At 45.5% G+C, this 72,089-nt stretch overlaps 1 long non-coding RNA gene across 1 annotated transcript; it reads left to right on the forward strand.

The window, feature by feature from the left end:
* The first annotated feature begins 32,496 nt into the window (after window positions 1-32,496).
* LOC134927534 (uncharacterized) lies at window positions 32,497-34,902 on the forward strand. The gene is made up of 3 exons (XR_010177671.1): window positions 32,497-32,572; window positions 32,646-32,858; window positions 33,455-34,902. It is a non-coding gene; the product is annotated as an uncharacterized LOC134927534 (long non-coding RNA).
* The last annotated feature ends 37,187 nt before the right edge of the window (window positions 34,903-72,089 follow it).

The following is a 72,089-nucleotide window of genomic DNA, read 5'->3' on the forward strand; positions in this document are numbered from 1 at the left end:
GATCTGCTTTCTGTGTTAGGCAGGGGGACAGAACATGGCACACCAGTGTCAAGTCGGACCCCTGGATCACAGATGAGAGTCCACTGAAATAAGTAAAGTTAGAAAAAACTGTCCCACACTTTACCACGGGTAATATCAGTGTCTCATTACTATCTTCTTTCTATATTGCCGATTTATTCAGTTCATTACAATAGAATTTTTTCTATATATTATCAGTACCCATGCAGCTGCTTTGTCAGTTTTTCTGCAACAACTTCTATTTTTCCACACATGTCCATGTATTCATTGGTTGTTCTATAACAATACGTGCTCTATGTATTAATTACAACTGAAATAATATGAAATATGTTCTTTGTGTACAATCATCTGCTTAATCAATTTTTATTATATTTCACTCATTCAGATATTCATTTATTTCATTCAGACATTTCTTATATTAGTTTTCGAGTGACAATACCTGTATCTGTTACAATGTTTAAATATTAGCAGCTCACGCTACACAAGTACCATTATTGTTGCAACCTTCTAGCACACAATACCACAGGCTTCTAGCAGACTTTTTTCCAGTGAGACACTGGCAAAAATCATTACTGTGTTAATTCATGGCATAGATCACTGTTCAATACTTGCTGAACTTTATATCTAGCCTTAGAACTAACTGCCCCGGACTATATCAGATAATTATCCGGCTATCAGATTCTAGGAATTCTCATCTACTAAGCACCTAGGAGTCCCATCCTGCTGTCGCCTGTTTCATTTTTTTCTATTTTTTCATGGACTCTCACCACTGATTCAGGGTGCGTCCCTGTCTAAAACTGGCAGCAGATCCATCTTACCTCTGACACTCTTTATACTATGTAGTTCGTGAACTCTCATCAGTGATTCCAGAAGCACTGGACCTCCATCTATTACTGTCTCTACTATCATACCACACTGGTAACGCCCAAAACTGTCCGATCTTGGAAGCTAATCAGTGTAGGGCTGGGCCAGTACTCAAGCGGGCGACCCTTGAGGAATACTCAGTTTAGTAGAGAAGAGATTGACCTATCACGCTCAGAGTCTAACACTGACAGCAGAATCACTCTGCCATCTCATTTCAACACTTTTTCTTCCCTTATGACAGCTGGGTATAGTATACCACCAGGCACCCCAATTACACTATTACTGAGCCAGTGCATCCAAGTGCCTTATCTTATACCTTTATTGGGTGGGCCAATACACTCTTTAAGACCTTGGACACCGGCAGCCGATATATATCATGCGAGTTTCAGCACTTTATTATTATTGATTATATTGTAGTACTGCACTATACTATTTAATATCAGCTAAATTATTGCTCTTTAGTTTGATTATTACTATGATGCTCTTTGACCACTGAACATTTTACTGTTATTATATTAATAAAAGTTAAATTTTATAAGAATTTTTCTGATTTTTTCATACGTTAATTTACTATAAGAGTGCGCCCACAAAAGAGTCCTTTTTTTCTCCCTTTGTTGTCCATAGTTACCATTGACTCAGGGTGCACCACCAAATTAAGAATAATAAATTAAGGTTTTCTTTATATCTGTTTATTTTGGTTACCATATTTATTTGAGTTATTTTCAGACCAGTGCGGTATTCCCCTTTAGACCCCAAGTTAGAAAAAACAGTCAGATTCATATTCTAGTATGCATATGTTGAAAACAAATATTGCTAGGCTTGTTAGCAGATATTTATATGTGACCCCACATCAACTAAGAGAAAGAATTACTGATTGTCTATTAACTAAACATTGCATAAGAAACAACCACTGTACTATGGATACAAATTGCAAATGCACATAAGAATATATACAATATACATATAAGTTTCTGCAAATGCGTGTCATATAGTTATAATAGCTACATTGGATTGATCTAGATAGATAAGCTCTTAGACAATGAGTTAAAAGGTATAATGCAGTCAATGGACCCCAAAATTGAACACGCATAGGATCCCCAAATCCTAAATGCACATAGGGACAGAAGGTGCACTAATTGAAACTGCCGATAGGCATAGATGTATTGGCTCACCAAAATGTCCTGCTATATTTATATGGGAAGAGTATACACTAGTCACAAAACAATGATGGCAAATATTCATAAACAATAAATCAGCATCAATAAGTGTGTCACAACAATAGGTTGAACTGCCAAGCATGGCAGGTTGATATCCTATACCTGTTAGAATACCATTAATGTAATGTGAGTATATAACAGACGCTACTGTGTTGTGCAATGTGACTAACAAATGCTACTGTGCGGTGTAATGTGACTTAGCAGATGCTACTGTGCGGTGTAATGTGACTAACAGATGTTACTTTGTAATGTGAATTGGTACTGTTATGTGACCCCCTCCCCATGAGGTCACATCCCTTTATAAAATATGGAGGGTGGTACCAATGGTCTTTCTGGCATAGGCACCTAAATGTCTAGTTATGGCTCTGGTGGTCACTGATGCTCTCTGTAGTATACAGGGGTCACTGATGCTCTCTGTAATATACAGTGGTCACTGATGTTCTCTGTAATATATGGCGGTCACTAATGCTCTCTGTAGTAAACGGGGGTCACTGATGTTCTCTGTATTATATGGTGGTCACTGATGCTCTCTGTAATATATGGTGGTCACTGATGCTCTCTAATATACAGTGGTCACTGATGCTCTCTGTAATATATGGTGGTCACTCTGATGCTCTCTGTAGTATATGGTGGTCACTGATGCTCTCTGTAGTATACAGTGGTCACTGATGCTCTTTGTAATATATAGTGGTCACTGATGCTTTCCGTAAAATATGGAGGTCACTTATGCTTTCTGTAATATATGGGGGTCACTTATTCTCTCTGTAATATATGGTGGTCACTGATGGTCTCTGTAATATATAGTGGTCACTGATGCTCTCTGTAGTATATGGTATACCAGTTTTATAAGATCGGGGGGGGGGGGGCGATTTATATATTTTTATATGTAAAGACTTTTTTCAGATATTTTTTATCATCCTAAATATTTTTTATTTAAAAGTGTGTTTGTATTTTTAATTGAAAAGTAAAACCCAAACCGGCTCATGCATGCACATCTGCAAAGCAGCAAGTAAACCCTTACAGCCCTGGTGCAGTATTGCCATTGCAGCTACAATGTTTATTTTTCTAAACAGACAACAGCTAATACCCCTTTCACACCGCACAAATAACCTGGTATCGACCCGGCATATTGACGGGTCGACACGGGTCAGCGTGCGGTGTGAAAGGGGCATAGCCGAAATCCCGGGTCGCCTGACCCGGCAATTCAACCCGGGAATAAAGCAGTGGTATACCCGGGTTGAATACCGAGTCAGTGGCTGCGTAAACGGGCTCCCGGGTCAATGCGTCCAGGGACCCGTTTACTACAGCGGCGGTGCGGAGATGATCTCTTCTCCCAGCGCCGCCTCCACCTCCGCCCCCGCCACGGGCACCGCCCCCCGCTGCTATGGCAACCCGCCCGTTATATTGCCGGGTCGGGGAAGCCTGCAGCAGCGCCCAATGCCGGATCCCACCTGGGAAGGACCCGTTTCCAGTTCCCGGGTGGGATCCGGCATTGCCAGTGTGAAAGGGGTATAAGAAGGCAGTTAATTTTATAATTCACTGCATTGGCTGGAAATGTGGTCTGAACACTTAAATAAATACGGTAATAATGAGTGAACAATTTTGTATTTTTTTGTCTTAATTTAAACAATGTTAGCACCCAAGGAAAGGTAGACAATACAGTTCTCACCCTTTCACATACAAAAACAACAACTTTTTCTTGATATACAGTAGCTACACTATAAAGTGGTTGTAGGTAGGTACCATCTATGTCCTAAAAATGTATCTAATATCTAATATATCTAATTAGAAGCATCTGATAAGCAATATCCCGGCTGATGGGATCCCGGCGCGCAGCATACCGGCGTTGGGATCCTGACCGCTGGAATACTGACAACTATTCTCCCTCTTGGGGTGTCCATGACAACCCTGGAGGGAGAATAAATATCATGGCACGCCTAGCAAGGGGCTCTTTTTCACTCTCCCTACTGCCGGCATACCGGTGGTCAGGATTCTGACAGCGGGCATATCGTAGTACAACCCCTTTAAGCAACTTCTCCGCGATCTTCCTTTAATTCAAATTGTGGCTGATAAAGCCTATGTTTGAAGTCCTCTACTGCTCTACAGAGTCGTTATGGAGCTGCACTTGCAGCCTTCAGTTAGTGCTGGTGGGTGTCTGCCGCTGGGGTGTAATGAGTCTCCTGTTGTGTGATGGTTGTGCTCACTTACGCAGCAGGAGAATACAGCCATCCTTCACTGCTCCTTCTGCTGATGTGAGCTGACCATGTTGGGTACTCAGCTTCAAGGTGCATGGTGGGAGTATTCTAGGAAACCACTGAACACATAGGGTCGGGGCTCTCCCATAGCTGAACTTCTCCATTAAAAACATAAATAAATAAACATAAATAAATGCAATGGGCTGGTGGTTGACGGCAACCACAGGGTCCCTGAGAGAGTGGGGCACAGGATAACATATCCCCTGCTCCCCTCTCCTTATTCCGATCTGCTGTAGTGGTACACAATAGGCCTTTTCTAGATTTCAGCTCCAGGCCCATGTGGACATTAATCTGGCACTGGGATCCATAGGAGTATCAGCTCCAAGCTCCGGTATTATACAAAGCCTAAACAGTGAACTTTGCTCCCGCCTACCAAGCGAAACCCGAATCTTGGCGCAACGATTGTTCGACTGGTCCCCACCCCAGCACTGGGACTTTACATGCGCTCTATGGCCAGTAATTGACGGAGTCCGCTATCGAGCAGCATAAGACATTAACTGTGACTTCACATGGCAGAGTCATCATTATAATAATCCTGGAAGGGTAATAATTTATTCATATACCCTATATTGCGTTTCCACTCATCTATATAGTGACTGCATTGGTATTCATTAAACAGCTTTACTGGGACGCCAGTGGCAAGCACCATTAAATATGAGATAATGGCACGGTAAACATCAGAAACAATTTCTTTTATAACCAAATAAGGACACACTTGCTTGAGCAGCATATTGCCTATAAGTGTTTCTAATGCCAATATCATATACAGTGTCAATTTGAAGTTTTTTGATACTGTACATTGTTTGTTCATGTTACATTTGGCTGAGACTATTAGAACCAGTCTATTCATGTGAATAGTTGCACATTATTTTAATTCTTGCATATTTTATATTTTATATTTCTTATATAATAAGATTTAATTATACAAGCCCCCTGTATATTTTGATGGGAAGGAGATTTAATTTAGGTCAATAGTTCTAAATATTATCTATACAAAACCAGCACTGTGATTTTGGTTTATATAGAATAAAATTAATGGATTACAGTACATTTTGGCCTAATTGCATGGCAAACAAAATAATTCAGCATATAAATCACAGGATGGACACAAAGGATGGGCATTGGACAGACACAAGACAATGGGGGCAGTTAACTCTGCTCATGACAGCTTACTATTTAAAAAGAGTGGTATCAGAGGGTGGTGGGACATTGAATCTAGCAGCTCATGTGGGGCACTGAGGAGGAGGCTAAGCAGTCAAAGTAGCAGGAGTATTGGGGTCTTAAGTGAGAAGAATGACAAAGATTAGGAGCAGGTGAGTAGTATGTAAGGGTAGGATGCAAGGGGAAAGAAGTGAGAGAAGAGGATGAAGCAGAAGGAAGCACCATGTGGGCAGTTTAGAAAAGAAAGGTGTGAAATACAAGGAGTAGCAGTTTAGAGCAAACATGTTAGCAGAAGCCAATGTAGGGCTCAGGTCTTATATTAGGAAGCTATGGAGTATGTACTGTACAAGACCACATGTCAGCAATGGTGATCAAGAGGTCACTTTGCAGTCTGGTATTAACCAAGACTAATATCTGCAGTGAATCATGACTCCCATGACCAGGGCCATCTTAAGAGCAGTGTAGGACCCTGAGCAAAAAAAAAAATGCACTGGGGCCCCTATTCATCCTCAAGCGGTAGGGGTGGGGGCTGCTATAAGCGGCAGCTTTGATGTCCCGTGGGTGGCAGCAGTAATTTCAATAATTACTCCTTTACTGTATAGATGGTGGGAGATGGGGCAGGAGGGAGAACACTAAACTATAGAAGGGGGCATTGGGCTGAATGAAGGGACTCTGGTACATTACTTCCAGGGTGGTAGAGGGTTTTTATGACGCAGGGGAGGGGTAGATAGTGGAGTGGGCTTAGTATTCATAATATTCGGTGGGAGGACAGCTTGCTTGACTGCAGATATCTCCAGTTCCTGGAAATCGATTTCTTAGCTTTCCAAGGGATAAAACACTAGAGAGTGCCACCTTTCAGGAGGTGCTGGGGACTTGGGGATCAGAGTTCAGGAGCCAGAGAAATCCACCAACGAAAATATAAAACTGCATAACAGGCGTGTGGAGCTGAAGCAGAGACCAGCTGTTGGAAGGCTGATATCTCTGGCTCTGGCCATAGTAGAGACAAGCTGCCAATGTCTTTCGAAAGGGGAGAGTCTCGGCTTTTGAAGTTTACCCTCAGAAAAACTGTAAGTAAGACAGAACTCAAGATATCTGACTGGGAAGAGAAATTAACAGGCTCGGATGGGGATCACTTCTTATAAGTCGGATATCTCCGGTTTGCCATGGCAGATTTTAAAAAATCTGGTACCCCTGGAAAATAGGGGCCCTCAGATATCAGCTTACGGCCCTTAGACCTATGGGGCCCTTGGGCAAGAGCCCATTGAGCTCATACGAAAAGATGGCCCTGCCCATGTCAGGATGTCAAGAGTGATGCTGGATTGGAACAATAAAAATAATTAGCTAGAAAAGACCATCATTCTTTGCACAGCAGGGACAGCAATACAAACTGACAGAATGTTGGGCATCTGTAGCTGCTCAGATTAGTCTGATGCTGTACTGCAGCAGATGAAAATGTACTCTCCGATGGGGGCAGTACTACTTTGGAAGAGTCGAGAGAGAAGAGCTGTTGTTCAATGCAAGCACTGTGTTAAAAACAAAAACAAAGTGACATTCATTAGGTGCCAGTGTGCCACAATTACTAGAAGCGATTCTGTAGCGCTTTACAATTGGAAACAACAATGATAAAACAAAACGGTAATAACAGTTAGTCATAGAGGTTGGAAGGCCCTGCTCGCAAGCTTACAATCTATACATAAATAGGCATTGATATACATGGATAGGTGTTATTTGTTGCACAATGGTCAAACAGATTGCAAAGGTTATTGGTGGGCTGTAGAATATGGTCACACAGCAATGTCGGCCTGGGGTCAGGAGGATGTGAAAGTGAAGAAAAAGAAAATATGTAAGAATTTGTGTGGAATGTACGGTGGGGATATAATTAGATAGGAAAGTTTATGAAGGTTATGTGGGCAGATTCAGAATTTGAGAAGAGGAATTGAGAAGAAGGTGAGTTTTCAGGGAACGCTTTAAGGTTTGGAGACTAGAGGAGAGTCTTATTGTGCATGGGAGGGCATTCCACAGAGGGGGTGCAGCCCAAAGAAAGTCCTGCAATTATGATATGGAGTGAATAATGTCTGTGGATGAAAGACCTAGATCGTGTGCAGAGCAAAGAGGTCGGGTTGGTAAATAGCTTGAGAGAGGCGAAGAGATCTACATTGGTGAAGTTTTGTAAATGGCCTTGTGTGTGAGTAAAAGTATTTTATATTAAATACGGTAGAATACAGGTAACCAACAAAGAAACAATAACTATTATTTAATGGCCTTTTTTAAGTACCAAACGGCAATCAGTCTTGAAAGTATCCCAGGGCCATGTTCCAGCCCATTCATTTTAATCAATTTCAGTTCTGCACATACGCATATAGCTGGCTAAAGTTTTGGAGTGTATTAACATTATTATTACAGCTTCAATAATATTCAGAGGCGGTTCGTACCTCAGAGGATAGACTGCCGCTACGGGTCCCTTCTCCCTCCTCCTTGCTGAGGGTCCCTACTCCCTCGTCTTCATCACCAGACGGGTTCTGGCATCTGTATCATGTAGTTTACATACGCCGGTGTTAGGGTCTCCTGCCCTGTGCTGCCACGTCGTCATGGCAACCGGGAGACAAGTGCTAGTGGAGTAACCTGAGCGCAGCTGATACTCCGGTTCGGGTCTTTTGCTGTGCAGTGGTTATAGGCTCTGTGCACGGCAGGGGATCCGGTGCTGGTTTTTGTACTCACAGTCTGTGAGGTCTGAGTGGGGCGTGGACAGCACCTGCTTTATAGGGCCTCTTTTCAGGGTGAGCAGATGCTGCTGAATCTTTGTTGGTTAGTCAGTTCATGAAAGTTAGCCAGTACTGTGTAGCTTTGTATTTGTTTGTTGCTTACTGCAAATAGGCCTGGGGATTTGGTATTACACTCTGCCAATCCAGACCTAGCAGTAAGACTGGAGTCAGTCATTTAGCTTGCTGGGGTTCTGTTACTACTCTGTGAACTTAGCAAGTTTGCGGCTGTATTCTAAGACTTGCCTGTCTAATCCTGTCTCACTGTGCTAGGTGTCAGGGGTCAGTTTAGTGGCAGTAAGCTAAAACCTGTGCACTGCAAGTGAGAATTAGGATTGTGGAGATTCTCCTTGTGTCTATCATTCCATCTCTGACCAAGGAGTTTACTGCCACACCCGTTGGTAACCCTTTAGGGTTTTGCTGTTGCCCTTAGCAACAGCATTTCGGGTTCTCTACGTATTAAAACACAACATCTTGCTTTTTTCCATCTGAGCAGTTCTAATACAAGGGAGATACCCAGTTCCTTAGCCTCTGGGCTTCTCTGTTCACTTTGTGTGTGTTTTGTTACCCTATCACCTTCTGTGTACGTTATGTCATATTCCCCAGTTTGTCTGTGAGTCCATTTGTTTTGCATAACAGTTCAAACACCAGTACATTCCTGCAGACACTGGAGTGCATAACAGTTCTGACACCAGTACTTTCCTGCAGGCACTGGTGTGCATAACATATTCAGCAGCCTAATACTCCTGTTGAAATTTTGTGGGAATATGGAGCATACCCCTCAAAATACGTTGCAACAGGTGGTCGATCAGGTGCAGGTCCTGACTCGACAATTTAATGATTTGTCCATTAAAATGCACACCTCCCAGGCTGCTGGCGGAGCTCCCGCAGCAGCAGCACCTGCAGGGGTTAAGGAGCCGAAAGTAAATCTCCCGGATCGTTTTTCTGGAGATCGCTCGCAGTTCTTTTGTTTCAAGGAGAGCTGCAAGCTATACTTCCGGCTTAGGCCTCAGTCTTCTGGGTCGGAGATTCAGCGGGTGGGCATAGTGATTTCCTTGCTACAAGGAGACCCACAGGTCTGGGCATATGGGTTGCAGCCTGACTGTCCGTCGCTTAAAAGTGTTGATGCTTTTTTTACGGCACTGGGCATGTTGTATGATGACCCTGACAAGACGGCCTCAGCCGAGGCTCAGATTTCGATCCTTAAGCAAGGGCGAAGGCCAGTTGAGGTTTACTGTACGGAGTTTCGGAGGTTAGCCCATGATACCCAGTGGAATGACCCAGCCCTGAGACACCAGTACCGAAGAGGTCTTTCAAACCAGATAAAGGACCAACTGGTACAATATCCCTTGCCTGATAGCTTGGATCAGCTCATGCAGTTATCCATCCGGGTGGATAGACGGCTGAGAGAGCGTAGGCTTGAAAGGGAGACTGAGATTTCCTTCCTTCCCAAGGGAACCTCAGACTCTGAGGAATTTTCTGAGGAGCCTATGCAGATTGGGGCTACCCGCCTCTCCTCGCGTGAGAAGATGCGGAGGAGACAGCAGGGGTTGTGTTTGTACTGTGGGAATAAAGGTCATGTGGTAGTATCATGCCCAGAAAAGCCGGAAAACTTCAGGGCCTGAGGGTGATGGGAAATATCCTGTCAGGCCAGAAGTCAGAATTTCCCAAGAAGACTTTTATCATTCCGGTGACCTTGAAGATCCTCGGTCAAACTGTCAAGACTGAGGCCTTTGTGGACAGTGGGGCCGACGGGGTTTTTATGGACCGCCAATTCGCCCTGAAACACTCTGTTCCCTTAGTACCCTTGGCATCGGAAATTGAGATTTGTGGGTTAAACGGGGAACCATTATCCCAAGGTAAAATTACCTCTTGCACTAGCCAGATTTCTTTGTTTATTGGAGCCACACACTCTGAAAAATTGTCCTTTTATGTGACTGTCTGTACATTTGCCCCATTGGTGTTGGGGTTACCCTGGTTAAGGGCCCACAATCCTCAATTTGACTGGGTCTCTGGGGAGATTCTTAGTTGGGGTACTGATTGTTTCAGGAGTTGCTTGAGCCTTCCAGTCAGGCTCTCGCAGCTAAGTTTGCCAGGATTGCCAGGGTGTTATGCAGATTTTGCGGACGTGTTCTCCAAAAAAGTTGCAGAGGTACTACCTCCCCATCGCCCCTATGACTGTGCCATTGATTTGTTGCCAAATGCTAAGCTTCCCAAGAGCAGGTTGTACTCCCTGTCACGTCCTGAGACTCAGGCTATGGCAGAGTACATTCAGGAGAACTTGGCTAAGGGATTTATCAGACCTTCACAGTCTCCAGTTGGGTCGGGGTTCTTCTTCGTGGGTAAAAAGGACGGTTCGTTGCGACCCTGCATCGACTTCAGGGAATTGAACCGTATCACGATTAAAAACTCATACCCACTGCCTCTCATTTCGGTCTTGTTTGACCAGCTTCGTACTGCCACCATTTTTTCTAAGATTGACCTACGCGGTGCGTACAATCTGATCCGAATAAGAGAGGGGGATGAATGGAAGACTGCCTTTAATACCCACTCAGGGCATTATGAATATTTGGTGATGCCTTTTGGGCTCTGTAATGCCCCGGCAGTCTTCCAGGATTTCATGAATGATGTGCTCAGGGAATATTTGGATAGATTCTTAGTTGTATACTTAGATGACATCCTAATCTTCTCCCATTCCCTGGAGGAACATCGGAAGCATGTACGCTTAGTCCTCCAGAAACTCAGAGACAACCGGCTTGGGGCGAAGCTGGAGAAGTGCGAATTTGAAGTTCAGCAAATCGCATTTCTAGGATATATTATCTCCCCAGAAGGTTTCCAAATGGAGGGTTCCAAGGTACAGGCAGTCCTGGATTGGGTGCAGCCCACTAGTTTGAAGGCGCTTCAGCGTTTCCTGGGCTTTGCGAATTTTTATAGACGATTTATCGCTGGATTTTCGTCTATAGTGGCGCCCTTGGTGGCACTCACTAAGAAAGGGGCGGATGTTGCTCACTGGTCTTGTGAGGCTAAAGCGGCTTTTGCCCGTCTCAAAAGGGCATTTGTTTCGGCCAAGGTGCTGCGACACCCAGATCCAGAGCGTCCTTTTGTGGTGGAGGTGGATGCCTCTGAGATGGGTATTGGGGCAGTGCTTTCTCAGATGGGAGTGTCTGATAATCGCCTTCATCCCTGTGCTTACTTTTCCCGTAAATTTTCGCCTGCCGAGATGAATTATGACGTGGGTAACCGGGAATTGTTGGCTATTAAGGATGCACTCGAGGAGTGGAGACACTGGCTTGAGGGGGCTAAGTTTGTGGTCTCAATTCTCACTGACCATAAGAATCTGGCATATTTAGAGTCAGCGAAGCGTCTCAATGCCAGGCAGGCACGATGGGCTTTGTTTTTTGCTCGCTTTCATTTTTTGATAACATATCGCCCTGGGTCAAAAAACATCAAGGCTGATGCGCTCTCGCGGAGTTTTGCTCCAATCCAGGAGACCACCGAGGAGCCGTTGCCCATTGTTTCTCCATCATGTATTAAAGTGGGCATTACCCAGGACCTCTTATCATTAGTCCTTAGAGCACAGGAGCAGGCTCCTCCAGACCTTCCGGTAGGTCTTTTGTTTGTGCCTCCTAGGTTAAGACAGCGAGTGTTCCTGGAATTCCATGCCAAGAAGTCGGCAGGTCACCCGGGTATTGCCAGAACTCGGGAGTTGCTATCTAGGGCGGTGTGGTGGCCCTCGGTGGCTAAGGATGTGGATCAGTGGGTTCGGGCATGTGACATCTGTGCCCGAAATAAGACTCCTAGAGGGGTTCCTGTTGGCCCATTACATCCACCCTCTATCCCATCTAAGCCATGGACCCACATTTCAATGGATTTTGTGGTGGACTTGCCCAAATCCTCGGGGATGACAGCCATCTGGGTTGTCGTTGACAGGTTTTCGAAGATGGCGCACTTCGTTCCACTGGTTGGGCTGCCATCAGCCAGACGCCTGTCTGAATTATTTATGCTGCATGTTGTGCGTCTCCACGGGTTGCCACTTGATGTGGTCTCTGACCGCGGATCCCAGTTTGTGGCCAAATTCTGGAGGGCATTTTGTTCCGATCTCCAGATTTCTGTCAGCTTGTCGTCAGGCTACCATCCGCAGTCTAATGGGCAGACTGAAAGGGTGAACCAGTCCTTGGAGCAGTTCCTCAGGTGTTATGTCTCCAAGTGTCAGACTGACTGGGTTGCTCATCTGTCCATGGCGGAGTTTGCCTATAACAACGCGGCTCACTCTGCTACAGGGATCTCTCCCTTCCTTTGTGTGTATGGGCATCATCCTAAGGCCAATTCTTTTGACCCCCTGGACTCCACGCCTGGTGGTTCCTCTGTGGTTTCGGTCCTTAGAGGTATTTGGCGGAAAGTGAAGAAAGCCCTTGTGTCTGTGTCATTAGTGACCAAAAGGGTTTTTGATAAGCGGAAAAGACCCTGCAGCTTCAAATTAGGAGACTTCGTCTGGTTGTCTACCAAGAATTTGAAGTTGAGACAGCCATCTCATAAGTTAGGGCCCCGGTTCATCGGCCCTTATAAGATCACCAGGGTTATCAATCCGGTGGCATTTCAGTTAGATCTGCCCCGTTCTTTGGGTATCAATAAAACATTTCATTGTTCCCTTTTAAAACGGGCGATTAGTAATCCTTCTTCCAGTGGAAGACCTTCCCCTCTTCTGATACGTGGCCAGAGGGAGTTTGTTGTTGAAAGGATTCTTGACTCCAAGGTGGTTCGGGGTCGGCTGTCATTTTTGGTGCACTGGAAGGGGTATGGCCCGGAGGAGCGGTCGTGGGTGCGCAGTTGTGATCTTCATGCCCCCAGACTGATACGCTCTTTCTTCTCGCAGTTCCCCGATAAACCCGGTGGTAGGGGTTCTTTGACCCCTCGTCAGAGGGGGGGTACTGTTAGGGTCTCCTGCCCTGTGCTGCCACGTCGTCATGGCAACCGGGAGACAAGTGCTAGTGGAGTAACCTGAGCGCAGCTGATACTCCGGTTCGGGTCTTTTGCTGTGCAGTGGTTATAGGCTCTGTGCACGGCAGGGGATCCGGTGCTGGTTTTTGTGCTCACAGTCTGTGAGGTCTGAGTGGGGCGTGGACAGCACCTGCTTTATAGGGCCTCTTTTCAGGGTGAGCATATGCTGCTGAATCTTTGTTGGTTAGTCAGTTCATGAAAGTTAGCCAGTACTGTGTAGCTTTGTATTTGTTTGTTGCTTACTGCAAATAGGCCTGGGGATTTGGTATTACACTCTGCCAATCCAGACCTAGCAGTAAGACTGGAGTCAGTCGTTTAGCTTGCTGGGGTTCTGTTACTACTCTGTGAACTTAGCAAGTTTGCGGCTGTATTCTAAGACTTGCCTGTCTAATCCTGTCTCACTGTGCTAGGTGTCAGGGGTCAGTTTAGTGGCAGTAAGCTAAAACCTGTGCACTGCAAGTGAGAATTAGGATTGTGGAGATTCTCCTTGTGTCTATCATTCCATCTCTGACCAAGGAGTTTACTGCCACACCCGTTGGTAACCCTTTAGGGTTTTGCTGTTGCCCTTAGCAACAGCATTTCGGGTTCTCTACGTATTAAAACACAACATCTTGCTTTTTTCCATCTGAGCAGTTCTAATACAAGGGAGATACCCAGTTCCTTAGCCTCTGGGCTTCTCTGTTCACTTTGTGTGTGTTTTGTTACCCTATCACCTTCTGTGTACGTTATGTCATATTCCCCAGTTTGTCTGTGAGTCCATTTGTTTTGCATAACAGTTCAAACACCAGTACATTCCTGCAGACACTGGAGTGCATAACAGTTCTGACACCAGTACTTTCCTGCAGGCACTGGTGTGCATAACAGCCGGGACCAGCTTATGAGCAGCAGCGGTGACGGAACTGTGCATGCGCAAGCCCCGGCTTCTATGGACTGCATCAGCTGTAGTCCGTAGAAGCCGGCTAGGGCTGACAAGGCAGGGAGCTGGCTTTCTACAGGAAGCCAGCCGCTAATCCTATTGCAGCCTGGTCTGGTAGTCTCGGGAGGAGAATGGATCTGCCTGTAGTGTTTGTGACTGGCAAGTAGAACTTCCAATAGGAAGTCACTGACAGTTACAGTGCAGCCAGTGCAGTCTCACGGACTGCATCTGGCTTCACTGACACTGAGTGAGGTGGTGGATTTTACCTGGGGGGCTGCACCATAGGCAAAATCCACTACTGATCGTATTGATGTTATCCACTTACTATCAGAAGCAATCTTTGTTAGTGGTCTTTCCCATATATGACACTGGGTTAGAGCAACTGTTTGTCACACGGGGAAAGATCAAACACCCAGTTAGATGCTAGGCAGTTGCTCCAGTCAACAGTCTATTTGCAAAATATGTGTTTCTGTGTCCTTGTTCTCTCTACTGCACATGAGTGAATCACATGGAAAATGGCCATCTCAGTGCATGTTTAGACCCACCATCGGTGCACCAATGGACGCACCATCAAAACATACAGCAGCTCTTTGGCAAGTGCAGTTTCTCTGTCTGAGTTTGGCTTCCATTGTGAGTGGATGTGTGTCTATTGACACAGCCACTGTCACCCAATTCAGCCTAGCCTCTCCCCCTGTTACCTCCTGGGATGTCAAAATTTATTCTGCGTCTCATTGCCGTAACAATTGGGATGCATACACAGTGCCACTCAGATGCATAATCAGTACTTAAAGGATTGCCCTATAATGTGTATGTCTGCACAGCAAGCAAATCAGAATCAGGCCCTTAGTGTGTGTAGAAAGAGGTAATAAGTGGTTAACAAAACATTACCACTGTCAGCCAGCTCTTAAACACTTTACTGGCATGGTCAGATCACATGCGACCGCGCCACCCCACTGTGTCCCACAGTTTTTAACGAGGAGATCCGTTCTGCAGATACTGTATGTATAATATAATATTCAAATATTTAAAAAAAAATACTTTTTAAACTATACTAAATAAAACATTTTAAAAACCAATGTTATAAATGTTTTTAAAGGGGAAAATCGTCAGTTAATTGGTTTTTAAAACGAGTTTATATATTGGAATTGGTGCAGTATTAAATTAGTATTGTCTTGTAATGGGTCTTATTTAGACGTGTTTCCTGTCTTTTACAATAGTCATAAATGTGTGTACTCCATATATTGTTCTTCCTGATATTATGATAATGACAATGAGAGCTGATACATTCTCTGTTTAGAATAAATGGGTTTGCGTAGAGCGCAACAGTATATGTATCTTGTTTTGGGGGGCCGCTGGTACCTATTGAGTTGGCCAGACTCCAATGGCTAGGTATATTGTTCAGGGTTTCGATACCTGCTCTCACCACTGTGCAATGTATTGTATGAAATAAGTGATTATCTGTATAATCTTTTATTTTCAGTCACAGTTCTGAGAATAAGACAGATAAAATAGCTGTGCATATGTACCTGTACATGTGTATCATAATGTGATATACACTAATACAATATGCCCTTTACATGTCAACCCTTGATATGGCAGTTACATGGATCAGGTGCATATGGACAGGTATAATTGGAACAGTAACACAATGCTGTAGAGATTGTAAATAACGTTGATGTGAACAGTCTTATAAAAAAAGTATTATGCTGGATGCTGTATCTCCAGTATTAAAAAACCAAGTAGCAGTCTTCTTTAGAGTGATTTCCGTGTCCCTGAGTGCTTGTTCCAGCACTGTGCTTTGAAAAAGTTCTCTTTCAGTAACTTTCCTTTGAGGGGGTCGTGTTCTGGGAGGCCGGCGTCCCTGTCTGCCAGGTGCAACTTACCCACATGTTCCTGTGCTCCGGTCTCCTACTCACTCTGCGGTTAGTTTATGTGTGTCCGCTCCCGCTATCTCCATCCCCGACGGCTCTCCTAAACATACAGGGCTGGATGTCTTCCTGGCTCTGCAGGTGGGTCGCCGGGTCCTGCTGGAAACTGCACTGAGAACCAGAGGTTGCATTGCCACAAGGTTCCGCTTCCTCTGGAGCCTTGTGCTGTCTCAGTGGCCGCTCCATTCACCGGCTGGTGAGGAGTCTGTTGGAATTTGTTTGTGGTAATGTTGATAATTGAGCAGGCTCGCGGTGTTTGTGTGTGGATGTCACCAACTTGTTTCGGCCATAATGGTCTTTGTCAAGGATACAGATTGCTGTTCAGTGGGATCTTTTTAAAAGTCTCTCTGACCAATATGGTGCAGTGGGCATGCTTCCAGCCAGCTAATAAAAGGGAGGGCATAGTCATACTAAACAAATCAGACTACATAAAGGAATCACTGAGAATCCCGGGAGACACATTAAAACTAGAGATGAGCGCCGGAAATTTTTCGGGTTTTGTGTTTTGGTTTTGGGTTCGGTTCCGCGGCCGTGTTTTGGGTTCGACCGCGTTTTGGCAAAACCTCACCGAATTTTTTTTGTCGGATTCGGGTGTGTTTTGGATTCGGGTGTTTTTTTAAAAAAACCCTAAAAAACAGCTTAAATCATAGAATTTGGGGGTAATTTTGATCCCAAAGTATTATTAACCTCAAAAAACATAATTTACACTCATTTTCAGCCTATTCTGAACACATCACACCTCACAATATTATTTTTAGTCCTAAAATTTGCACCGAGGTCGCTGTGTGAGTAAGATAAGCGACCCTAGTGGCCGACACAAACACCGGGCCCATCTAGGAGTGGCACTGCAGTGTCACGCAGGATGGCCCTTCCAAAAAACCCTCCCCAAACAGCACATGACGCAAAGAAAAAAAGAGGCGCAATGAGGTAGCTGACTGTGTGAGTAAGATTAGCGACCCTAGTGGCCGACACAAACACCGGGCACATCTAGGAGTGGCACTGCAGTGTCACGCAGGATGTCCCTTCCAAAAAACCCTCCCCAAACAGCACATGACGCAAAGAAAAAAAGAGGCGCAATGAGGTAGCTGTGTGAGTAAGATTAGCGACCCTAGTGGCCGACACAAACACCGGGCCCATCTAGGAGTGGCACTGCAGTGTCACGCAGGATGTCCCTTCCAAAAAACCCTCCCCAATCAGCACATGATGCAAAGAAAAAGAAAAGAAAAAAGAGGTGCAAGATGGAATTATCCTTGGGCCCTCCCACCCACCCTTATGTTGTATAAACAAAACAGGACATGCACACTTTAACCAACCCATCATTTCAGTGACAGGGTCTGCCACACGACTGTGACTGATATGACGGGTTGGTTTGGACCCCCCCCAAAAAAGAAGCAATTAATCTCTCCTTGCACAAACTGGCTCTACAGAGGCAAGATGTCCACCTCATCTTCACCCTCCGATATATCACCGTGTACATCCCCCTCCTCACAGATTATCAATTCGTCCCCACTGGAATCCAACATCTCAGCTCCCTGTGTACTTTGTGGAGGCAATTGCTGCTGGTCAATGTCTCCGCGGAGGAATTGATTATAATTCATTTTAATGAACATCATCTTCTCCACATTTTCTGGATGTAACCTCGTACGCCGATTGCTGACAAGGTGAGCGGCGGCACTAAACACTCTTTCGGAGTACACACTTGTGGGAGGGCAACTTAGGTAGAATAAAGCCAGTTTGTGCAAGGGCCTCCAAATTGCCTCTTTTTCCTGCCAGTATAAGTACGGACTGTGTGACGTGCCTACTTGGATGCGGTCACTCATATAATCCTCCACCATTCTATCAATGTTGAGAGAATCATATGCAGTGACAGTAGACGACATGTCCGTAATCGTTGTCAGGTCCTTCAGTCCGGACCAGATGTCAGCATCAGCAGTCGCTCCAGACTGCCCTGCATCACCGCCAGCGGGTGGGCTCGGAATTCTGAGCCTTTTCCTCGCACCCCCAGTTGCGGGAGAATGTGAAGGAGGAGATGTTGACAGGTCGCGTTCCGCTTGACTTGACAATTTTGTCACCAGCAGGTCTTTCAACCCCAGCAGACCTGTGTCTGCCGGAAAGAGAGATCCAAGGTAGGCTTTAAATCTAGGATCGAGCACGGTGGCCAAAATGTAGTGCTCTGATTTCAACAGATTGACCACCCGTGAATCCTTGTTAAGCGAATTAAGGGCTGCATCCACAAGTCCCACATGCCTAGCGGAATCGCTCCGTGTTAGCTCCTTCTTCAATGCCTCCAGCTTCTTCTGCAAAAGCCTGATGAGGGGAATGACCTGACTCAGGCTGGCAGTGTCTGAACTGACTTCACGTGTGGCAAGTTCAAAGGGCATCAGAACCTTGCACAACGTTGAAATCATTCTCCACTGCACTTGAGACAGGTGCATTCCATCTCCTATATCGTGCTCAATTGTATAGGCTTGAATGGCCTTTTGCTGCTCCTCCAACCTCTGAAGCATATAGAGGGTTGAATTCCACCTCGTTACCACTTCTTGCTTCAGATGATGGCAGGGCAGGTTCAGTAGTTTTTGGTGGTGCTCCAGTCTTCTGTACGTGGTGCCTGTACGCCGAAAGTGTCCCGCAATTTTTCTGGCCACCGACAGCATCTCTTGCACGCCCCTGTCGTTTTTTAAAAAATTCTGCACCACCAAATTCAAGGTATGTGCAAAACATGGGACGTGCTGGAATTTGCCCATATTTAATGCACACACAATATTGCTGGCGTTGTCCGATGCCACAAATCCACAGGAGAGTCCAATTGGGGTAAGCCATTCCGCGATGATCTTCCTCAGTTGCCGTAAGAGGTTTTCAGCTGTGTGCGTATTCTGGAAAGCGGTGATACAAAGCGTAGCCTGCCTAGGAAAGAGTTGGCGTTTGCGAGATGCTGCTACTGGTGCCGCCGCTGCTGTTCTTGCGGCGGGAGTCCATACATCTACCCAGTGGGCTGTCACAGTCATATAGTCCTGACCCTGCCCTGCTCCACTTGTCCACATGTCCGTGGTTAAGTGGACATTGGGTACAACTGCATTTTTTAGGACACTGGTGAGTCTTTTTCTGACGTCCGTGTACATTCTCGGTATCGCCTGCCTAGAGAAGTGGAACCTAGATGGTATTTGGTAACGGGGGCACACTGCCTCAATAAATTGTCTAGTTCCCTGTGAACTAACGGCGGATACCGGACGCACGTCTAACACCAACATAGTTGTCAAGGACTCAGTTATCCGCTTTGCAGTAGGATGACTGCTGTGATATTTCATCTTCCTCGCAAAGGACTGTTGAACAGTCAATTGCTTACTGGAAGTAGTACAAGTGGGCTTACGACTTCCCCTCTGGGATGACCATCGACTCCCAGCGGCAACAACAGCAGCGCCAGCAGCAGTAGGCGTTACACGCAAGGATGCATCGGAGGAATCCCAGGCAGGAGAGGACTCGTCAGACTTGCCAGTGACATGGCCTGCAGGACTATTGGCATTCCTGGGGAAGGAGGAAATTGACACTGAGGGAGTTGGTGGGGTGGTTTGCGTGAGCTTGGTTACAAGAGGAAGGGATTTACTGGTCAGTGGACTGCTTCCGCTGTCACCCAAAGTTTTTGAACTTGTCACTGACTTATTATGAATGCGCTGCAGGTGACGTATAAGGGAGGATGTTCCGAGGTGGTTAACGTCCTTACCCCTACTTATTACAGCTTGACAAAGGGAACACACGGCTTGACACCTGTTGTCCGCATTTCTGGTGAAATACCTCCACACCGAAGAGCTGATTTTTTTGGTATTTTCACCTGGCATGTCAACGGCCATATTCCTCCCACGGACAACAGGTGTCTCCCCGGGTGCCTGACTTAAACAAACCACCTCACCATCAGAATCCTCCTGGTCAATTTCCTCCCCAGCGCCAGCAACACCCATATCCTCCTCATCCTGGTGTACTTCAACACTGACATCTTCAATCTGACTATCAGGAACTGGACTGCGGGTGCTCCTTCCAGCACTTGCAGGGGGCATGCAAATAGTGGAAGGCGCATGCTCTTCACGTCCAGTGTTGGGAAGGTCAGGCATCGCAAACGACACAATTGGACTCTCCTTGTGGATTTGGGATTTCAAAGAACGCACAGTTCTTTGCGGTGCTTTTGCCAGCTTGAGTCTTTTCAGTTTTCTAGCGAGAGGCTGAGTGCTTCCATCCTCATGTGAAGCTGAACCACTAGCCATGAACATAGGCCAGGGCCTCAGCCGTTCCTTGCCACTCCGTGTGGTAAATGGCATATTGGCAAGTTTACGCTTCTCCTCCGACAATTTTATTTTAGGTTTTGGAGTCCTTTTTTTTCTGATATTTGGTGTTTTGGATTTGACATGCTCTGTACTATGACATTGGGCATCGGCCTTGGCAGACGACGTTGCTGGCATTTCATCGTCTCGGCCATGACTAGTGGCAGCAGCTTCAGCACGAGGTGGAAGTGGATCTTGATCTTTCCCTAATTTTGGAACCTCAACTTTTTTGTTCTCCATATTTTATAGGCAGAACTAAAAGGCACCTCAGGTAAACAATGGAGATGGATGGATTGGATACTAGTATACAATTATGGACGGACTGCCACGGTTAGGTGGTATAAAAAAACCACGGTTAGGTGGTATATATTATAATAATAATACAATTATGGATGGACGGACTGCCTGCCGACTGCCGACACAGAGGTAGCCACAGCCGTGAACTACCGCACTGTACACTGGTTGATAAAGAGATAGTAGTATACTCGTAACAACTAGTATGACACTATGACGACGGTATAAAGAATGAAAAAAAAACCACGGTTAGGTGGTATATATTATAATAATAATACAATTATGGATGGACGGACTGCCTGCCGACTGCCGACACAGAGGTAGCCACAGCCGTGAACTACCGCACTGTACACTGGTTGATAAAGAGATAGTAGTATACTCGTAACAACTAGTATGACACTATGACGACGGTATAAAGAATGAAAAAAAAACCACGGTTAGGTGGTATATATTATAATAATAATACAATTATGGATGGACGGACTGCCTGCCGACTGCCGACACAGAGGTAGCCACAGCCGTGAACTACCGCACTGTACACTGGTTGATAAAGAGATAGTAGTATACTCGTAACAACTAGTATGACACTATGACGACGGTATAAAGACTGGAAAAAAAACCACGGTTAGGTGGTATATATTATAATAATAATACAATTATGGATGGACGGACTGCCTGCCGACTGCCGACACAGAGGTAGCCACAGCCGTGAACTACCGCACTGTACACTGGTTGATAAAGAGATAGTAGTATACTCGTAACAACTAGTATGACACTATGACGACGGTATAAAGAATGCAAAAAAAACCACAGTTAGGTGGTATATATTATAATAATAATACAATTATGGATGGACGGACTGCCTGCCGACTGCCGACACAGAGGTAGCCACAGCCGTGAACTACCGCACTGTACACTGGTTGATAAAGAGATAGTAGTATACTCGTAACAACTAGTATGACACTATGACGGTATAAAGAATGAAAAAAAAACCACGGTTAGGTGGTATATATTATAATAATAATACAATTATGGATGGACGGACTGCCTGCCGACTGCCGACACAGAGGTAGCCACAGCCGTGAACTACCGCACTGTACACTGGTTGATAAAGAGATAGTAGTATACTCGTAACAATTAGGATGACACTATGACGGTATAAAGAATGAAAAAAAAACCACGGTTAGGTGGTAGGTATATAATAATAAATAATACAATTCTGGTCGGACGGACTGCCTGCCGTGTGCCGACACAGAGGTAGCCACAGCCGTGAACTACCGCACTGTACACTGGTTGATAAAGAGATAGTAGTATACTCATAACAATTAGGATGACACTATGACGGTATAAAGAATGAAAAAAAAACCACGGTTAGGTGGTAGGTATATAATAATAAATAATACAATTCTGGTCGGACGGACTGCCTGCCGTGTGCCGACACAGAGGTAGCCACAGCCGTGAACTACCGCACTGTACACTGGTTGATAAAGAGATAGTAGTATACTCGTAACAACTAGTATGACACTATGACGGTATAAAGAATGAAAAAAAAACCACGGTTAGGTGGTATATATTATAATAATAATACAATTATGGATGGACGGACTGCCTGCCGACTGCCGACACAGAGGTAGCCACAGCCGTGAACTACCGCACTGTACACTGGTTGATAAAGAGATAGTAGTATACTCGTAACAATTAGGATGACACTATGACGGTATAAAGAATGAAAAAAAAACCACGGTTAGGTGGTAGGTATATAATAATAAATAATACAATTCTGGTCGGACGGACTGCCTGCCGTGTGCCGACACAGAGGTAGCCACAGCCGTGAACTACCGCACTGTACACTGGTTGATAAAGAGATAGTAGTATACTCGTAACAATTAGGATGACACTATGACGGTATAAAGAATGAAAAAAAAACCACGGTTAGGTGGTAGGTATATAATAATAAATAATACAATTCTGGTCGGACGGACTGCCTGCCGTGTGCCGACACAGAGGTAGCCACAGCCGTGAACTACCGCACTGTACACTGGTTGATAAAGAGATAGTAGTATACTCGTAACAATTAGGATGACACTATGACGGTATAAAGAATGAAAAAAAAACCACGGTTAGGTGGTAGGTATATAATAATAAATAATACAATTCTGGTCGGACGGACTGCCTGCCGTGTGCCGACACAGAGGTAGCCACAGCCGTGAACTACCGCACTGTACACTGGTTGATAAAGAGATAGTAGTATACTCGTAACAATTAGGATGACACTATGACGGTATAAAGAATGAAAAAAAAACCACGGTTAGGTGGTAGGTATATAATAATAAATAATACAATTCTGGTCGGACGGACTGCCTGCCGTGTGCCGACACAGAGGTAGCCACAGCCGTGAACTACCGCACTGTACACTGGTTGATAAAGAGATAGTAGTATACTCGTAACAATTAGGATGACACTATGACGGTATAAAGAATGAAAAAAAAACCACGGTTAGGTGGTAGGTATATAATAATAAATAATACAATTCTGGTCGGACGGACTGCCTGCCGTGTGCCGACACAGAGGTAGCCACAGCCGTGAACTACCGCACTGTACTGTGTCTGCTGCTAATATAGACTGGTTGATATTTAAAGAGATATTAGTAGTATACAACAATACTATACTGGTGGTCAGGCACTGGTCACCACTCCTGCAGCAAAAGTGTGCACTGTTAATTAATATAATTGTACTCCTGGCTCCTGCTAACAACCTGCAGTGCTCCCCAGTCTCCCCCACAATTAATTATAAGCTTTTAATTTATACATTGATGACTGTGCAGCACACTGGGCTGAGCTGAGTGCACACAGACTGAGTCACACTGTGTGACTGACTGTGCTGTGTATCGTTTTTTTTTTCAGGCAGAGAACGGATATAGCAGAGAGAAGTGAACGGATATATTATATTAAATAAAAGTTAACTAGCAACTGCACTGGTCACTGACTGTGGTAAACTAACTCTGTCTGCGACTCTGCACAATCTCTCTCTATCTAATCTATCTATCTCTATTCTAATGGAGAGGACGCCAGACACGTCCTCTCCCTATCAATCTCAATGCACGAGTGAAAATGGCGGCGACGCGCGGCTCCTTATATAGAATCCGAGTCTCGCGATAGAATCCGAGCCTCGCGAGAATCCGACAGCGTCATGATGACGTTCGGGCGCGCTCGGGTTAACCGAGCAAGGCGGGAAGATCCGAGTCGCTCGGACCCGTGGAAAAAAAAGTGAAGTTCGTGCGGGTTCGGATTCAAAGAAACCGAACCCGCTCATCTCTAATTAAAACATTAAATACAATAAACAGACAGATGTTCCCGCACAGGTTCAGTTCGACGGTTACCTCCCATTCACAATGTCAACCCAAAAGAAACTGTCACCATATATGGGGGCGTGCTACCTGTTGAACAATTAAGTTACAAAAAGGAGAAAGATGGTAGCATTGTGGTGCACGTCGTCGATTAGAGTTACACAATCAATATCATATATATCTTTAGTGAATATATCTAATTAAATACTTATTCCCCACCTACAACCTCACTCTAGTTTAATGATAAATTATAAAACATAACTTTTATTAGGTATAAAAAATTAATAAATCCCCATCTATCAAAGCTAAAAAGGCGAAATATTAAAAGATAGATATAAAGTAAGGAAAAAAAGATATTAAAATAAGTAGCACCGGGATGTCAATGAACACACCTGCTATTCACTTAATTAATGATTCAGAATATCGATAAATCTACTGTCAATCACAATACTAATGTATTTAAACTCTGTTAATCGCTGTAATATCAGCCTTAATGTTCACATACACCATTAATTAGAATGTATAAAAATCAATCTTCTTGCAGTCTTAATTTTTGATAATGACTGCTCCCAGGAGTCAAATTCTTAATATCAATCTTGTGCTGTCAGTGTGGATATAACTGCTCATCAGATTATGAAAATAGCAAGTGATTAGAATTTGCTGTGCAGATATGATTCAACAGCCATCTGTTTACAAATGTAACCATGTTGCATTTTAGCACAGCAAAATTGTGGTTCCGGACTGAAAGTCGACAATGTCTAGGTCGACCACTATTGGTCGACAGTAACTAGGTCGACAGGGTCTTTAGGTCGACATGTTCTAGGTCGACAGGTCAAAAGGTCGACATGAGTTTTCCACATTTTTTTTCTTTTTTTGAACCTTTTCATACTTAACGATCCACGTGGACTACGATTGGAAAGGTAATCTGTGCCGAGCGAAGCGGTAGCGGAGCGAAGGCACCATGCCCGAAGCATGGCGAGCGAAGCGAGCCATGCGAGGGGACGCGGTGCACTAATTGGGGTTCCCGGTCACTCTACGAAGAAAACGACACCAAAATAACATGAAAAACTCATGTCGACCTTTTGACCTGTCGACCTAGAACATGTTGACCTAAAGACCCTGTCGACCTAGTTACTGTCGACCAATAGTGGTCGACCTAGACATTGTCGACCTAGTTACTGTCGACTTTCAATACCACACCCGCAGAATTGTGCCCACTTAAATTGTTACTAGTTGTTTCAATGTGAACAAGCTGTTAATAGCGTTCCCTGACAGGGGCCTATATTTACTAATATTCGTGTTTGAGTCGGTTTGTGTAGTGTTTTAACTCGTTTTGTATCGGGTGCATTTTCATGAAACTTTTTGAAACTATATACGCAAAGTTACGAAGCAGTCGACTTTATGGTTTTCGTGTTATCCGATGTCGATGCCAGTCGTTTTTTTATTTTGGCACATTTACGGCCGTCATTGTCGTTTGCGTACGTGTTTTTGTTGTTTTTGCTGGTTTATTTTCTAAGTTAAACGCGGCAGGGTTTTTTTTAAACCCAGGCCGCATTTTCACTTTTAGTTTCGTTTTTCATCCCCGTTCGTGATTGGTTGTGTTTCAGATGTAGGAGTGTCTGTGCGCAACCATATAAATACGCCTCAAACCGTCCGCACCTCGTGGGTTTAGTTAGTGGTGAGGAGGGAGGTTGTGCTGTGGAGGTAGGTGAGTTTTTGGTTTGGTGAGGAGTGTTTGCGATTTCTGAGTGTAGTATTGTGTTTGAAAGTAGTCTTGTCATTCTTGTAGTCTTGTTTTTTGTGGTTTTGTCTAATTTTTTGTCCAAGTATTTTTTATTTATAGTCCCTTGTCAGTGTGTGTGTGTGTGTGTGTGTGTGTGTGTGTGTGTGTGTGTGTGTGTGTGTGTGTGTGTGTGTGATTTGTGCAGTGGAGGAGTGTGTTGTTTGTATTTTTTTTTCTGTGTTAAGTGTTTAGACACACAATTATGTGTGACTCAGAGGTGGGTGAGGTGGAGGGTGTGAGTGAGGGGGAGGAGGTCGGTCAGGTGGAGGAGGTGAGTGTGAGTGAGGGTAGTGAGGTGGAGGAGGTGGGTGAGGTTGCTGCAGCAGCCTCAAGTGACAGTGATAGTGACAGTCAGAGAGCTCCGCAGCCACGCTCCACTACTAAGACTGGGCGGAATGTCAAGTTTAATTATGCAGAAAATGTGGCATTGGTGCGGGAGCTGATGAAGTATCAGCGGCAGCTATTTGGGCCTGAGTCCGCCAAGGTGCCAACACGGAAGAAGACGGTGTTGTGGGCGAAAGTTGTTGCTGCTGTCAATAGTGAGGGGGTGGTCAAGCGGACAGAGGACACGTGCCGCAAACGGTACTATGACATAAAGCAACGTGTCAAGTCCAAAATGGCCAAGGAGGCGAAGTCGGCTCGAAAAACCGGTGGTGGGCAGCCCTATACTGCAAGATATCTGGAGTATGAGGAGCCCATGCGGAGTGTAATACCTCCTGAAGTAGTCTCTGCAACCCATGTCCGGGATTCAGATAGGCCCAGGAAGAATGGTGAGCATGTGTATTTGCATTAACATTCTATGACCTTTTTTTTTTCCAAATGTGTGTCATGTGACGTTGCATGTTACTCCCATCTTCAAGTGTGTGTCAGCAAATAAAAAAATTTTGGTAATGTTTTCTACAAAAGCCAATGTAACATCTTACTTTATTGTATCTCATGTGTTTTTTTTCTGTATATTTTCCATGTGTAGTTTAAACTTGGTATGTCATTGAATTGTCCAGCAATAATGTTTTCCTTTTGCACATTTTTAAGTTTTTAATTTGGACTATGGCCCTCATTCCGAGTTGTTCGCTCGCTAGCTGCTTTTAGCAGCTTTGCACACGCTAAGCCGCCGCCTACTGGGAGTGAATCTTAGCATAGCAGAATTGCGAAAGCAAGATTAGCAGAATTGCGAATAGAAATTTCTTTGCAGTTTCTGAGTAGCTCGAGACTTACTCTGCCACTGCGATCAGTTCAGTCAGTTTCGTTCCTGGTTTGACGTCACAAACACACCCAGCGTTCACCCAGACACTCCCCCGTTTCTTCAGACACTCCCGCGTTTTTCCCAGAAACGCAAGCGTTTTTTCGCACACACCCATAAAATGGCCAGTTTCCGCCCAGAAACACCCACTTCCTGTCAATCACACTCCGCTCACCAAAACAATGAAATTTCTTCATTAGGCCGTGAGTAAAAAACCAAACTCTTTTGCAAATCTACTTGGCGCAGACGCACTGTGAACGTTGCGCATGCGCAGTTTGCGACTAATCGCTCTGTTGCGAAAAAATCTTACAAGCGAACAACTCGGAATGAGGGCCTATGTTTTATATTTAGGTTATCCATGTGCAATGTTGCAAAAACAGTGGTTGTCATGTTAGAGGCTGGAGTAGTGGGAAGTGGTTTGGAAACCACTTACATGTGTACTGTCATTATTACTGAATGTAATAATGTTTTTTTAAAAACCCACTATTTGTTTGTTCAGTTTGAGTCTGTATTTGTACCCTGACAACACTGCAGTCTAATTTTTTTTCATTTTTTGTTGTTGTTGTTGTTGCTCATATAGTGGTAATGTGTGTTTGGAGTGCCACATCACAGAGCAATTTCTTTTTTTTCCCCCAATATATATTTTATTGAGGTCCAGAAAATATAACAATCCACATCAGAAATAAGTACAATACCTATGCTAAAATAGAGACCGATAAGGTCCAAGATCTACAAGTCATGTGAACAGCGGGATCTAGGACAAATCCTCATTTTTACATTTTTTAGTACAAAGCATAATAAATTGTAGATGACAGTGTAACCTAAGTCTTGGAAAAGCCAAACCTCAAAGCTATCGATCATCCATTCGATGCAGAAATAAGGTTACAAATAGTACAAACCAAATAACATATCAATACATTCTCCCCGGTGGGGAACGTGTAACTTAAAAGTAAACGAAACAAAAAGACAAACGTAGAAGAGAGAAGGACAAAACAAAAACAGAACAAAACAAAACAATACCTGCCAGGGTGAGGAGACCGCCGGCCCATCCATGGAGATATCAACCAAGCAAGAGAGGTTATGTAGGCGACGGAGAGTCGTAGAGAGAATGAAGAAGGAAGAGAGAGGGAGGGCCAAGGGAGGCAGCAGCACAAGATGTAGCATTAGAGAGAGGAGAGCCAGAGGAGCAAAGAAGTGGAGAGGATTTCATGGTTACGGGAGGGAAATGGGAGGGCCATCAGATAAAAGTTGATGTCCATACCACGTGGTGCTTTGGAAACTTTGTTTATCCGCCAATTTAGTCAGGGTGGGCAATCTGTTTATAAATCGTCCCCCAACATTTAAACAACGCAGGGGTTAGTAGTTCCTTATTCAGGGACGTTTCCAGCCAGCCCATTGTGAATAGGAAGAGGAGTCTAGAGGTGGCTAGTGGCAGTATAGGAGGGATGTCGGAGATCCATTGCTGGAGAATGGCTTTCCTGCCTACCGCTGAGAGAATCACTATCAGTTTTGTGTCCTGGGGGGAAAGGTCGGGCTGATCTAGGGTGTGACCAAAGAGAGCCCAAGGGGCAGTACATCGGAAGTGCAGACCCAACTCGGCAGCGCCATATGACTGTAGTTCAGTCCAAAATGCCTGAATGTGAGGACAGTGCCAAAAACAATGCATAAGATCCACGACTGGCGCAGAGCATTTCAGGCATTTTGCTGAGTCAGATAAGCCCATCAGATGACTCCTCTTCGGAGAGATATAGGCTCTATGTAATATTTTGTAGGACATTTCCTGATATAAACTTGCTGGAATAAGCTTAAGGGAGGTTGTGAAACTGTCCATTATGGCTTCTGGGGACATAGAAGGAATGTGAGAAGACCATGTCTGTACTTGGGATAAATCAGTAGTGGGGATGTGTTCTATACGAATACGAGCATATAGAGATGAGATGGAGCATGTCCCAGAGCGTAGGAGCGTGTCCAAACTGTTAACAAAGTTTGATGAGCTGAGATGAGAGAGGACTGAGTGCACATAGGAGGTAATTCCAAGTTGATCGCAGCAGGATTTTTGATAGCAATTGGGCAAAACCATGTGCACTGCAGGGGAGGCAGATATAACATTTGCAGAGAGAGTTAGATTTGGGTGTGGTGAGTTTAATCTGCAATCTAAATTGCAGTGTAAAAATAAAGCAGCCAGTATTTACCCTGCACAGAAACAAAATAACCCACCCAAATCTAACTCTCTCTGCACATGTTATATCTGCCACACCTGCAGTGCACATGGTTTTGCCAAACTGCTAAAAAATTTCCTGCTGCGATCAACTTGGAATTACCCCCATAGTGTGAAGCTTGAAAGAAGTAGAAGCCATGGTTAGGGTTAATGTAAGCAGTGAAAGGATATGAGGCCTGACCCTGTTGAAAGTATGGGTTACCCAGGAGAGGAAGAAAAAGGGAGTAGGTGTGCTGTAATTTTAGAGATTTTCTAGATAATTTCCATGCCACCGTAGTGGATGTTAGGAGTAAATTGTTTAGAGAAGTAGTCGGCAGGTCGGCTTTGGATGCATGTAGGATGAAGCTAAGAGACAACGGGGCGCAGAGTTGGGAATCAATCAGCGAATCAGTAAAGATCGATGTGCCCTTGAGCCAATCTACTGTGAAACGGAGAAGACAGGCTCTATTGTACTGCTCTATGTCCGGCAGATTTAGCCCTCCATTCTGTACCATTTGGGATAATTTGAAGAGGCTTATTCTGGGTCGTTTATTGTCCCAGATGAATTTAGAGATAGATGAGTTAATGAGGGAAAGGTCAGATTTAGAGAGCATGACAGGAACCATCTGAAGAACGTAGAGCAGTTTGGGGAAACTAGCCATCTTTACCAGGTTACAGCGACCCATGAGATTAAGGGGTAGTTTTTGCCACAACGCCAATTCAGTTTGAATTTTAGCGAGGATGGGGTGTATGTTGTCAGGGTAAAGACGAGCAGGGTCAGAAGGGAGAGTAACTCCAAGATATGTAATATAAGCGGGGGCCCACCGAAATGGAAAAGGAATATCCCACCCTGTAGTAATCTGGGGAAAAATAGCCAATGCCTCTGATTTATCAAAGTTGATCGAGAACCCTGCAAAGGAGGAAAAACGAGAGATAGCGGTCTGTAATGCCCAGACGGATTGTCTCAGGTTAGAGGTGAGAAGAAGGATGTCATCTGCGAATGCCATCAATTTAACCTCTCTGTTACCAATTTTTACCCCTCTAAATTCCGGGAGATTAAGAATGTAGCGTATAAAAGGCACTAGAGCTAGATTAAATAAGAGGTGGGAAAGGGGGAAAACCTGTCTGGTTCCTCTTTCAAGGATGAAGGGAGATGAGGGAATGTTGTTGACTATCACCTGCGCAGTAGGGGTATCATAGAGGGAGTCAACAAGGCCACGAAAGTTATCACCAAATTTCTGGTATGACAAAACTCTGGCGAGATGAGGCCAGGCAATCTTGTCGAAGGTCTTTTCCGCATCAAGGTTAATTAAGACATTATCCATGAGGTTATGAGAGCGTGAGTACGTTATGGCTGCCAAGGTGGTCCTAATGCCCTGTACAGATTGTCTATGTCTAATGAAGCCCAGCTGCGCAGGAGATATAATGCGAGAGAGACACAGTTGTAATCTATTGGCCATCAATTTCGTAAGGATTTTAAAGTCCTGATTAAGGAGGGAGATTGGCCTGTGGGAGCCAGGTAGGGAAGGGTCTTTTCCAGGTTTCGCTATGACTATAATCGTGGCCTCGTTAAACCTGATTGGAGTTTGTTTGGAAGTAAGGATATGGTTGTAGAGGGACGTGAGGGTAGGGGCCAGCTCATCACAAAGCATTTTATAAAACTCTGCGCCAAAGCCATCAGGATGGGGCTTTTGTTATTCGGTAGAGACTTGATAATATCGACAACTTCTTCCACTTTGATCGGAGTCTCAAGAGAGTCTCTCTCTTCCAGAGTCAAAATGGGGAGAGCAGCCTCCTCCAGAAAGGAGAGGTTGGCATCCAAGTCGTCAGGGCCCTTAGTGTACAGAGATTGATAAAACTCCCTAAATTTAGTGCAGATGGTTTTGGAATCGGTTATTAGCGTGCCCGAGCTGTTGAGAGCAGATACCCATGTGCGTGCTTGAGGACCTTTAATCAGATTTGCCAGCAGTTTGCCTGATTTGTTGCCCCATCTGTGGAGTCTGTTACGTTGATAATCGCAAGATAGTTGGGCACGTTCCGTGAGGAATGTGTCGTAAACAAGCTTGGCTAAGAGATAGGCTTCTTTGTGGGCGGGGGTATCATGTTGAACGTAACTTCTATATGCTGAGGTAAGTGTGGTACTCAAGGACTGTAATTGAGAAGAGAACTTCTTTCGTCTGAGTGAGTGTATGACATAACATGTCCTCGGAGGACGGCCTTAGCTGCTCCCCAAAAGACCGGTAAGTCTAGACACTGGTCCTTGTTATCTGAAGTATAATTGAGCCAGGATTGCTTTATGTGAAGGAGGAAGTCAGTAGATTGGCGCAGATAGGCAGGGAAGCGCCAGTGTGGTGGGCTGCGAGGGGGCATGGCTAGTTGGATATGTAGAGATATAGGGGCATGGTCCAATATAATGATGTTGTCAATGGAGGTGTGGGTGACTTTGGAAAGGAGGTGAGAGACAGTGAGTATGTAGTCAATTCGAGAGTGAGAAGAATGAGGATGGGAGTAGAAAGAATAGTCTTTCTGAGTGGGGTGAAGTATCCGCCAGGGGTCTAGAAGGTCTAGCTGAGAGCAGAAGGAAGATAAAAGTTGTGTGAGAGTTGTAGCGGGAGAGGCACTTACCCTGGATCTGTCCATTGATGGGTCGACCACTAAATTGAAGTCTCCACCGACAATTAAATTCTGGCTGCCCCAGGTAAGAAGGGTCGTTAAAAGGTCTGCAAAGAAAGATTCGGGTGAGATGTTGGGTGCGTAGAGATTAAGAAGGGTATAAACAACATTGTCAATACATACATCTAATAGCAGAAATCTACCCTCAGGGTCATGTAGCTTGCTCAAAATAGAGTATCGGAGATTAGAGTGAAACAATATCGCCACCCCTCACAGAGCAATTTCTGTATTGCATCTGTAAATTTTTTCCTTTCATTACAAAATGAAGATGTGTGTGTTTTTGGTTGTTAGTGTATGTATTTTTACTTGTGTCCTATGTCTGTGTCCTGTACATGTTTTCCTGTGTTGCACTTTCCATAGTGCATATGGCTATTGGACAATGTTTATTGTTTTATGTAGTGTTTTTTTTGGTTTACGGTCCTTATGTTTTTTTTTTTAATAAAACAAGCATTTTTTTAAAGAATTCATGTTTATAAGCATAATGGGTGGATCTATCAACAATAGCATGAATACATGAGATTTTATTTTGGTTTTACAGTGTTGGAAAAAAGCAGTACTGGTCGTCCTACAGTAACTCCCATGACATCTGATGATGATGACGCAGCGGAAGCAGGTAAAGTGTCCATTGTAGTATAGGGTATGTTTGTAAAGGAATGGCCATAACAAAATTTAACTTTCAATACTAGGTCCATCAAAAGAAGTCTGGAGCAGCAGAAGTCGGACTTCTGTAACACACCACCAAAAAAAACATGTGGCAGCAAAGAAAGCAAGGTCTGATGTCCAGGGCCAACCACAGCAGGCTACCCCGCCACGAAGATTATCGACAGTACGTTCGGTCCCCCCACTCCAAATTTTGGACACACCTCCAAGACGTGAACCACACTCCCCTCATCTTGATTGTGAGTATCAAACTGAAATAAATTTAATAAATTTCAGATCGTAATAAAACTTTTACTTAAACGCATTAAGTTAAAACACATCAAAATCTGATATACTTACCGAAGTCAGTAAAACATGAAATGGAATCCTAGCAAAATGGCCTTGTCCACATCCTGTAAAGATATGTATGTCCACTTCAGCCATGCAGTAGCACATTGTGTGTAAGATGCTGCAACAGAAACTCATGTTTAATTTTGGAAAATAGTAAGGTTGTTTAACAAATTTTCACATGTGTATTTGACCTAACATTGCCAAATACATATAAAAACATTACTATGTTTGTTTTTGAAAAGCTATAAGGCAACACATTATGGATTACAATGTGTTTTTATGGTGGAGTATGTCTGATCTACAATAAAACTCATGTGTTTGTTTTCACACTGAAGTAACCAGACACATTTGCCACAAACAGGCATGTGTATGTATTTAAGTTATGAGTGATGATGTTGCTAGGCAGGATATCTGAAAGCAACAGTCAATGACATGTGTTCCATGTGTAGTGATTTGTTATAATTTTTCAAACATATGGATAGCTAATAATTTTTCTAAATTTCAGCTTCTAGTCCTGGTAACAGCATCCCTCCGCAATAACAGCAACACAGTGACATGGATGAGACTATCATGTTAGAAATGCAGCCATTAAGAAAAGGAATCAGGCCCCCAGCACCTGTGAGTACACCACCACAGCAAAGCACACCACCACCACCACAACACAGCCCAACAACACCAGTAACACAAGGCCCTGATCACGTGTTTTGGAACATTTGGGCTAGACAGCAGGCCACTAATTAAGATTGCCTGCGTAGGCAGACACAAATGTTTGCAAGCCTACCATGTCACCTCAGAAGAATAACCAGAAATGAGTAGACAAAATGAACAAACCACGAGAATTGGCAATACCATGGAACTCATGCGTGCAGACATTACACAGGTCATGGGCAACTTACAGCGCATAATGGATGAACAGCACAGACTAATGGAAGAACAGCACAGACAACAGCAAAGCTATATAAACATTTTTCAAAACAATCAAAAGATAAATGAAACTTTATACCGAATTGTAGACAATCAAAGTGCTGCTACACGTGAACTCAATGCCACCCTCAATGAAACACTCAGATCCATGCACCAACAGCAAACAAGCAGCAGTTCTGGTATGACTACTCCAAATATCACGCCAGTGTCATCACCACCAAGACGCTCCATCAGAGCACGCCAACATGACAGTGGTAAAGGCAAAGGGCAGGACAAGCAGCCACCCAAAAAAAATTAACAAATAAACCTCACATTTTTAATTTCAGAGAAGTACATCAAAATACTTAGTAAGTGTATGTTTGTCAAAATAGATATAACACTTAGCTCCTTGACAATTTGTACAACATCATTAATTATAAGTGGTACAAACAACAGGAAATTTGTACGCACATTTATTCTTTACCATATTTGAATTTTTTTGGAGGAGGGAAATGTTGTTTGAGCTGCACATAGATGTTAACAGGAAGTAACCAGACCACTTGATTTTTTTCTAATCATTACCCTTTCTAGATTCCAATCATTCTCATATCCTGCAGACACAATAATTGGCAGCCAGGCAGAATGTCTTTAGCAGGAAGTAAACAGACCACTTGATTTTTTTCTAATCATTACTCTTTCTAGATTCCAATCATTCTCATATCCTGCAGACACAATAATTGGCAGCCAGGCAGAATGTCTTTAGCAGGAGGTAAACAGACCACTTGATTTTTTTCTAATCATTACTCTTTCTAGATTCCAATCATTCTCATATCCTGCAGGCAGAATAATTGGCAGCCATGCAGATTCATCCATGACCAATACAAATTACAATGTGATTGTTAACTCTTTTACCTTTCTTCTCTATATAACATTACAAGAATAACACAATGGAGTTGGCTAAAAAGGTTTTAATATGTTGTGATTGAATTTAGACAATTCTGTGCCAAAATTATTGTCATTATTGTTGGGCCATGTTTGTGTGTGTTAAAAATGAGTAATCAGTTTCTTACACATAATGCAGAAACAAAGAAATTTTACTTAAAAAAAAAGCACAAATAATGTGTATAATAATGTATATATGTGGCAAACTGTGTAATTACTTACAAATCAGCAAGTTTACTGCAGCAAACATTACAAAATTATTTTTTTTGGATGAGACTAAGTTTGTGTCCCTTAAATACGATGGAGCATCACACATAGGGACACATGTATTCCTCAAGGCTAACATATTATATGTGGAGGACTGTTTAATTAGGACACAGGTTCTCAAACTCGGGCCTCAGGACCCCACACTGTGCATGTTTTGCAGGTCTCCTCAAAGAATCACAAGTGACATAATTAGCTCCACCTGTGAACCTTTTAAAATGTGTCTGTGAGAAATTCATACACCTGTGCTTCTACTGGGTTACCTGCAAAACATGCACTGTGTGGGGTCCTGGGGGCCGAGTTTGAGAACCTGTGCATTAGGACGTTACACACAATCATAAAGTAAAATACAAAATAAATTACTATGTGGATTATGTGTGCTTGTAATAAATTTTCAATCCAAGTTTATTAACACTTATCCAGACTTCATGCATACAACTCATAATCTGTTGTTTTGAGTTTTTAAATAAACACAATACACATGCTACATTTGTATAGCATAAAGCGAGGGTATGTTTGTTTGTCTCAAGGAGACAGACACATTCTGAGTAATGGTTTTTAATTGAAAAATGGGGCAACAAATATTTAGCCTTACACAAGTGAAAGAAGCAAACAAAACTTACCTTAAAAATAATGATTTATGAGGTCTTGCCTAACCTGCCTCCCTACATATGTACTCCAAGTATCACCAGATGTCTCTAATTCCTCTGCTTGCTGGCTGCTTTCTTCATCCTCCTCCTCCTCAACATGTGGCAGATGTTGTTGCAAACACATGTTATGAAGAAAGCAGCAGGAGAACACAATTTGAGTCACCTTCAAGGGACTATACAACAAAAGGCCACCAGACTTATCCAGACACCGAAACCTAGATTTCAACATACCAAAACATCTTTCTATCACATTCCGCGTGGACTTATGTGCATGATTGTAATTGTGTTCAGCAGGGGTATCAGGTTGGGACAATGGAGTTAGAAGCCAAGAGAAACAGCCATATCCTCCATCACCTAAAAGACAGATATAGTAACGTGATTCATGTTAAGATATAGCAACACATAAGTAACACACTGTGGGGCAGATGTATTAACCTGGAGAAGGCATAAGGAAGTGATAAACCAGTGATATGTGCAAGGTAATAAAGGCAGCGGGCAATCTGTCCCTAAATGATAATTTACATATTGGAGCTGATTGGCTGGTGCCTTTATCACCTTGTACATATCACTGGTTTATCACTTCCTTATGCCTTCTCCAGGATAATACATCTGCCCCTGTATTTGAACAAAGTAGACGCAGGACTACACATATCAAATTACATACCCAGCAGCCACCCATCTGGCATTTTTCCGTCCTCAAACTTATCAAAGAGGGATGATTGACTGAGGATGAAGGAGTCATGGCAGCCCCCAGGGTAACCAGCAACAACACTCATTATTTTGAGATTTGCATCACAAACCACCTGCACATTTGTGGAGTGCTCTAGATGACAATTAGTATAGATGTGCTGCCTGCCCCTAGGTGGTCTCAGCTGAATGTGTGTGCAATCTTTGGCTCCCAGCACATTGGGCATGCCAGCCAGCTCATAGAAATCTACCCTGACGGCATGCCACTGAGACTCCTGGGTAGGGAAGCAGATTGAGGCATCGATGTGGGGCTGCAAAACAGCCAACACCTGTGTGTATATTTGAAAGAAAATTAAACATGAGATTTTAGGACAGAACTGGCCACCGAGTAATTAAAACCAACCAAAAACAGAGGAGGTAGTTAGGTATACATCACCTGTATTAATATTCTTGAAAATGAGGGCTGTGAGATTCCTATGACATCCCCAGACACAGCCTGAAAGCTGCCAGTAGCCATAAAGTGCAACACAGCCAGGAGTTTGTGCAGGCCTGAGACAGAGCGAGAGCGTGCTGTCTCAGGGTCTAGGCCCAGTTTGACAAGGTCATACAGACGGAAAATGTTGTTACGATTTAGACGGAACATCTGTATGACCGTATCATCGGACAATGCATTCAAGTTTAAACGCCCCCTAAAAAAAATGAGGCCTGCGCAGCCTCCGCGGAACCTGTACAACCTGCTGACCATGTTCAGTTTCTTGGCCCTGGTTACTTACAGGCTGATGTCTGAGTCTGAGAAATCCCACAGCACACAAAATATCACTGGCCCACAGTCCTGCTGCCATTTCTGAGAGTAGGTGGATTGAAATGGGCCTAAGATCCTTTTATAGGCATCCTAATTCAGGTGTGAGTGATTTGTTAGTTGCAACACATGTAAACACGCCTGGAAAAAGCAGGTCTATTTTTTTGCCGCTTTTTTTAACGAATCGCAAGCACGTCTCATTTTCCTAATGGCACAGCAGCGATCAGGTCTGAATTACCCCACAGTACCAGAAACAATATTAAGCTTAACCTCAAATACAGACAAAAAAGGCATGAACCTTCTAAAGAATACAGCTGATAACTCCTTCAACAAAAACATAGTATTAAAAGACCGTCCGGAGTAAAGAGAAAAAGAAACATTGGGGGTCATTCCGAGTTGTTCGCTCGTTGACGATTTTTGCTATGCTGCGATTTGTTGCTAAATGCGCATGCGCAAGGCACGCAGGGCGCATGCGCTTAGTTTTTTAACTAAAAACTTAGTAGATTTGCTGTGGATCCTGCAGCGCTTTTCAGTCGCTCTGCTGATCGGTGAATGATTGACAGGAAAGGGGCGTTTCTGGGTGGTAACTGAGCGTTTTCCGGGACTGTGCTAAAAAATGCAGGCGTGTCAGGGAAAAACGCAGCAGTGTCTGGAGAAACGGGGCAGTGGCTGGCCGAACGCAGGGCGTGTTTGTGACGTCAAACCAGGAACTAAACGGACTGAGCTGATCGCAATCTAGGAGTAGGTCTGGAGCTACTCAGAAACTGCAAAGAATTATTTATTAGCAATTCTGCTAATCTTTCGTTAGCAATTCTGCTAAGCTAAGATACACTCCCAGAGGGCGGCAGCCTAGCGTGTGCAATGCTGCTAAAAGCAGCTAGCGAGCGAACAACTCGGAATGAGGGCCATTGTTACTAAAGTAGGGAAAAACAACAAAGTGTCAATTAAGAGTAATTCACACTGTTATCATTGAAGGACTTGGACTGGCAATCTCCACTAAAAAACATCATACTTGCCTACCTGACCGTCTCCATGAGGGAGAAAATGATCTTCTCCTGGGCTTACCTGGTAATGTATGATTGCCATCACCTGTGGTGAAACACCTTTCTTATCAATTAACTAGCTCACCACAGGTGATGGGAATCATACATTACCAGGAAAGTCTAGAACCAGAGCATTTTCTCCCTCATGGGGGTTTATTTACTAATATTCGTGTTTTGTCCGTTTTGAAGGGTGTTTGAACTCGAATGGTATCGGGTGCATTTTACTGCAACTTTTTGAATCCTGATACGGTCATTCACTAAGCTGCCGAGTTTTGCACAATCGTTTTTTCCGATGTCGATGTGATTCGTAATATCAGGCAGTGTTTTTTGGGAGTGATGAGTAAAACACTGCCTGAAAAAACACAAGGAAACCCGGCCGGATCTGTGAGATCCGTGCAGGGCTTCATTGTGTACCTTAAAAAGTTCATTAAAGTCTTTAAAATCCTGGAAAAAATTGCATGGGGTCCCACCTCCTAATCATAACCAGCCTCGGGCTCTTTGAGCCAATCCTGGTTGAAAAAATATGGGGGGAAAAATGACAGGGGTTCCCCCATATTTAATCAACCAGCACCGGGCTCTGCGCCTGGTCCTGGTTCCAAAAATACGGGGGACAAAAAGCGTAGGGGTCCCCCGTATTTCTGAAACCAGCACCGGGCTCCACTAGCTGGGGAGATAATGGCACAGCCCGGGGACACTTTGATATCGGTCCCTGCGGCCGTGCCATTAAAACCCCAACTAGTCAGCCCTGGCCGGGGTACCCTGGAGGAGTGGGGACCCCTTCAATCAAGAGGTCCCCCCCTCCAGCCACCCAAGGGCCAGGGGTGAAGCCCGAGGCTGTCCCCCCCCCCCCCCCATCCAAGGGCAGCGGATGGGGGGCTGATAGCCTTTTTGAAAAAATGTGAATATGCAGTATTCTATGAAATAACAGCCGCGTTTGACCGATGGTCTATTCATTCGTATTTCGGGACGTTGTCATTCAAACCATTACGAATAGACCAGACACTGCCGAGATTGGTGCTTAGTAAATTCCCGGATTGGGACTTAGAAAAAAAAACACAAATCGACCAAACTCGGATTTTTTGTAAATACTGGCCATGGAGAGGGTCAGGTAGGCAAATATGAATAACATATCCTCCTGTTTCAGCGACAAAGGGGCATATTATTAAGCCTTGTAAAGTGATAAAGTGGAAGGTGATAACACACCAGCCAATCAGCTCCTAGCTGTCATTTTTCAAACCCAGCCTGTAACTTGACAGTTAGGAGCTGACTGGCTGGTGTTTTATCTTCCACTTTATCACTTCAGCAGGCTTAATAAATCTGCCACTCAGTGAAGTAATATAGAGAGTTAATTAGTTCTGGAGAGTGCACCAACGAGGCCAGTGCCAGCTCCAGGCCTACTAGTACCCTGAGCGAGAACATGTAAAAGCGCCCCCCCCTTTCCTCCAGGAAAAGCGGGTGTGGCCTCTGGAAAAGTGGGCATGGCCTCATAACTTCATATTATTAGACTATAAATAAATATATTTTCACACCCCCTCTACGCACACAATTAGCAGCCTTACACATAACAGCCAAAGTAGGGTTCCTTACACACAATGTCTCCAGTACAGTGTCAGATACACAATGTGCAGTGCCAGCTACACATGACATGCCCCCCAGCAGTGCCAGCTACACACAATATGCCCCCCAGCAGTGCTAGCTACACATGATAGTGTTCACTTTTTAGGGCAGGGTGCTGATCACAGGGAGGTCACATTTTTAAGTTAGGAGGGCAAAATGATGTACATACTGTAATGCTTGGTGCTCATCTACCTACATGGTAAAGCATGGACAGTGCGCGCCGAAGGCGCGCCACAAAAATTTAGGGGCGTTGCTTCGTGGGAAAGGTGCGTGGCCACATAATAGTAGCAATTCGCATTACACCACACAGTAGTGCAGTTAATACACACTGCACCAGGTAGAACCTCCTAGACACTTTGCGCCAGGCAGAGCACGTTAGACACTTTGTGCCAGGCAGAGCACGTTAGACACTTTGCGCCAGGCAGAGCACGTTAGACACTTTGCGCCAGGCAGAGCACGTTAGACACTTTGCGCCAGGCAGAGCACGTTAGACACTTTGCGCCAGGCAGAGCACTGAGACTCATTGCCTAGCCACAGACGCCTAGCGGGAACACTACATGATATGCTCCCCAGCCGTGCCAGCTACACATGACATGCCCCCCAGCAGTGTCAGATACAGAAATGCCCCACAGTGCCAGATACATAAATGCCCCCACAGTGCCAGATATGTCCCCACAGTTCCAGATACATAAATGCCCCTACAGTGCAAGATACAGAAATGCCCCCACAGTGCCAGATAAATGCCCCCCACAGTGCCAGATAAATGCCCCCCACAGTGCCAGATAAATGCCCCCAGTGTGCCAGATAAATGCCCCCAGTGTGCCAGATAAATGCCCCCAGTGTGCCAGATAAATGCCCCCAGTGTGCCAGATATGCCCCCAGTGTCAGATACGTAATTGCCCACACAGTGCAAGATATGCCCCCACAGTGCCAGATACATAAATGCCCCCACAGTGCCAGATACATAAATGCCCCCACAGTGCCAGATACATAAATGCCCCCACAGTGCCAGATACATAAATGCCCCCACAGTGCCAGATAAATTCCCCCCCCAAATACCTGCGGCGCTGAGAGGGGGAGGAGCACTGCTGTCCGAGTGCGGGTCCGGGTCCAGGTGCGGGCGGGCGCTTGTGTGCGCTATGCCGCCGGTGTCTGACGTTAGACACCGGCGCAGCGCGCATAGCGCACACAAGAGGTCACGCGGCCGGGCCAATGCTGCACAGGGCCGGCTCCAGCTTCGAATATGGTGGCGCCAGCGCGCGGCACCCATTAAGGGTGGCGCCCTGCGCGGCCGCTCTATTCGAACATGCCTGGAGCCGGCCCTGAACGAGGCCGCTTCAGGTAAACTGAGCTATTATAATTTATCAGGGCCCCAAATCTAGAGTAATGTATATGTGTCTTTTTTCATTTTTATATTATAACGTTAAGATTGTAAAGTGTTTATGCTAATTCCTGGGAATTCTTAATTTCTTACAAAGTAAATGTCTTCTGCTTGGTTACACATTTATTAATAGGTCAAGTACCTGACCATAAGAGTAGAAAGATATATTGAGTTTATTCTTTGTTACATTTGTTTGCACTAAACAACTATAAGTTTTTCTAGTGCAAAAAATCTATTCAGACGAGTTTCAGTTTAATAAACATCCTAAAGAAAGCTTGTATAATCAATTTCTGTGTGGAATACACTTTGCATTACGTGACAATCAGGGCCGGTTCTAGCCCTTGTGGTGCCCCTGGCGAAAATAGGGGCGTGGCTTCATAAAGGGGCGTGGTCAGTTATGCCCCCTGTAGAGTTGTGCCCCCAGTGGTATTGCCCCCAGTATAGTTGTGCCCCATTTGTGCCCCCAGTGGTATTGCCCCAGTACAGTTGTGCCCCCGTTTGTGCCCCCTAGTTGTGCCGCTTACAAAAACATAAATAAATTACAATTTTTTTTTTAATTAATACTCACAATCCCCGCTCCTGATTCCCGACCGCTGCCCTCTGTCTCTGTCTCCAGCCGCCGGCTCCGCTCCTCTGATCTACGGGAGAGGCATCATGACGTCTCTCCCATAGCACCACATAGACACTAGAGGTCAATCATGACCCCTAGTGTCTATGTGCCATTCCACAATGCCGTGCGGTGCGCAATGACGTCATCGCGCACTGCACAGCAGTGACAGCCAGCACCGGGGAGCACCACCAGTAGCGGATCTTGCCACGGCGGCGCCCTCCGGATGGCCGCGGCACCCTCTGGAAGGCGGCGCCCCGGCCAAAAATCCTGTGTAGCTAGATCCGCTTTTGGTGACAATCCATACTTGCCTACCTGACCCTCTCCATGAGGGAGAAAATGCTCTATTCCTGGACTTTCCTGGTAATGTATGATTGCCATCACCTGTGGTGAGCTAGTTAATTGATAAGAAAGGTGTTTCACCACAGGTGATGGCAATCATACGTTACCAGGAAAGTCCAGGAACAGAGCATTTTCTCCCTCATGGAGAGGGTCAGGTAGGCAAGTATGTGACAATCCCTACCCGAGTGTCACACTGGCTTGTAACGCCATCTCTCTGTATAACAGGCAGCAGAACAGAGAGCCGGGAGGTGGAGCTGCTCAGCCAGCCCCTGTCTTTGTGTGCCAGGCAGTTGAGCATCCTAGCAGAGCGCTGGGAGGCAGAGCTGCACAGCCAGGTATTTAGGCCAGACCAACCATTACCATATCAGTCCAGCCTTGTTGATACTCAATAAAAATAGTATCTAGAACTATCTGTGTGTCATTTGCAAGTGTTATGAATTAAATTGAAGGTAGATGTACAGAGCCTTGAAGAACGAAAAAAGTGGAAAGAGATAAAGTACCAGACAATCAGCTTCTAATTGTCATTTTTCAAACACAGACTGTAACATGGCAGTTAGGAACTGTTTGGCTAATACATTATGTCTCTCCACTTTATCACTCTCCAAGGCTTAGTACATCTTCCCATGAATCTTCCATAATATTTTTATATATATGCAACTGATGATTTGCTATGCATCGCTGAACCAGCTTTTGCTGTAACTCTGCACGCTCACCTAGGGTTAGCCTTATTAAATAGTGATATTACCTATATTTATTTAGATGTATATTGTCATTCAGTAGGGAATAAATAAAAGCAACTAAATATCTTACTGTATATGAAACCCTTTCTGTACTCATGCGAGGCAGGCACTGACTTTTATAACTATTTTACTATATTACTTCTCTCTTCATATTATAATATGGTAATGGTATACCAACTAGAGATGAGCGCCGGAAATTTTTCGGGTTTTGTGTTTTGGTTTTGGGTTCGGTTCCGCGGCCGTGTTTTGGGTTCGACCGCGTTTTGGCAAAACCTCCCCGAATTTTTTTTGTCGGATTCGGGTGTGTTTTGGATTCGGGTGTTTTTTTCAAAAAACACTAAAAAACAGCTTAAATCATAGAATTTGGGGGTCATTTTGATCCCAAAGTATTATTAACCTCAAAAACCATAATTTACACTCATTTTCAGTCTATTCTGAATACCTCACACCTCACAATATTATTTTTAGTCCTAAAATTTGCACCTAGGTCGCTGGATGACTAAGCTAAGCGACCCTAGTGGCCGACACAAACACCGGGCCCATCTAGGAGTGTCACTGCAGTGTCACGCAGGATGTCCCTTCCAAAAAACCCTCCCCAAACAGCACATGACGCAAAGAAAAAAAGAGGCGCAATGAGGTAGCTGTGTGAGTAAGATAAGCGACCCTAGTGGCCGACACAAACACCGGGCCCATCTAGGAGTGTCACTGCAGTGTCACGCAGGATGTCCCTTCCAAAAAACCCTCCCCAAACAGCACATGACGCAAAGAAAAAAAGAGGCGCAATGAGGTAGCTGTGTGAGTAAGATAAGCGACCCTAGTGGCCGACACAAACACCGGGCCCATCTAGGAGTGTCACTGCAGTGTCACGCAGGATGTCCCTTCCAAAAAACCCTCCCCAAACAGCACATGACACAAAGAAAAAAAGAGGCGCAATGAGGTAGCTGTGTGAGTAAGATAAGCGACCCTAGTGGCCGACACAAACACCGGGCCCATCTAGGAGTGGCACTGCAGTGTCACGCAGGATGTCCCTTCCAAAAAACCCTCCCCAAACAGCACATGACGCAAAGAAAAAAAGAGGCGCAATGAGGTAGCTGTGTGAGTAAGATAAGCGACCCTAGTGGCCGACACAAACACCGGGCCCATCTAGGAGTGGCACTGCAATGTCACGCAGGATGTCCCTTCCAAAAAAACCTCCCCAAACAGCACATGACGCAAAGAAAAATTAAAGAAAAAAGAGGTGCAAGATGGAATTGTCCTTGGGCCCTCCCACCCACCCTTATGTTGTATAAACAGGACATGCACACTTTAACCAACCCATCATTTCAGTGACAGGGTCTGCCACACGACTGTGACTGAAATGACGGGTTGGTTTGGACCCCCACCAAAAAAGAAGCAATTAATCTCTCCTTGCACAAACTGGCTCTACAGAGGCAAGATGTCCACCTCATCATCATCCTCCGATATATCACCGTGTACATCCCCCTCCTCACAGATTATCAATTCGTCCCCACTGGAATCCACCATCTCAGCTCCCTGTGTACTTTGTGGAGGCAATTGCTGCTGGTCAATGTCTCCACGGAGGAATTGATTATAATTCATTTTAATGAACATCATCTTCTCCACATTTTCTGGATGTAACCTCGTACGCCAATTGCTGACAAGGTGAGCGGCGGCACTAAACACTCTTTCGGAGTACACACTTGTGGGAGGGCAACTTAGGTAGAATAAAGCCAGTTTGTGCAAGGGCCTCCAAATTGCCTCTTTTTCCTGCCAGTATAAGTACGGACTGTGTGACGTGCCTACTTGGATGCGGTCACTCATATAATCCTCCACCATTCTTTCAATGGTGAGAGAATCATATGCAGTGACAGTAGACGACATGTCCGTAATCGTTGTCAGGTCCTTCAGTCCGGACCAGATGTCAGCATCAGCAGTCGCTCCAGACTGCCCTGCATCACCGCCAGCGGGTGGGCTCGGAATTCTGAGCCTTTTCCTCGCACCCCCAGTTGCGGGAGAATGTGAAGGAGGAGATGTTGACAGGTCGCGTTCCGCTTGACTTGACAATTTTCTCACCAGCAGGTCTTTCAACCCCAGCAGACTTGTGTCTGCCGGAAAGAGAGATCCAAGGTAGGCTTTAAATCTAGGATCGAGCACGGTGGCCAAAATGTAGTGCTCTGATTTCAACAGATTGACCACCCGTGAATCCTTGTTAAGCGAATTAAGGGCTCCATCCACAAGTCCCACATGCCTAGCGGAATCGCTCCGTGTTAGCTCCTCCTTCAATGTCTCCAGCTTCTTCTGCAAAAGCCTGATGAGGGGAATGACCTGACTCAGGCTGGCAGTGTCTGAACTGACTTCACGTGTGGCAAGTTCAAAGGGCATCAGAACCTTGCACAACGTTGAAATCATTCTCCACTGCGCTTGAGACAGGTGCATTCCACCTCCTATATCGTGCTCAATTGTATAGGCTTGAATGGCCTTTTGCTGCTCCTCCAACCTCTGAAGCATATAGAGGGTTGAATTCCACCTCGTTACCACTTCTTGCTTCAGATGATGGCAGGGCAGGTTCAGTAGTTTTTGGTGGTGCTCCAGTCTTCTGTACGTGGTGCCTGTACGCCGAAAGTGTCCCGCAATTCTTCTGGCCACCGACAGCATCTCTTGCACGCCCCTGTCGTTTTTTTAAAAATTCTGCACCACCAAATTCAAGGTATGTGCAAAACATGGGACGTGCTGGAATTTGCCCATATTTAATGCACACACAATATTGCTGGCGTTGTCCGATGCCACAAATCCACAGGAGAGTCCAATTGGGGTAAGCCATTCCGCGATGATCTTCCTCAGTTGCCGTAAGAGGTTTTCAGCTGTGTGCGTATTCTGGAAAGCGGTGATACAAAGCGTAGCCTGCCTAGGAAAGAGTTGGCGTTTGCGAGATGCTGCTACTGGTGCCGCCGCTGCTGTTCTTGCGGCGGGAGTCCATACATCTACCCAGTGGGCTGTCACAGTCATATAGTCCTGACCCTGCCCTGCTCCACTTGTCCACATGTCCGTGGTTAAGTGGACATTGGGTACAACTGCATTTTTTAGGACACTGGTGAGTCTTTTTCTGACGTCCGTGTACATTCTCGGTATCGCCTGCCTAGAGAAGTGGAACCTAGATGGTATTTGGTAACGGGGGCACACTGCCTCAATAAATTGTCTAGTTCCCTGTGAACTAACGGCGGATACCGGACGCACGTCTAACACCAACATAGTTGTCAAGGCCTCAGTTATCCGCTTTGCAGCAGGATGACTGCTGTGATATTTCATCTTCCTCGCAAAGGACCGTTGGACAGTCAATTGCTTACTGGAAGTAGTACAAGTGGGCTTACGACTTCCCCTCTGGGATGACCATCGACTCCCAGCAGCAACAACAGCAGCGCCAGCAGCAGTAGGCGTTACACGCAAGGATGCATCGGAGGAATCCCAGGCAGGAGAGGACTCGTCAGAATTGCCAGTGACATGGCCTGCAGGACTATTGGCATTCCTGGGGAAGGAGGAAATTGACACTGAGGGAGTTGGTGGGGTGGTTTGCGTGAGCTTGGTTACAAGAGGAAGGGATTTACTGGTCAGTGGACTGCTTCCGCTGTCGCCCAAAGTTTTTGAACTTGTCACTGACTTATTATGAATGCGCTGCAGGTGACGTATAAGGGAGGATGTTCCGAGGTGGTTAACGTCCTTACCCCTACTTATTACAGCTTGACAAAGGCAACACACGGCTTGACACCTGTTGTCCGCTTTTCTGTTGAAATACCTCCACACTGAAGAGCTGATTTTTTTGGTATTTTCACCAGGCATGTCAACGGCCATATTCCTCCCACGGACAACAGGTGTCTCCCCGGGTGCCTGACTTAAACAAACCACCTCACCATCAGAATCCTCCTGGTCAATTTCCTCCCCAGCGCCAGCAACACCCATATCCTCCTCATCCTGGTGTACTTCAACACTGACATCTTCAATCTGACTATCAGGAACTGGACTGCAGGTGCTCCTTCCAGCACTTGCAGTGGGCGTGCAAATGGTGGAAGGCGCATGCTCTTCACGTCCAGTGTTGGGAAGGTCAGGCATCGCAACCGACACAATTGGACTCTCCTTGTGGATTTGGGATTTTGAAGAACGCACAGTTCCTTGCGGTGCTTTTGCCAGCTTGAGTCTTTTCAGTTTTCTAGCGAGAGGCTGAGTGCTTCCATCCTCATGTGAAGCTGAACCACTAGCCATGAACATAGGCCAGGGCCTCAGCCGTTCCTTGCCACTCCGTGTGGTAAATGGCATATTGGCAAGTTTACGCTTCTCCTCCGACAATTTTATTTTAGGTTTTGGAGTCCTTTTTTTACTGATATTTGGTGTTTTGGATTTGACATGCTCTGTACTATGACATTGGGCATCGGCCTTGGCAGACGACGTTGCTGGCATTTCATCGTCTCGGCCATGACTAGTGGCAGCAGCTTCAGCACGAGGTGGAAGTGGATCTTGATCTTTCCCTAATTTTGGAACCTCAACATTTTTGTTCTCCATATTTTAATAGGCACAACTAAAAGGCACCTCAGGTAAACAATGGAGATGGATGGATACTAGTATACTTATGGATGGACTGCCGAGTGCCGACACAGAGGTAGCTACAGCCGTGGACTAACGTACTGTGTCTGCTGCTAATATAGACTGGATGATTGATAATGAGATGAAATCAATATATATATGTATGTATATATAATATCACTAGTACTGCAGCCGGACAGGTAGATAATATATTTATTAGGTAATGATGACTGATGACGGACCTGCTGGACACTGTCAGCTCAGCAGCACCGCAGACTGCTACAGTAAGCTACTATACTATAGTAGTATGTACAAAGAAGAAAGAAAAAAAAAAACCACGGGTAGGTGGTATACAATTATGGATGGACTGCCGAGTGCCGACACAGAGGTAGCTACAGCCGTGGACTAACGTACTGTGTCTGCTGCTAATATAGACTGGATGATTGATAATGAGATGAAATCAATATATATATGTATGTATATATAATATCACTAGTACTGCAGCCGGACAGGTAGATAATATATTTATTAGGTAATGATGACTGATGACGGACCTGCTGGACACTGTCAGCTCAGCAGCACCGCAGACTGCTACAGTAAGCTACTATACTATAGTAGTATGTACAAAGAAGAAAGAAAAAAAAAACCACGGGTAGGTTGTATACAATTATGGATGGACTGCTGAGTGCCGACACAGAGGTAGCTACAGCCGTGGACTAACGTACTGTGTCTGCTGCTAATATAGACTGGATGATTGATAATGAGATGAAATCAATATATATATGTATGTATATATAATATCACTAGTACTGCAGCCGGACAGGTAGATAATATATTTATTAGGTAATGATGACTGATGACGGACCTGCTGGACACTGTCAGCTCAGCAGCACCGCAGACTGCTACAGTAAGCTACTATACTCTATAGTAGTATGTACAAAGAAGAAAGAAAAAAAAAAAACCACGGGTAGGTGGTATACAATTATGGATGGACTGCCGAGTGCCGACACAGAGGTAGCTACAGCCGTGGACTAACGTACTGTGTCTGCTGCTAATATAGAGTCTAGACTGGATGATAAATGATTGATAATGAGATGAAATCAATATAATATCACTAGTACTGCAGCCGGACAGGTACTATATATATTTATTATGTAATGACTGATGACGGACCTGCTGGACACTGTCAGGTCAGCACAGCACCGCAGATTGCTACAGTAAGCTACTATAGTAGTATGTATAAAGAAGAATGAAAAAAAAAAAAACCACGGGTAGGTGGTATACAATATTATATATATATATATATATATATATTATATACAATTATATATATATATATATATATATATATATATTAAACTGGTGGTGATTGATTATTAAACTGGTGGTCACTTCAGGACAGGTCACGTTGCAACTTGCAACTAGTACTCCGAGGCCTAAGCAGACAATCACAAAATATATTATTATACTGGTGGTCAGTGTGGTCACAACAATGGCAGTGTGGCACTGACTCTGGCAGCAAAAGTGTGCACTGTACGTTATATGTACTCCTGAGTCCTGCTCTCAGACTCTAACTGCTCCCCACTGTCAGTGTCTCCCCCACAAGTCAGATAATACACTTACAGTCACACTATCTAATCTATAAATATCACTTCAGCAAGTAGTATAGTAGTATACAGTAGTACTCCTCCTAATAATGCTCCCCGAAAATACTGTGTCTCTCTCTTCTCTAAACGGAGAGGACGCCAGCCACGTCCTCTCCCTATGACTCTCAATGCACGTGTGAAAATGGCGGCGACGCGCGGCTCCTTATATAGAATCCGAGTCTCGCGATAGAATCCGAGCCTCGCGAGAATCCGACAGCGTGATGATGACGTTCGGGCGCGCTCGGGTTAGCCGAGCAAGGCGGGAAGATCCGAGCCTGCTCGGACCCGTGTAAAAAACCTGAAGTTCGGGCGGGTTCGGATTCAGAGGAACCGAACCCGCTCATCTCTAATACCAACACTGTAACAGCTGAGTCTTGCTGTAACAATTACTATATCAAAGACAAGATATTTCTTATGGTAGCTAATAAGCACACCCTGGGGAGGCAGCTAAGATACCTGGGCCTTTACAAGCTCTCTGCAGTTATCACACTTTGCCTAAACAGAGAATGTTAGATTGTTCAGTGTTTCGATACCTGCACTCACCACTGTGCGTTGTATTGTATGAAATAAGTGATTGTCTGTATAATCTGCAAACACTTTATTTTCAGTTACAGTGCTGTGCATATGTACTTGTACATGTGTATCATATTCATAATGTGATATACACAGTAATACAATATGCCCCTTACATGTCAACCCTAGATATGGCAGTTACATGGATCAGCTGCATAGGGACAAGTATAATTGGAAAAGCAGTAACACACTATGGGGCAGATGTATTAACCTGGAGACGACATAAGGAAGTGATAAAGCAGTGATATGGGCAAGGTGATAAACGCACCAGTCAATCAGCTCCAATATGTAAATTGACAGGAGCTGACTGGCAGGTGCTTTTTTTCACCTTGCATTTATAACCGCTTTATGACTTCCTTATGCCATCTCAGTCTTAATACATCTGCCCCTTAATGCTGTACAGGTTGTAAATAACGTTGATGTGAACAGTATTATGAAAAAAGTATTGTCATGGATGCTGTATCTCCAGTATTAATAAGGCGCTCATAACTTTATTGTGATTACATAAACCTTTTCTTTAAGCTAGCTTATCACTAAATTAAACAACACCACACACTGAAATAAAGACACGGACACCGTAGCTGGAGTTAAAGGTCAGACGAAGTTTATTAATCGCTGACCAACTCTTTAAACTATAATTGTGATCGAATTAGAATTGATTTTGAATAGATTTAAATTTAGTTTGGAGGATGGCAAACAGAAAGTCGCTGCCAAACACCAGCACCAGTCACCTAGATGGAAACCACCAAACCAAGGAGGGGAGTACACCTACCCCGCCTCCTTCCCGCATAACCCGCATTGTGCTGGCCTTACCCCTCTTTCTCTGGCAAACGTTCGGTTCCCGCAGGGGAACGTCTAAATGTCCAACCGCAAGAAAAGGACACACCTGCCGTCCTTCTAAAGAGGGAGCCCCACAATGACCACTTATGCCTGTGTGACAGCTGGTTGGTAGCGACTTCCCGCCAATCTGGCTTTCAATAGCCAACTGCAAGAACAAAAAACCGTAGTCGAAATCCGGGAGGGCGGGCGGGCATGCAATGAAAATGGCAAGAGGAAGTCTAGGAAAATGGCCCCCACCTATATACTACCCTAAGACCCTCCTCTCAAGCTTGATGAACAACCTCCTAATCCAATAGGAAAACCAACAGGGAAAACTGATCTGCCTAGCAACTGCTTAGTCATTTAACAACCAGTCACAAAAAGTGGATCTCTTATATGGCCTCAGGCTTATGCAGCCTTCAGCTTATCTAAGGCGCTCATAACTTTATTGTGATTACATAAACCTTTTCTTTAAGCTAGCTTATCACTAAATTAAACAACACCACACACTGAAATAAAGACACGGACACCGTAGCTGGAGTTAAAGGTCAGACGAAGTTTATTAATCGCTGACCAACTCTTTAAACTATAATTGTGATCGAATTAGAATTGATTTTGAATAGATTTAAATTTAGTTTGGAGGATGGCAAACAGAAAGTCGCTGCCAAACACCAGCACCAGTCACCTAGATGGAAACCACCAAACCAAGGAGGGGAGTACACCTACCCCGCCTCCTTCCCGCATAACCCGCATTGTGCTGGCCTTACCCCTCTTTCTCTGGCAAACGTTCGGTTCCCGCAGGGGTACGTCTAAATGTCCAACCGCAAGAAAAGGACACACCTGCCGTCCTTCTAAAGAGGGAGCCCCACAATGACCACTTATGCCTGTGTGACAGCTGGTTGGTAGCGACTTCCCGCCACAAAGGTTTACCAAACCGCCACCGCCATCCGCAACCACAACATTAACCAACTAAGAAACTAACTATCCCTACCGAAAAAGACCAAAAATATCCTCCAGAAAAAACTGCACTCCTTCCGGAGAAAGGTGAACCCCATCGTCCCTGTAGAACTGCCTGTTCCTTAGCACCAGAATAGGATGCTTGATTGCCACTCCGCCTATGGCCTTGACAAAAAGAGACATCGTCGAATTCACCTTTTTGCGTGCTTTCTCCAGCGCCGAGAAACGCACCGCACCACGCCAATGGAAACGGGGCACCATTTCCGACCAAACAATGCAGACCCCCGGCCAGTGACAACGGATCGCCACTAAGTCCGCCTTTACCGACAAAATCAGATCTATGCCTTTAACTCGCCCTAGATCATTACCACCCAAATGAATGATGATACAACTGGGGCGACCCCAGCGGCGCTCCCGAGAAAAAAGAACACGCAACAGATCACCCCATAACATACCTCTCACACCTAACCATCTCAATTGCCTGGACCCAAAAATCTCATTCGCCCTAGATGCCATGGGATGCTTTGCCGCCCAAAAAATATATGAATGACCAACCATCCATATTTGGTCTCCAAAATTGATGACAGCTGCAAAAGAAAATATCCTAACATCAGCTTATGAACATAATCCATACAAAAACACAACGTAACAAAATTAAACCCAAGTGAAGGAGAAAAATCAAAAAACCTCCCGTGGACCTTGAGAGAACAGCCAATTGAAATTAGGCCCCCTCGGAGGAAAAATTTTAAAAATTCACTTCACACCCTCGATTCCTGAACGGTAAGCGTTCAAAAACCGACGAGTAAACACGTTTTTGGGTTAGCGCAACAGGCGCACTTATAACTTATCTAAACGGACATAGGACCTATAGGAGGCCGACTTCCAGCGGCCCAACTCCCGAATAGCCGCAGGTGATGAACCTGCAGCCGCCGCATGGGTAGCCGCCCCAATCCGAAAGGAATGGGTACCGAAGTCCGCCTCCTGCAAGCCCAACGCCGTTAAACATTTCTTGAACACAGACGCAAACTGAAACTTTGTCAGAGGGTCAACCTGCGCGTGCACCAGCAACTGGTTGCCCCCCGGAGGCCTCAACCGCACATACTCTTGCGTCAACCGCAGCGGGCATACGCCCGGTTCCTCCTGAGCCTCCAAGGACAACCAGCGACCCCGACCTGTTTGATCTGTCTTGGATCGCACAATCCTACAGAGCAACAGGCCCTCCTGCAAGCGCACATTCTCGTAAAGCAAACCTGATTCCCGGGACGCCTTGCTGCCTGCCACCAACTCGCTCACCCGGAAAGCCCCGAAAAAGGCCAGGGCATACGCACAACTAAACAATGCTACCTCAAATTCCGAGGACGCAATCCGAGGCAGCACACGCAGCAACTCTGCTAGAAGCTGCAATGTTATGGGCCTACGTGAGTCCGCAGGCGCCGGGCGCAACCTAGCCCAACCTTTCAGCGCTCTGGAAAGGACAAACGACCCCGTGGGGTCCGTCATCCCGTGGAGCCGCGAGTGAAAAGAAATGCCCACAAGGGCAGTAGCCATGGTCGCTTTTGACCTACCGTTTTGGTAATGTTCCCAAACAAAGGTCAACAGGGCGTCGGCCGAGGACTCACCTGCTACCCCGTACCTACTCTGAAAGACCGACCAATCCCGCCAGGCTGCATCATACGCTCGCAGAGTGGAGGGAGCCAGAGCACACCTGGCTAAAGCCGTTAACCCGATTCGACCATCTGCCAGACAGAAGGTGGGCACTGTAACCCCTCCGCCGCCGCTCCCGGAAACAACGTCCTGAATTTGTCAAACTGGAACCGGGACAATGCATCCGCAATTCCATTGTCAACTCCAGGAACGTGGCGAGCCCTGAAATTAATATTGCGCTGCAAGCAAACCAACACTAAATGCCTTAGCAGTCTCAGCGCCTGCGGCGAGGAGGAACGCTGATTATTAATCGCATGTACCACCCCCAAGTTGTCGCAAAGAAACAAAATGTCCCTATTTGCGAACCAGCCGGCCCATAACTCAAGCGCCACTATGATCGGGAACAATTCCAGCAAAAGAAGGTTCTTGGTAAACCCGCGCGTTACCCAAGAGGCCGGCCAAGCCGCAGCGCACCATGCGCCAGCGAAGAACGCGCCAAACCCTCGACTGCCTGAGGCATCCGTGAACAATTGCAGCTGCTTACTGGAACAACAAGGAGCGGGCCACAAAACTTCCCTGTTGAAGGACACCAGGAACGAGACCCAACTCCGCAAATCATCTCTGATCTCGCGGGAAAGGTACACGGAGTGATTCTGCTGTACCGTCCCCGCCGTGGCCCGCTCAAGTTTGCGACAGAAAATCCTACCCATGGGGATAATCCGGCACGCAAAATTGAGAGAACCAAGCAAGGACTGCACCTGCTTAAGCCGAACCCTGCGTTTGCCTAAACAGTCAGTAATTAAACCCAACAGCTTCCGCACCTTATCCTCGGGCAAGCAACAGCAACCCCCCACCGTGTCAATTTCGATGCCTAAATAGCTAAGACAAGTGCAAGGGCCCTCGCACTTATCTTGCGCGACAGGCACCCCTAAAGCGCAGAATAACGACCTGGCCACCGACAGAATGTCCCCACAGACCGAACTGTCCCCGGGCCCCACAAAGAGAAAGTCGTCCAGGTATTGAGCCACCCCCGTTTGGCCGGAGGCGGTCTGGACGCACCAGTGCAAAAATGTGCTAAAGCACTCAAAGTAGGCGCAGGAGACAGAGCAACCCATGGGGAGACACCGATCCACGTAAAATTCGCCCCCTAGTTTGAAACCCAGAAACCGCAGGGAATCTGGGTGCAGCGGGAGTAGGCGAAAGGCCGACTCCACGTCCAATTTTGCCAAAAGACCCCCCGGACCACAATCCCGCACTAAGCGCAGCGCGTCATCAAAAGACTGATAACGTACCCTGCACTTGGCCTCCGGAATGGCGTCGTTGACCGACAATCCCGGAGGGTGCGACAAGTGCTGTATCAAACGAAACTTGCCCGCGGCCTTCTTGGGCACCACCCCTACTGGGGAAATGCACAAGGAGGGCAGCGGGGGAAAAGCGTAGGGCCCGGCCATGCGCCCCAGGCCAATCTCCCCGTCCACTTTCCGCCGGACCTCCTGCAGGAATTCCCGAGCCGATCTCAAATTCTGGCGCGCCACCACATGCACCGAATCCGAAATGGGCAAACGAAAACCGTGCCGAAAGCCCTCCAAGAGAAACGATGCCGCCGCCTCATCGGGGTACAAGCTAAGCCAGCGCTGCAACTCGGGAACTAGAATCGGGGAGAAGGCCTTACTTGCCAATTCCCCCGGCCTCGGCGGAAGCGACGGGCTTACCGCCTGTCGCCGAGGTGCAATCCTTGGCCGGGTGACTTGCTCCGCACAACTTACATGAGTGGCGAAAACGACAACTCGCTCCTTTGACGCACTTGCCGTCGTTGTAGGCAAAGCACTTGCCTTTCCCTGTCAAGCGGGGTGGGCCGTGACGTCTGGGGTGGGTTTGACCTGCTGCGTGACCTCCAACCACACCTCAACATCCTTAAAACCCGCGGGCAGGATGGGGTTGCCATCCTGATTGCGACGAAACTTCTCGTCGTAATCCCGCCAAGCGGAACCCTTGGATTTTAAGTACATATCGTGTACCAAAAACAAATATTTAACCAAGTTGGCATACTCCGAGGGCCGCGATTCCGTGTAGCAAGCCGTGAAAACCAAAAAACCACGCAGCCACTGGTGAAAATTGCGAAACGCATTTTCCCCAATACCACCCGGCTTCTTGGCTGCGTCAAAGCCTTGCCGCATTTCCTCCGTAAGGGTGAATATGTCTACGTACTTCCCCTTCCGGATTTTTTCCCGCATGCGCTTGCGAACCCCCCGTGTGACTGCAGTGTTGGCGCAGTGTACCATCTCCCCATAACGGGGGGGGTCAGGAGGGACCACCGGCGCAGGAGCGGCCACCCTATGCGCCTCCTTCGCCATTCGCCGCGCGATGAGTCTAGCTAATTTACGCGGGCGCCACGGAGAACCGGACGAAACGCTGCTGGAAGATGAGGAACTACAGGTTGTAATGTGCAAAGGAATGTTTAGCTCACCGGTGTTAGTAGGACCCGGAACCGCGTCGTCCGCTGCACCCACCTCTGCTGATGGCCGCACCTCCCCGGTCGATGTTGCGGTCGTCCGCGACCCTCGCCTCCTGCTGGTCGTAGCCCCTGAACTGATCGGAACCTGTGAGGGAGAAACAGAGGGGACAACAGGTGCAGGGGAGACCAAAACATCATTAACAAGGGGTTGAACCTGCGGAGGAGGAGGCCCCGCCCTGCCGCTCCGCGGCGGATGGCCGCCTGGCAGCTGCAGGGGGGGAACCCCCACCGAGGCGTACCCGACCGACTGCGTGAAGGCAGCCCCGCTCACGACACCGAAACTCGCGGGGTAAGATGGCCGCCACGCAGTATGCGGCGGGCAGCCGCTCGTCCCCGCCCATCCGGATGACACCGGAAGGAACTGAGGGGTCGCTGGGAGAGGAGGCCAACCCTGTGCTACCTGACTCCCCCCGATCAGTGACTGCCCTGGCTGCAGGCCCGCAAAGGCCGGAAGGGGCACCGCGACTCGGGGGCCGCCGACCGACCATGTGGTCTGAACGCCGGCGCCCGCGCCGGTTACGTGCGGGGAAAATTGTGTACCGGACGCAACCGTGTAGCCCATGGAGGGCATGCTGGTGGCTAAGGGGAATGCCGGTGCCAGAGGCCACGGAAAACCCCCGGGGAAGGACTGGCTCCCCGCGAAGCCTTGCTGCGCTGCTAATGAAAGAGCCGTGCCGGGTGTAAAGTAAGCCGCTGAGACGGGCGCCTGTGTGGACCCTAACTGAAATGGACCGGGCAGGGCGGGGGGAGGGGTTTGAAACCCGACAAACGGGACGCCGCCGAAGGCGGCGGAACGACTGACGACCAGGGGCCGCTAAAGCAGGCCCCCGACGCCTGGGTCACCTCCGGGAAACCCTGCCATGTGACCGCAGCTGGGGCGGGCGCAGCGGCAGACCCTGCCACGTCCCCCGCCCCAGCCACACCAGGCCCCAACAACCCCTCATTCCTGGTTAAGTACTGGGGTGTGGTAGGCCCCACGCTAGGGAGGGGTGTACTTGAGTCCTGCGCAGTTCCGGGGACAGCGGGAGCCTCTCCCCGCTGTCCCAGACTCATATTCCCCGACTGTGCCTTGGCCCCCCCCTCACCCCCCGCAGCGCCGCCGCGGCCGCCCGGCACCACGTGTGCGCCCGGGCCGCCGCCGAGATCAGTCCGCGGGGAAGGCGAAGGAGGACCGGCGCTACTCATCGCGCCGTGAGAGGGAGAGCGTGGAGAGGGCTGGGCTGCTGCGAGCGCCGGTGCCCGCGGCCCGGCCGGGCCGCGCGTCCCGGCGCCACGTGCCGAGCGGCCGCTGGCCGCCTGCCTCTGGCCGGCTGGGAAGCAGGCTGTCACTGCCCGCCCCCGCCGCCTGTCCGCAGCGGGGGAAAGCAGTCTCCGGGGCCCTGCACTAGGGGAACGGGAGCGGGGGGTGCTCCCAGTCTCTACGAGGCGGCGGGGAGGAGGGGCAGAACGCCTGGAACGCGGCATGCTGGAGGGAGGGAGACACTGGAAAAAACACACTGGCACCTAACAGTAAAATCAACAGCAACAGGGGGGAGCAAAGGAGGGTATGATGCACTGCAAATAATAAGCAATGAAGGATAATGAATCAGCAGATTATATAAGTAATGATATACTTATCCTTCCTGGGAAATGCAATGAAAATGGCAAGAGGAAGTCTAGGAAAATGGCCCCCACCTATATACTACCCTAAGACCCTCCTCTCAAGCTTGATGAACAACCTCCTAATCCAATAGGAAAACCAACAGGGAAAACTGATCTGCCTAGCAACTGCTTAGTCATTTAACAACCAATCACAAAAAGTGGATCTCTTATATGGCCTCAGGCTTATGCAGCCTTCAGCTTATCTAAACCAAGTTGCAATCCGTTTCCCTAAATGCTTGATCCAGCACTGTGCTTTGAAAAAGTTCTCTTTCAGGGGCAGATGTATTAAGCTTTTAGAAGTGATAAAGCAGTGATAAGTGCAAGGTGATAACGCACTAGCCAATCAGCTCCAATATGTAAACTTACAGTTAGTAGCTGATTGGCTGGTGCGTTATCACCTTGTACTTATCACTGCTTTATCACTTCTCCAGGCTTAATACATCTGCCCCTCAGTAACTTTCCTTTGAGGGGGTCGTGTTCTGGGAGGCCGGCGACCCTTCCTGCCAGGTGCAACTTACCCACATGTTCCTGTGCTCCGGTCTCCTACTCACTCTGTGGTGAGTTTGTGTGTGTCCACTCCCGCTGCTCCTGCTCTCTCCGTTCCCGATGGCTCTCCTAAACATGCAGGGCTGGATGTCTTCCTGGCTCTGCTGATGGGTCACTGGGTCCCACCAGAAGCCACATTGCCGGAGCCGCGTGCTTTCTCAACGTCCACTCCACTTGCCGGCCGGTGAGGAGTCTGTTGGAATTTGTTTGCGGTAATGTTGATAACTGTGCAGGCTCGCGGTGTTTGTGTGTGGATGTCTCCAACGCATTACGGCTGTAATGGCCTTTGTCAAGGATACAGATTGCTGTCCAATGGAGTCTGCGTGCCAGACTTTTTTCCTTTGTGGCATGGTGTATGAGGTATCTTTGACAACATAGAAATTATTTCATACACAGATTGGACGTATTTTCCGGGGGTTTTCTTGTGTGTGGATCACATGTTACAATTATCATATCTGTCTGTGTGTGTGTGTGTGCACTGGTAGATATTACTATTATTACTGGATAACTCTTTGTCAGGTTATATATCCAAATCTATCATGATGCTCACTTGGTCAGTATACTGCTGTTGAAGTCGATATTAAGGCCTTTTGGCGCCATAATTTTGAGACTGAAAATCCACTTGAATTCGTTTCTGTCTAGTGTTCTGATGAAGTCTCCACCTCTCCAGTTTCTGTATGGTTTTTCTATTGCTAGAAAGAACAGGGTAGTTGGATCTGCCTCATGTGCTTCTTTATAATGCTTTGATACACTATGGTTTTCGTATACATTTTTGATGTTTCTCACATGGTCATATATCCTGTTCTTAAGGGGCCTAATGGTTCTTCCTATATATACTAGCCCACACGGGCATCTCAGTTGGTATATGACCCCCTTACTCTCACATGAGACCTCGTGTTTGATCTTGAATGACCAATTTCTTGTAGAGGAGTGGAATTCCTCTATTCTCTTTGTAGTGGTCATATGTGTTGTTTTACAGCTTGAGCATTTACCACAGTAATGGAAGCCCACCTTGTCTTCTATGTTGGGTAGGATAGTTTTCACCTTCGTCGGTGGTCTGAAAGGATTCTTTACCAACTTTTGCTTAATGTCTGGGGATTTTCTGTAGACTGTGTGGTTTCTTATCCAGGATTTAATTGAAGTCCTCATCTTTTCTTAGTATGTCCCAATGTGTTTGAAGTGTTTTCTCTATCAGCTTCGCAGATTTGTTTATTGGGTTATGAAATATGTTTTCTCTCCCTGGGAGTCCTTTATTTTGGTTTGGTTTTGTAACAGTGTTTGCCTATCTATGTGCATTGTTTCTATAAAGGCTTTGTCCACCAATTTGGGGTTATAGTTCTTTTCCAAGAATTGGTCTCCCAGTTGTCTCCCTTGTAACATGAAATCTCCTAAATCCGAGCAATTACTACTAATTCTCATGAATTGTCCCCTCGGTATGTTCTGTAGCCACGCTTTGTGGTGCCACTAGTGGCCAGGATGTAACTGTTGACATCCACATCCTTCATGAATGTTTTGGTCTTTAATGAATTATACTTAATGAGGATTTCTAGATCAAAATATTCAACCTCTTCTTTACTAGTGTGGGTCGTGAATGTGAGATTCCTGTCATTATTGTTCATAGTAACATAGTAACATAGTTTCTGAGGTTGAAAAAAGAAATTTTGTCCATCGAGTTCAACCTATTTGTGGTCTCCTACACTGTATTATTTTTAGGATTAATTTTATCTGTTGTGACTGTCGGCCGTTCTGTTTCCACTTTTTATTTAACTATAGCACATGATCTACCCACCATAACCCTGTATATCCTTAACCATTAGGAATTTATCTAGCCCATTCTTGAAAGTAATGACTGAGTCCGCCATTACTACTCTCTCAGGTAGGGAATTCCAAATACATATTGTCCTTACGGTGAAGAAACCTTTTAGTCTCTGTGTGCATAATCTCCTCTCCGCTAACCTAAGCGGATGTCCACGTGTCCTTTGTGTTGATCTTACCAAAAACAAATCCTCTGCAAGCTCTGTGTATTGTCCCCTTATATATTTGTAAATGTTATTCATGTCCCCTCTTAATCTCCTCTTTTCCAGTGTGAACATGCCTAGCCTATCAAGCCTTTCCTCGTATTCTAGCGTCTCTATCCCCTTAATCAATTTGGTCGCCGATCTCTGAACCTTTTTTAGTTCCAGGATAACCTTTTTGAAATATGGTGCCCATAATTGTGCACAGTATTCGAGATGTGACCTCACTAGGGATTTATATAATGGGAGTATAACACACTCATCCCTTGCATCAATTCCCCACTTTATGCATGCTAATACCTTTTCTCTGACGTCCTAAGTGGATGCTGGGACTCCGTAAGGACCATGGGGAACAGCGGCTCCGCAGGAGACTGGGCACAACTAAAGAAAGCTTTAGGACTACCTGATGTGCACTGGCTCCTCCCACCATGACCCCCCTCCAGACCCCAGTTAGAATCTTGTGCCCGGCTGAGCTGGATGCACATTAGGGGCTCTCCTGAGCTCCTAGAAAGAAAGTATATTTTAGGTTTTTTATTTTACAGTGAGATCTGCTGGCAACAGACTCACTGCAGCGAGGGACTAAGGGGAGAAGAAGCGAACCTACCTGACTGGAGATAGTTTGGGCTTCTTAGGCTACTGGACACCATTAGCTCCAGAGGGATCGAACACAGGACCCGACCTCGATCGTTCGGTACCGGAGCCGCGCCGCCGTCCCCCTTACAGAGCCAGAAGCAAGAAGTGGTCCGGAAAATCGGCGGCAGAAGACCTCAGTCTTCAACAAGGTAGCGCACAGCACTGCAGCTGTGCGCCATTGCTCCTCATGTACACCTCACACTCCGGTCACTGATGGGTGCAGGGCGCTGGGGGGGGCGCCCTGAGCAGCAATATAAACACCTTGGCTGGCAAATCATCACAATATATAGTCCCAGGGCTATATATGTGATAAATTACCCCTGCCAGAATTCCTGAAAAAAGCGGGAGAAAAGTCAGCCGAAAAAGGGGCGGGACTAATTCCTCAGCACACTGGCGCCATTTTTTCTTCACAGTGCAGCTGGAAGACAGCTCCCCAGGCTCTCCCCTGTAGTTTTCAGGCTCAAAGGGTTAAAAAGAGAGGGGGGGCACTAAATTTAGGCGCAATATGTGTATACAAGCAGCTATTGGGGGAAAAATCACTCAGTTATAGTGTTAATCCCTGCATTATATAGCGCTCTGGTGTGTGCTGGCATACTCTCTCTCTGTCTCCCCAAAGGACTTTGTGGGGTCCTGTCCTCAGTCAGAGCATTCCCTGTGTGTGTGCGGTGTGTCGGTACGGCTGTGTCGACATGTTGGATGAGGAAGGTTACGTGGAGGCGGAGCAGAGGCCGATAAATGGGATGTCGCCCGCTGTGGGGCCGACATCAGAGTGGATGGATAGGTGGAAGGTATTAACCGACAATGTCAACTCCTTACATAAAAGGCTGGATGACGTAACAGCTGTGGGACAGCCGGCTTCTCAGCCCGCGCCTGCCCAGGCATCTCAAAGGCCATCAGGGGCTCAAAAAACGCCCGTTACCTCAGATGGCAGACACAGATGTCGACACGGAGTCTGACTCCAGTGTCGACGAGATTGAGACATATACACAATCCACTAGGAACATCCGTTGCATGATCTCGGCAATGAAAAATGTGTTACACATTTTTGACATGAACCCAAGTACCACATAAAAGGGGTTTTATGTTTGGGGAGAAAAAGCAGCCAGTGTTTTGTTCCCCCATCAGATGAGTGAATGAAGTGTGTAAAGAAGCGTGGGTTCCCCCGATAAGAAACTGGTAATTTCTAAAAAGTTACTGATGGCGTACCCTTTCCCGCCAGAGGATAGGTCACGTTGGGAGATATCCCCTAGGGTGGATAAGGCGCTCACACGTTTGTCAAAAAAGGTGGCACTGCCGTCTTAGGATACGGCCACTTTGAAGGAGCCTGCTGATAAAAAGCAGGAGGCTATCCTGAAGTCTGTATATACACACTCAGGTACTATACTGAGACCTGCAATTGCCTCAGCATGAATAGTGCTGCTGCAGCGTGGTCTGATACCCTGTCAATATTAATACCCTAGACAGAGATAATATTTTGCTAACATAGAGCATATTAAAGACGTCGTCTTATATATGAGGGATGCACAGAGGGATATTTGCCGGCTGGCATCCAGAATTAAGGCAATGTCCATTCTGCCAGGAGGGTATTAGAGGCCCGGCAGTGGACTGGTGATGCTGACTTTAAAAGGCACATGGAGATTCTGCCATATAAGGGTGAGGAATTGTTTGGGGATGGTCTCTGGGACCTCGTATCCACAGCAACAGCTGGGAAGGAAAAAATTTTACCTCAGGTTTCCTCACAGCCTAAGAAAGCACCGTATTTTCAGGTACAGTCCTTTCGGCTTCAGAAAAGCAAGCGGGTCAAAGGCGCTTCCTTTCTGCACAGAGACAAGGGAAGAAGGAAAAAGCTGCACCAGACAGCCAGTTCCCAGGATCAAAAATCTTCCCCCGCTTCCTCTGAGTCCACCGCATGACGCTGGGGCTCCACAGGTAGAGACAGGTGCGGTGGGGGCGCGTCTCGGGAACTTCAAGGACCAGTGGGCTTGCCCACAGGTGGATCCCTAGGTTCTGCAAGTAGTATCACAGGGACACAAGCTGGAGTTCGAGGCGACTCCCCCTCGCAGTTACCTCACATCAGCCTTGCCTGCTGCCCTCGGAGAAAGGGAGGTAGTACTGGCGGCAATTCACAAGCTGTACTTCCAGCAGGTGAAATCAAGGTACCCCTCCTTCAACAAGGCCGGGGTTACTATTCCAAAATGTTTGTGGTACCGAAACCAGACGGTTCGGTGAGACCCATTCTAAAATTGAAATCCTTGAACACTTATATACGAAGGTTCAAGTTCAAAATGGAATCGCTCAGGGCGATTATTGCAAGCCTGGAGAATTTCATGGTATCACTGGACATCAAGGATGCTTACCTGCATGTCCCTATTTACCCTCCTCACCAGGAGTACCTCAAAATTGTGGTACAGGTTTGTCATTACCAATTCCAGACGTTGCCGTTGGTCTGTCCCCGGCACCGAGGGTATTTACCAAGGTAATGGCCGAAATAATAATCCCGTACTTGGACGATCTCCTTATAAAGGCGAGGTCCAGGGAGCAGTTGTTCGTCGGAGTAGCACTATCTCGGGAAGTGCTACAACAGCATGGCTGGATTCTGAATATTCCAAAGTCGCAGCTGGTTCCTACGACGCGTCTACTGTTCCTGGGTATGGTTCTGGACACAGAACAAAAAAAAAAAAGGGTTTCTCCCGGAGGAGAAGTCCAAGGAGTTGTCGTCTCTAGACAGAGACCTCCTAATACAAATACAGGTGTCGGTGCATCAATGCACGCGAGCCCTGGGAAAGATGGTAGCTTCTTATGAAGAAATTCCATTCGGCAGGTTCCATGCAAGGATCTTCCAGTGGGACCTGTTGGACTAGTGGTCCGGGTCGCATCTTCAGATGCATCGGCGGATAACCCTGTCTCCAAGGGCCAGGGTGTCGCTTTTGTGGTGGCTGCAGAGTGCTCATCTTCTAGAGGGCCGCAGATTCGGCATACAGGACTGGGTCCTGGTGACCACGGATGCCAGCCTTCGAGGCTGGGGGGCAGTCACACAGGGAAGAAACTTCCAAGGACTATGGACAAGTCAGGAGACTTCCCTACACATAAATATTCTGGAACTAAGGGCCATTTACAATGCCCTAAGTCAGGCTAGACCCTGCTTCAACACCAGCTGGTGCTGATCCAGTCAGACAACATCACGGCGGTCGCTCATGTAAACCGACAGGGCGGCACAAGAAGCAGGATGGCGATGGCAGAAGCCACAAGGATTCTCCGATGGGCGGAAAATCATGTGTTAGCACTGTCATCAGTGTTCATTCCCGGAGTGGACAACTGGGAAGTAGACTTTCTCAGCAGACACGACCTCCACCCGGGAGAGTGGGGACTTCATCCAGAAGTCTTCCATATGATTGTACACCGTTGGGAAAGGCCACAGGTGGACATGATGGCGTCCCGCCTCAACAAAAAGCTAAAAAGATATTGCGCCAGGTCAAGGGACCCTCAGGCGATAGCTGTGGACGCTCTGGTAACACCGTGGGTGTACCAGTCGGTGTATGTGTTCCCTTCTCTGCCTCTCATACCCAGGGTAATGAGAATAATAAGAAGGAGAGGAGTAAGAACTATACTCATTGTTCCGGATTGGCCAAGAAGAGCTTGGTACCCAGAACTCCAAGAAACGATCTCAGAGGTCCCATGGCCTCTGCCGCTCAGACAGGACCTGCTGCAGCAGGGGGCCTGTCTGTTCCAAGACGTACTGCGGCTGCGTTTGACGGCATGGCGGTTGAATGCCGGATCCTGAAGGAAAAGGGCATTCTGGAGGAAGTTATCCCTACGCTAATTAAAGCTAGGAAAGAAGTGAGCGCAAACCATTATCACGGCATATGGCGGAAATATGTTGCGTGCTGTGAGGCCAGGAAGGCCCCAACGGAGGAATTTCAGCCAGGTCGATTTCTGCACTTCCTACAGTCAGGGGTGACTATGGGCCTAAAATTGGGTTCCATTAAGGTCCAGATTTCGGCTCTATCGCTTTTCTTCCAAAATAGAACTGGCTTCACTGCCTGAAGTTCAGACTTTTGTTAAGGGAGTGCTGCATAGTCAGCCCCCGTTTGTGCCTCCAGTGGCACCGTGGGATCTCAACGTGGTGTTGGATTTCCTGAAGTCGCATTGGGTTGAGCCACTTAAATCCGTGGAGCTAAAATACCTCACGTGGAAAGTGGTCATGCTGTTGGCCTTGGCGTCGGCCAGGCGTGTATCAGAATTGGCGGCTTTATCACGCAAAAGCCCTTATCTGATTTTTTTATATGGATAGGGCGGAATTGAGGACTCGTTCCCAATTCCTTCCTAAGGTGGTATCAGTGTTTCAACCAACCTATTGTGGTGCCTGCGGCTACTTGGGACTTGGAGGATTCCAAGTTACTGGACGTAGTCAGGGCCCTGATAAATATGTTTCCAGGACGGCTGGAGTCAGGAAAACTGACTCGCTATTTATCCTATATGCACCCAACAAGCTGACTATTGCTCACTGGATCTGTAGCACGATTCAACTTGCACATTCTGCGGCTGGACTGCCGCACCCTAAATCTGTAAAAGCCCATTCCACGAGGAAAGGGGCTCTTCTTGGGCGGCTGCCCGATGGGTCTCGGCTTTACAATTTTGCCGAGCTGTTACTTGGTCGGGTTCAAACACTTTTGCAAGAGTCTACAAGTTTGATACCCTGGCTGAGGAGGACCTAGAGTTTGCTCATTTGGTGCTGCAGAGTCATCCGCACTCTCCCGCCCGTTTGGGAGCGTTGGTATAATCCCCATGGTCCTTACGGAGTCCCAGCATCCACTTAGGACGTCAGAGAAAATAAGATTTTACTCACCGGTAAATCTATTTCTCGTAGTCCGTAGTGGATGCTGGGCGCCCATCCCAAGTGCGGATTGTCTGCAATACTTGTATATAGTTATTGCCTAACTAAAGGGTTATTGTTGAGCCATCTGTTGAGAGGCTCAGTTATATTTCATACTGTTAACTGGGTATAGTATCACGAGTTATACGGTGTGATTGGTGTGGCTGGTATGAGTCTTACCCGGGATTCAAAATCCTTCCTTATTGTGTCAGCTCTTCCGGGCACAGTATCCTAACTGAGGTCTGGAGGGGGGTCATGGTGGGAGGAGCCAGTGCACACCAGGTAGTCCTAAAGCTTTCTTTATTTGTGCCCAGTCTCCTGTGGAGCCGCTGTTCCCCATGGTCCTTACGGAGTCCCAGCATCCACTACGGACTACGAGAAATAGATTTACCGGTGAGTAAAATCTTATTATTTGCCTTCTTTGCTGCAATCCTACTTTGGGTACTACTGCGAAGTTTATTATCTATGTGAACACCTAAGTCTTTTTCCAGTATAGAATCCCCTAGTTTTACCCCATTTAGTATGTAAGTGGTATTTTTGTTCTTGCTACCAAAGTGTATTACCATACACTTGTCTGTATTAAACCTCATTCCCCATTTTGCTGCCCATGCTTCCAGTTTAAATAAGTCATTTTGAAGAGACTCAGCATCCCCCTCCAAATTTATAACCTTCCACAGTTTGGTATCATCTGCAAAAATTTACAATATGCTCTCTATACCTACTGCTAGATCATTTATGAAAATGTTGAACAATAGTGGTCCAAGTACAGACCCTTGTGGCAAGCCATTTAGTACTTTAGTCCAATTCAAAAAAGTTCCATTTACCACAACTCGCTGCTCCCTATTAGCCAACCAATTTCTAACCCAAGTGAATATTATGCTCCCTAGCCCCAGTTCTTGTATCTTATAGATAAGTCTCATGTATGGTATTGTGTCATAAGCTTTAGCACAGTCTAAAAAGATTACATCTACCTCCTTACCATGATTGAGGTTAACACTAACTGCTTCATAAAAGCCTAATAAGTTTGTTTGGCATGATCTATCCTTCACAAATCCATGTTGGCTCATAATAATGACCTTATTGGCTTCAAGGAATTTACATATACAATCCCTTAAAATATCTTCCAGTACTTTCCCCGCTATAGATGTACTGGATGAATGAGTTCAAAGAGTCATGTGTGCCCTTCCAGATGAAGATTATATCATCAATGTACCGTTGCCACAGGATGAGGTTATCGCCAAAATTATGCCCTCTCATATGTTCTCCTCCTCCCATTTTCCCATGAGGAGGTTGTCATAACTTGGTGCCACCCTCATCCCACGGCAGTCCCTGTGGTCTGTAGGTAGTAGGTGTCACTTAAACACACATAGTTGTGGTTCAGTATGAGTTTTGTGGCTGTGACAAAGAAATCCGTTTCGTCTGGATCCAGACTCTTGTCCATCTGTAAAAAGTGTCTTATGCTTTCAAGACCTTGATTATGTGCAATTACTGTGTATAGCAATGTCACGTCGCTGGTCTCAAGCCAGTAATCTGATTACCAATCTACTGTTTGCAATGTCCTTATTATGTCTGTTTTGTCACGTATGTAGGATGGTAGGTTTTGGACTTTTTCTTTTAAAAATGTGTCTATGTTTTGTGAGAGGTTAGTGGTTTAATGAATTAATCCCTGAAATGATTGGGCATCTGGGCGGGTTTGTATGGTGTTTGTGTATCTTTGGGAGGTAGTAAAATACAGGAATGACTGAGTGTTCATTTATTAAGAATTGAAATTCTTGTTTGTTCAATATGCCCGCTTCATGTCCACATTTGAGAACATAATCCACTTCCTTTTTGTAAGCCTGTGTAGGATCAGTGTGTAATGTTTTGCAATCAGGGAAATACAAAAATGGACAGACGTCGTGGTGAAACTGTCCGACAAAGACGGGAATATAGTATTATGGCCTAAGAGAATGTACATTCAGGAAGCCTTAAGGCAACTCCAGGATTCCAAATGCTATAAAAAACTTCCATGCAATCCAACATAGACAATTTTTGCAACAGTACAACGACCTTCTCCAACAAGCATGAGATGATGGGATAGACAAGACCCAATATGAATATCTGGAGACCAAATAACCAAGGGTAGCAACCTTCTATATGCTGCCCAAAGTTCATAAAAATCTAAATAATCCCCCGGGCAGACCCATAGTCTCGGGCATTAATAATTTAACTGAAAAAGCAAGTTATTTTTCAGACAAGCATTTGAGAAGATTGGTAGTCAACCTCCCATCATATGTGAGAGATACGACAGACGTATTGGCGAAAATAGAAAACTTGGATATAACTCCAGGGACTTGGATAGCCACATGTGACGTGGAATCCCTATATACTAGTATACAGCACACTAGAGGTTTATATGCAATAGAATTCTTTCTCAATATGGAGGTCCATAATGAGCTGAACGGCTTTCTACTTCAACTCCTTGATTTTGTTCTTACGAAGAACTATTTTGTATTTAATGGAGGTTTCTATCTTCAGCAGAGGGGATCAGCCATGGGCACAGCGTGCTCACCAACCTACGCTAATTTATATATGGGTTGGTGGGAAAGAGAGCACATTTTCACAGAATCCCATGAGAACTTTACAAGGCATGTACTCTTATGGCTACGGCACATAGACGATCTGTTCATCATCTGGGAGGGAGAAAAAGAGACTTTTCATGAATTTATCTCAATCCTCAACTCTAACCCTTTCAACTTAAAATTGACAACTGAGAGAAGCCAGAAAACTGTGAATTTCCTGTACCTGACAATTTCAGTAGAGGCAGATGGGAGGCTTACATCAGATATGTTTAGGAAAGACACAGCGACTAATAGCATTATACATGCTACGAGCTTTCATCCAGAGGCAGTTGTAAGGGGGGTACCTAAAGGAGAATATCTGAGGACACGAAGAAATTGTACAGATGAGATTATTTTTGAGAAAAGAGCCAAGGAATTGGAGGACAGATTGCTTGCGAGGGGCTATAGCAGGAGATCCACACGTAGAGCATACAATCAAGTGAAAATTAGGACGAGAGATTCCCTGATTTACCAGCAAAAGGAACATGAGAAAAGTACTGTTGAACAGCAACCCATTAGGTTTATTGGAACTTATTGTCGAGAGAACCAGAGAATAAGACAAGCCATTCAGAGACATTGGCATGTCTTGAAATCAGACCAGGATTTATCAAGAATCTTGGGGGATAAGGTTCAAATGTGCTGGAGGAGAGCGAGAAATCTGAGAGATTCCCTTGTTCACAGTCACTTTAAGTCAGAATCCTCTATTAGAACACCATTGAAAGGCTTCCATAGTTGTGGACATTGTAAAGCATGCCAGTATACTGCGAAAACCAAACACTTCACAGATAAATATGGACACACATGGCAGATTCAAGATTTTTTGAACTGCAATTCACAGAATGTAATTTACTGCTTGACATGTCCATGCAATTTTAACTATATGGGCATGACAAGCAGACCATTCAAACAGAGATTATTGGAGCATGCAGGCAACATTTGGAATGCCGAGGAAGATCAACGGAAGTTTAGAGTTCTGACGACTGTTGCTAAACATTTTTTGATCCACCATCAAGGCAATGCACGATTTTTGAAAGCATATGCGATGGAGAAAGTTAAAACTGATAATAGAGGAGGAAATATGACCAATCAACTTCTCAGGAGAGAAGCACGTCTCATTTTCCTAATGGGAAGTATTCATCCGGATGACCTTAATGAGAAGAACAACTACTCAGCTTTTCTATAAGGGCATAGAAATCCCGGAGAACAGCTTTAAACTGTTGGACACTCTTTCTCATGATATGATTTTTAAGTTATTCATGATCATCTCCTCTATGAGGAGAGAATACGGAATAAAGAAATTATTAATCCCTGTTTAATGGTATGATCTGGTTGTTATTTATAACCATTTCCAGTATAAGAATTGGATATAAATTTTTCTTTATGTAATAAAAGATTATTAATCCCTATTAGCATATCATATTCAAATTAATCTGTGGAGCCTCAACCTATATTTATATTTTTATTTTTATTGAGGAAATAAGGTTTTTATAGTTTCAAGGGGTGATTAGGGTAATTGTGGACAAGGACTTTTAAAATATTTGATGAATGAATGTGTTTCAAGATAGTATTAACTGTATACAGTAGGCCCTCTCTTCTATAGAAACGGATTAGTCACTTTTTATAATTTTTGGAGAGTCTTAGGTTTGTTTGTATTTTTTATATTTTTATTATCTATCTCATACATTATTGCATGTTTATTCACATAGTGTTTTTTACAATGTCTTTTCTATCTTTATTCTTTTTTCTTTAGTAATTATATTTATATATTTACATATTAAATGTTTTTATTTCACTTCAATTAGATGTGGAGGTCCCGGACGTTGGTCTAGAGTCTCTCACATCCACTTTATAAACTTCTCAATATAATTATTTAAGATGTTCACTGGTTAAACATAAGTCACTTATTTCACAGGGTGTTAACCTACTGATGCACCTATATGTCTTTAGATAGAATTTATTAAGAAATGTTTTTGATTTTAATTTATGCAATTTACTGAATTTAATACACTATAATTGTCACCTTAAAGTATTATTAGTAGTTTATTGGCATTTTGATGGGGGTATGAGAACAACATAAATTGGAGTATGCCACATTAATATAGATAAATAAATACATATAATTAAAGAATCCATGTTATGAGAAGGGATTAATTAATTAAATAACTATATATAAATTCTAACTAGATACTAAGTATTAAATTATAGCCAGTGATTTCATGTTATTTTTGGTTTTGATGGAATTTGTGACATGAAGGGAATGAAGGTTGATTTAGATACGTTTCTAGATATACATACATGCATATATTTTTTCTATTAAAGACGGGTGGTTTACAATTAGGGATATTTCTTTAGGAACACTATTGTAGCAGAAATTCAGATATTTAATGCACTTGACATATTATTTGCTATGTTTTCCATTCATAACAATCTTAAATAACCGGGTATTTCATTAGATCCTGCTTATCCCCATATAAATGGAATGGGGAGAATAGGTAATTGACTAGCCATCCCTGTCTAATGACGGATGGCCGGTCTGCACGTAACGAGCTGTATTGGATCCTTTTGCCTTCTTATTGGCCACCTTAGATTTGAATTGAGGGACCACCCTATTTAAACATAGCAGACCCGTTTATCCATGATTAAGCCACAGGTGAAAAGCGCATCGGAGTGATGTGCCGGGAGTAAAGTGTGCACTCCTGTATTACTGTCAAATCATTCCTATATTAAGATTACATACTTTGAAGGCGTTACTAACGTATCACATGTCCTGTGAGAATAATCGAGGCTGTATAAATTAATGCACTTAGATTACAGATTATAATGTCAGACTCGTGTTAGTAGTAGCATAGCTACATTGTTAAACATAGACGCTTGTCCTGGGCAGCGTGGTAATCAATTCAGCTAGACGCCCTGTCACGGAGCGTTATTAATAGCCCGTTCTTATTGTAACAACTAGTATCAATCAAAATGAGAACTGTGCCCAGAATGTATTTAACCTGAGGATAACTACTATTGGCTGCCATTAACAGTATATTAAAATTGTGTACACATGTATTATAGAATTAGTATTGAACTCCATACATCAGAAATATATGAGAGGTGTATTGTTGAGGCAGACTGAGCAACACATTCACGAGGCTGGATCTTAGTGCTGACACCGTGAGAATTAGACTAAGAAAGATACATTGTTACTGTGATCAAATGTAACAGGGATACATGTGTATATAAATTGGCCTATGTGGGTGACATAGTGTAGAGCTTAGAGAACAGATGATTGTTAAATCATAGCCGCACAGCTAAGTTTAATCACTTGCTATCTGTATATTTTGATGAGCAGTTGTATTCGCACTGAAAGTACGACGCCTGTCCTGGGCAACGCGCGCAATAATTCAGTGAGACACCCTGGCCAATATTTACTAAAAAATCGAGTTTGTCCGATTTGTGTTTTTTTTTCTAAGTCCCAACACGGGAATTCACTAAGCACAAATCTCGGCAGTGTTTGGACTATTCGTAATGGTTTAAATGACAAAGTTCAGAAATACGAATGAATAGACCATCGGTCAAACGCGGCTGTTATTTCATACAACACGGGTATTCACTATTCATTCGTATTTGGGTGTTAGTCTCTGAGTGCTCAATTGCGGTCGTATTTTTTTGCGATTAGTTAAAAAAAGCGGCAAAAAAATAGACCTGCTTTTTCCAGGCGTGTTTACATGTGTTGCAACTAACAAATCACTCACACCTGAATTAGGATGCCTATAAAAGGATCTTAGGCCCATTTCAATCCACCTACTCTCAGAAATGGCAGCAGGACTGTGGGCCAGTGATATTTTGTGTGCTGTGGGATTTCTCAGACTCAGACATCAGCCTGTAAGTAACCAGGGCCAAGAAACTGAACATGGTCAGCAGGTTGTACAGGTTCCGCGGAGGCTGCGCAGGCCTCATTTTTTTTAGGGGGCGTTTAAACTTGAATGCATTGTCCGATGATACGGTCATACAGATGTTCCGTCTAAATCGTAACAACATTTTCCGTCTGTATGACCTTGTCAAACTGGGCCTAGACCCTGAGACAGCACGCTCTCGCTCTGTCTCAGGCCTGCACAAACTCCTGGCTGTGTTGCACTTTATGGC

This window comes from Pseudophryne corroboree, chromosome 1 (genome assembly GCF_028390025.1).
Source record: "Pseudophryne corroboree isolate aPseCor3 chromosome 1, aPseCor3.hap2, whole genome shotgun sequence".
Lineage (NCBI taxonomy): Eukaryota > Metazoa > Chordata > Amphibia > Anura > Myobatrachidae > Pseudophryne > Pseudophryne corroboree.